Consider the following 66003-nt stretch of genomic DNA (forward strand, 5'->3'; position numbering starts at 1 on the left):
CCAGCCCCGTGCACCAATGCCAGCCCCATGCACCAATGCCAGCCCCATGCACCAACGCCAGCCCCATGCACTAACACCAGCCCCGTGCACCAACGCCAGCCCCATGCACCAATAACAGCCCCCTGCACCAATGCCAGCCCCTTGCACCAATGCCAGCCCCGTGCACCAATGCCAGACCCGTGCACCAATGCTAGCCCCTTGCACCAATGCCAGACCCAGGCACCAATGCCAGCCTCATGCACCAGTGCCAGCCCCAGTGCAGGTGGAGACTGGTCCAGAGGCTGCATATCCTCCAGTCCACAGAGGTCACGGGTGATGTCAGATGATGCTGTGCTGCATCAAGTGGAAATAACCAATTTGTTACAGCTCTCAACTCTTCTGTAGTGCCACGAAAATATTCCTAAGCGAGCGCGGGTAGGAAGAGTGTCTCCTTTCAGAACAGACTCCAGCCCTCAGGTAAATTATATGTTCACAGGTGAAATGATTAGAGGGAGTGGTGCTCCCAAATGCACGGAGCAGAGGGAATAATAGCCCAATGCGTGGTGGGCGAGAGCCGTGAGAGCGGCGGTGGGGACCTCCTGCTTGGCAGACATCGGGAAGAAAGGCACCCACACCTCTTCTGCTGCAGCCCCTGGACCGCAACGGGTAATCCTTCCTCCTTGGGTGCCTCTGCCTTTGCACAGGCTGCCAGCGAGGGGCCGTCCCTGGGGACAGCAGGAGTGAGCTGTAGGTAGTTGAAGAGCCCCGTGGATGGGACGGTGGGGCTTCCCCGGGAGTTCTGGGTCAGAAGGAAAGTCGTTTCTGCTCGCAGGAGGGGTGGGGGGAGCGCTCGGGGGTCAGGACTGTGCTGCTGGCAGAAGAGGTTTCACCCTGCGGCACCTCTCGGAGGTCACCGGGAGCTCTCAAGGTCTGCTGAGCTGAGGGACCCTTCACAAAAGGAGTATTTTTGCAGGTTGGCTGTTGGCAGGAAACGGCCATCCCGGGCAAGGCTCTTCCCTTGAATTTGCATGCTATTCTCGTGACGTTATGCCACAAAAATGCTTTCTGTCTCTCTTTGTTTTGCTGAAGGGCTCAGTCTTAAAAGTAACAAGACCAGAGTCATCTGGGGCCACGCAGCTGTGGAAGGGCTGTGTTGAGTGCATGTGGCTGCCAGCCTTGCTGTGCCTCCCACCTCTGCCCGTGTGTCCCAGAGCCCTGCGTGCTCCTCAGGAGCATCCCGGGAACTATCCCTCAACTGCCTTCCCCCAGGGAAGGAGAGCCCTGCTGCACAGCAGGGTGTCGGCAGCAACAGGCGACGCAATGAGAGGGTCCCGGCCCCAAATCACAGCCCGCAGGGTTCAGAGTGGAGGTGGGGAACCCTTCTTCCCCCAGAGTGGGGAGCAGCCATGGGAGGTGGGGTGTCACCATCCGGGGGGGAGTCAGAGCTCTGCTGGGCCAAGCCACAGCCTCATGCTGGCAATACCCCGCTGTGAGCAGGAGGGTGGACGAGGGGTGTCCCGAGGTCCCCTCCAGCAGAGAAGCGATGTCCGTGTGATCCTCCATGTATCTGCTCCAGGGATCAGCTGGCCTTCTCCCCAGCTGCAAAACCACCTCCTGCAGCGTGGGAAGCCAGTTCCTCCAGTAGAAGAGAGAGGGGATGATGAGGGTTAGCTGGGAAACGACAGAAACCTGCTTGCAGTTCTCCTTTCTTTCCCCAGGAAAATATTTTGCAGGGAAGTAATGAGGTGGATGCAAGATACCTGGCGCTGGCATCCGGCCGTGGTTGCTGCTTCCCGCACAGCCCAGCACAGGCACATGCATTCGGCGGGGATTTGGCAGGGCTCCTTGCTGTGGGCTCCATGCAATTTAACTATTGAAGCATGTCACACAAGAGCTGAGGCAGTATTTCTGTTGCAAATTTGTTGTCTCCAACAAATGAAATGATAGTAAGATGGTTTGTGGTAGGAACATGTCAAAACATACTTCGAAATCCTTCCCAGGAAGAACAGCGGGTCTCCTGGGACAGTATTTTACTCGGGTTTGCAAAAACAACTCAAGTGTGTCCCAGGGTCTCTTTCAGCCATAAGGAGAGCCCAACCAAATCACATTATTTGATTTTATATTAAGAACAAAACCTCCATGGTCCTGTAACTTAAATTGGGTGGTTTACTCCTGATTAGTCCGGTTATCTGTTCAACCAAATAATCTATTCTTCTGACCATCCGAGCCATCGTTTTAAATGAATAGTCTGTAACTGTGGTGGGTTGACCCTGGCTGGATGCCAGCTGCCCACCAAAGCCGCTCTATCACTCCCCTCCTCAACTGGACAGGGGAGAGAAAATATAACGAAAGGCTCGTGGGTCGAGATAAGGACATGGAGATCACTCAGCAATTACCGTCACGGGCAAAACAGACTCGACTCAGGGAAATTAGTTTAATTTATTACCAGTCAAATTAGAGCAGGATAATGAGAAATAAAACCAAATCTTAAAACACCTTCCCCCCACCCCTCCCTTCTTGCCAGGCTTAACTTTACTCCCGATTTTCTCTACCTCCTCCCCTCTGAGCGGTGCAGGGGGACGGGAATGGGGGTTGCGGTCAGTTCATCACACGTTGTCTCTGCCGCGCCTTCCTCCTCAGGGGGAGGACTCCTCACACTCTCCCCCTGCTCCAGCGTGGGGTCCCTCCCACGGGAGACAGTCCTTCACGAACTTCTCCAACGTGAGTCCTTCCCACGGGCTGCAGTTCTTCACGAACTGCTCCAGCATGGGTCCCTTCCACGGGGTGCAGTCCTTCAGGAACAGACTGCTCCAGCGTGGGTCCCCTGCGGGGTCACAAGCCCTGCCAGCAAACCTGCTCCAGCCTGGGCTCCTCTCTTGATGAGTCCGCAGGTCCTGCCAGGAGCCTGCTCCAGCGTGGGCTTCCCACGGGGTCACAGCCTCCTTCGGGCATCCCCCTGCTCTGGCGTGGGGTCCTCCACGGGCTGCAGGTGGATATCTGCTCCACCGTGGACCTCCATGGGCTGCAGGGGGACAGCCTGCCTCACCATGGTCTTCCCCACGGGCTGCAGGGGAATCTCTGCTCTGGCGCCTGGAGCACCTCCTCCCCTCCTTCTTCACTGACCTTGGTGCCTGCAGAGGTGTTCCTCTCACATCTTCTCACTCCTCCCTCCTGGCTGCAATTGCGCAGGTTGTTTTTTTCCCCCTTCTTAAATCTGTTATCCCAGAGGCGCTGCCACCGTCGCTGATGGGCTCGGCCTTGGCCAGCGGCGGGTCCGTCTTGGAGCCGGTTGGCATTGGCTCTGTCAGACATGGGGGAAGCTTCTGGCAGCTTCTCACAGAAGCCACCCCTGTAGCCCCCCCGCTACCAAAACCTTGCCACGCAAACCCAATACGATAATCATCCCCTCGAAGACCAGATTTGCCTGGGAGGGTATAGCTGTATACATACACGTGCATTTTTCTGAATACAAGGATCTAATGGAGAATGTGTGATTAAAATCTGACCAAGTTTGGACTCTGGCGTTGTTCAAGATAAGGAAAATGAGCAATTTCTAGAATCAATTAGAGGATTTGAAACTTGTAATTATTTCACCTGTCGAGTGGTCAGATCGATACACTAACAGAAGCGCAGTGCATGCCAAGTGAAGTGCGTGCAATCCCTGGCTTCTGTGTCAGTTCCATCAATGTCTCTCATGCTCATCACGTTGACAATGTTTTGCAGAGCACCATGATGTGGCTGTTCGTAACCACTGCTTATTTAATGTGCCTCAGTGAAAAGTCAGATGCGAGCCCCGAGGTGTCCATGGATGTTGTAAGTCCTGACTTCTCTCCTTTCTTTTCCTGCTTGGGCATGCAAGCTACCTATGCTGCCATAGTCTGGGCAGGACCCGTGGTGTCGTGTGTGTGTATCTTCACCAGGGTTTGGTACCAGGGTTTTATTAGAGCTTTTGTCTCCCTGTGCTTACGTACACAGAGATTTATGGCAGACATTTAAGGGGGAGTTCGGTCCACGTCAACAGGTTTGGTCAACGCAGGCGTGTCTCAGGCTTGGAGCTTCACCGTCATTGCTGCCCTGCTCTTCACAAACGTTGATTGCAACATGAAGAGCGACAATGGGTCTTTCGTTACCAGACCTGCTCAGGGAGTAAGGGAAACTCACACCTGCCAAAAATTTGAGCTGAAGTCATGACATCACCACAGCGTTGGTGGAAGGGACTTTGGGAGGTCCCTACTCCACCCTCCCGCTGACAGCCAGAGTCACCACCACCGGCTCAGGGCGGCCACTGTTAGCTTTGCCCAGCTGGTCTCCCTGACACGCTCCGGGATGGAGACCCCCACCTCCCTGGGGACCCATCCCACGCTGTCCTTCCCTTCCCACAGGGTGAAATTGTCCGCTACCATGGGTACCCCTACGAGGAGCATGAAGTGATGACAGACGACGGCTATCACCTCACCATGCAGAGGATTCCTCACGGCAGAGACAACCCAGGAAGCGTGAGCACCTCCCACAAAGCAGAGGCACAGGACTCCAGCATGTTCTGCCCCCGTAAGTGCCACAAGTAGGTCTGCCTGGTCCAGGGACCCTGAGAGCTTTGCTGGGCTGGGGTAGGCCATGGTCAGGGCTGCCTCGTCATGGGCTGGGTCCTCAAGGAGACAACTTTCCCTGTAGGATTAGCCTCGGGAGCAGAAGAAATGCAGGTGCCCTCCACGCCGACCTTCTTGGTCTGAGAGGTTCTGCTCCAAAGAGGAAGGAAAAGATAAGGAGAATGAACGGGACAGAGAAATCTTGCCCCAGGTTTTACCCCAGCTCAAAGCCAGCCAGTGGAGCAGCAAAAAGCCATTTGTCAGCAAAAAAACCCCCATGTGTCCAATCCAATGCCATCTCACCATTTCAGCTCCTTTCTGTTCTTCACTTGAACCGCTGTTTCAAAGCAGAGAGGGCGATGCCCCATTCTTGGCAAGGTGTCCCTCTCCTGAGAAGCAGGAGGACTGGCATATGAACCTGGCAAATAAGTGTAAAAAGCCAGATTTCCATTCAGGACACTTTGTCCTCAGCTGTGCAGGGTGGAAATGTGAGTCTTATATTGAGGGTCTAAAAACCAACAGAAAAAAGAGGAGACAAAGGGAAAAAAAAAAGAAAGTCACTTTTATTTCAACTTTTTCATGCTGCAACCTGTGGTCGCCCTACCGTGTGAATTCAGATATCCTTGCGGTGACCCTGTTGTGGCTGTGAAGTTGGACCTGCTTTGAGCAAGGGATTGGAGCAGAGACCTCCAGAGGTCCTTTCCCAACTAAAACTTCCCATAATCTCTCTTCCACTCTCTTCCTACAGCACTTCAGGCTTCCTGGTCCTTTGTAAGAAAGATCTTAATTTTGTTCTGGGGAGCTGAGACTTCCTTAAAGTGGCTTAAAGTGAACAGAAGTGGGTGGAGGAGATGCTCTTGACCCCTCCAGTACCCATGTCTCTTCCAATGGGGCAGCATGGTGTCACTGTGCCATGGGAGGTACTTAGACTCTGCTGGGTTTTCAATGTCTCCTGGTCAGACCCAGAGTACCTAAGCCAAACAAAAAGCACCGTGAGGAGGGTGGTCTCCATGCAAAGGGGACAGTCAGTGACCAGACAGACATGGGCCTTGGTTTCTTTCTTCCTGGGAGCATGATTTACCAAGCTCCATTCAGTGTGGAGTCCAACCCTATTTTTCGGCTTTGCTATATCGATTTTCTCTGCCCTCGGATGACCAAAGACCCTACTTCAAAAACACCTCTCCAAAGAGGCTGAGGACATAGGTGACCATCTCCCTGCAGTGGAGTCACTTCTCCAGGGGGTTGCTGCCAAAGCGATACCTGGATGTGAATGGTCAATTTTGCTAGTGGTTAGAGAAAATGATCCTCCTCTTCTTTCTTCAGCTCCAAAGCCCGTGGTCCTCCTGCAGCATGGCCTGGTGTTGGAGGGAAGCAACTGGGTTACCAACTTGCCCAACAGCAGCCTGGGCTTCATCCTCGCCGATGCTGGATACGACGTCTGGATCGGAAACAGCCGGGGGAACAGCTGGTCACGAAAGCACAAGAGTTTGAGTTTCACCATCAGGAATACTCAGCTTACAGGTATTTTCTGCAAAACTGAAGGGTGGGCAGGTGCCTGGTACCCTCAGCAGTGTCCGGAGGCTGGAGGAGCAGCGCTGCTGACAGTCGCACCATCAGCCAGTGGGCATAAACCGACACCACCAAGACGCCACAGGGGTGCCCATACCTGCCAGAGTCCTCGCCCGCTCCCCAAATAGTCATGGCAGAACTTGCTGTGTCCTGCCCGTCGCTCTCAAGCTCAGCGAAGGTAACTTTGTCATGTGCCTGTCTCTGTTGCAGCTTTCATGAGATGGCCATGTATGACCTTCCAGCAACCATCAACTATATTCTGCAGAAAACTGAACAGGAGCAGTTATACTACGTGGCTTACTCTCAAGGCACCACCACAGGTACTTAGGAGGAGATCAGACCACTGTCAGCGTTACATTAGCTGCACACCCCCAGTTTGGGAGTGTTCTGAGAGCCTGGATGGGGAGGGTAACCTCTGGGCACGTCCAAACGACAAAGGGAAAAGAGCAGGTAAAAATCTCCGTTTGCTTTAACAGAACGGTTTTGAGCAGTGACAGCCCAAAAACAGTTGCAGCAATGGCTTTTGATGCATTCCACTGCTGCCGGAGCCCCGAGAAGGCAGCTGGGCTGAGCAGTCAAGCTGGGAGCTGAAATGCATCAGCAGCAAAGGCTTCAGGTCAAGTCACCAACCTGCTAGAGCCACCTCCGAGGGTCCTTCCGATGGGCACACACTCCTGGGAATCAACAACTCCTTCAGAAATAACAGGGCAGGGTCTGCTTCCTTCTCCCTCCCGCAGGTTTCATTGCGTTTTCATCCATTCCTGAGCTGGATCGCAAAATCAAGATGTTTTTCGCCTTGGCTCCTATCACCACAAACTCAAATATGAAGTCACCCTTGGCAAGGTTGTTTGACCTTCCCGAGGGGCTGGTTAAGGTACATCCTCGCCACACGCTCGTCTGGTGTGAAGGGGAAGGAGGGAACGGGAAGGTCTCATCACCTGAGACATGCAGTGCTTGTACATCACTTCCATTTCCCTGCCCTCTGTGTGCCGTTTGCACTGAGCAGGTACGATTGTGCCTATGCTCTTGAGCCTGCGGGGCGTTAAACAGCGTAAAGCATCCTCCTGTCCAGCCCTAATCAGAGAAGAGCTACTTCTAGACATTGGTTTTGGGTCTATCCTCCTAGGAGAAACCTCTTCCAGGAAGATCAGGGCTCTTCCGGGGCCATGGCCTTTTCTGAAAAGCCAAAATTACAAAGCACAGCAAAGCTGTGGCAAGGAAGACAGCAACTTTCACGCGTGAGCAGAGAGGTGGGGAGTGTATGGAGGCAAAAGAGGAACGTGAACCGCACTGATGAACGCCTTTGACTTCCACAGCTCATTTTAGGATGCACAGTGGTCTTCGATAAGGGCGAGATCTTGCAGCAAGTGATTTCCAGTCTGTGCAGCTACCCCATCTTTAAAACCTTTTGCTCCTTGGTCCTTTACTTGCCTGGCGGGTTTACCAACAGCTTAAATGTGGTACGTACACTCCAGCTTACCTTTTAAGTGATCCAGTGTCTCATTGTTTGAGCCCAAGTTGTCAACTAGCTGCCTTCACCTGGCCTTTCGCATCTTCGATTCATCGAAAAATCTGGCCATTGCGTCGGCATTTTGCAATCTGGCCATTGCGTCGGCCATTGCAATGCTCTTGCATTGGCACCAGAGGGAAGCCCAGAGTGCACACAAGGTCACGCATCCACCGGGCACGTTGTCTCCCCAGTGGGGATGATGCCGAAGGGGAGCGTGCAGAAATTCATTCGGTGCTCCGGGGGCTCCCGGGGTTTCTCTTTCACTAAGTGATTTGTAATTTCACATGTGTTTTAATAACAAAATGGGCTCTTACGGAACAAACTCCCCTTCAATCCACTGCTAGGAGAGGTGGGCCCTCAGACTCTTCAGTCTACCATCCCTTAGAACATATTTATCCCCAAATCAGAGCCTTTCCCTGTGCTCCACTGCACTGAACGCAGTCATAGAAAAATTCAGGCTGGAGGCACCAGGGTGGGGGTCTCCGGCCCGAGCCCACTCCCACCAGGGCCAACACTACAGCTACCGTAGGTTGCTTGGGGACATGTCCAGGCGAGCTGGGTGGTCCCAGGGATGCCCCGCTCGCATGGGGAGGGGCCAGCCAAGATTTCAAGGTCCAGATCCTGCCACAAACCACTCATGTGAGTAAAATTGGAGACAGGTCCACGTGGAGTACCAAGCAATAATAGCTTGATCATGGATGGAGTCAGAGCTGGACCACTGTTTCTCAAGGAAAGTGTTGGTGTAATTTCTTACTATTCCAAGGAGGAAACGCATTAGAAACAACATGTAGAGCTACTGTGATGAGTTGCACATTTTCTTTGCAAAAGGATCCTGAGCACAAGATACAGAGTCTTTCTTCGGTTTGAAAACCACATAGACTCATAACATGACCCAGCATCCCATGGGAATTGCTCGGCTTACCAAAGGGAGCTCTACAGCACCCTTCATGCTGCTGTCTGCGGTGGGTGTTCGCACGGCACGTGGATGAGCTGTGCCTTCACAGAGTTAAGACGAAGCAGTTTGTACAAATGCAAGTTCCAGCTAGCCTGCGTGAGTGAAAGACTTGTGTGGCTACTGAACAGGATCAGTTTTATTTCTAATGGGATTTCCCTCCGTGCAGAGAATAAATGTCTCCAATGGTTTCTTGCAGAGCCGCATAGATGTCTACCTGTCCCGCTACCCTGATTCAACATCCCTAAAAACCATGTTACATTGGCGCCAGGTAATATTTCCTGCTGCAGAATAAGATCACATGCAACCAGAGCCCATGTTCTCTTCTCTCAGCTGCCAAGGACCTCTTCTCAATGCTTGGGTATAATCCTCCTTTGCCCTCCCTGCAGAGCTACATTAGAGAGAAAGGGGAAAATTGACATGAAACACTGGTGCAGGTGCAGTTCTTTTGGCCATGACTTTCAGCAAAAGATGACCAAGAGTTTTTGGAGCTGGTAGGAGATGGAGATGGAAGCAAAAACTGGTATTAAACCAGCACAGGAGATGCTAGAGTAAAGGCTAAGAGCTGAGGGTCGGTAGAGACAACTAATTATACAACAATTAATCTTTGAGAATACACACAGACTCATATCCTTCTGTTGTGTACATTGACCATGACAGACAAATGAAACTTGCCCAAAGGTCTGATTCGTGTCTTCTTTGAGGCTAGCTCTTGGTTGTACGCTAGGTACGCTGTGGGTTTCTGGGGCCTCAGCCTCCAGACATCTACGTTCTGCAGCTCGCCAGCCACCCGAGAGAAGAAGGATGAAAGATGTGAGCAATGCCAGGCGATCTTGCAGGCCGTGCTGAGATCTTCCTGGGGGTTGAGCTCGCCTCCCAAAAGATAATATCACATGTAACAAATAGCATCCTCGAGCCTTGGTGGCAGGAGGGAGCAGTGCGGTTCCCCGGTCACCTCTTCTATCTTTCTTATGGTCCCCTCTAATGCATGGATAATAAACACAGCTCTCCTGCTTTTCCAGCTCTATCAAACAGGGGAATTCAAATATTATGATTACGGCAGTGACAACATGCTTCATTACAACCAGGTAAGAGAAATCCATTCTCATTTGTCAGTTTTAAAAGAGAAAAAAAAAAGAGAAAAAAGAAAATGACAATGAAAATATTGCAGTGGCTGAAACTGAATTTTATGGGATTTATGGAATTTAGCTTATATGGTCAAACAGGTTTGTACCTTTCTTACAAAAAAGAGGTCTGCGATGTCAGTCAGTGATGACTTTTTGACTGTCTGGTGAAAAGCGCAGGAGCCCAAGGCATAGTCAGGATCTCTGGTGATAGTTTCTGTACTGTCTCTTGGGATAGGGGAAAAATTCCAAGCAGCAATCAGGAATACTTTGAATTTTTTACTTGCCCGTGACCTCTCAGGCACTTTCCTTCCTCAAGGCACACTTTTTTCTTCCAGACCACACCTCCCTTCTATGAGCTGGAAAATATGAAAGCCCCGCTTGCTGCATGGTATGGTGGCAGGGACTGGATTTCAGCCCCCGAAGACGTAAACATCACACTGGCTCGTATAACCAACGTGGCATACAAAAAGTACATTCCCCAATTTGTCCACTTTGATTTCCTTTGGGGTATGCAAGTGTACGAACAAGTGTACAAAGAAATTCTTGAACTGATGGAGAAGAGCGCCTAGAGTCGGAGCAGTGCAGTAATTGTTAGTTTCTCGTTTGATTTCTGGAGCTTCTTTCATTTGGGGGAAAAAAAAAAAAAAGTGAAGAAAAAAAGAGGGGGAAAAGGCTCATTAAACTTCTGCGCTTGGTTTGGATTGATATTACTCTGGCAAGTGAGAAAAACAAGCCAATCCAATGATCGGGAAAGCATGTAGGATTTAGGTTAAATAGGTTGAGGTCCCTGCAGAAGTTGGGCATGGCCCTTGGACCTTGAGTCTCCCAGGTGCCTCACTCACGTGGGTTTCCAGCAACAAGCAATTTCAGTGGAATTTGGCTCCTGGTCGCTGTTGCGGACTCTGACCTCCCTATGCTTGGGTTCCCAGCTGCAAACACCCGGACAGCAGCTCAGCTTCCTCCTGGATGCTGGTGTTTCATGAGAGTAGGTGTGCTCGGATGGGTCCGCGTGGTGGATCAAGTGATGAATCCTGCCAGTGTAGCTTTATCCACCTTCTGGTGACTCTTCCACGCCAAGAATCCCAACATCCTGACGTTCATTGCTTTGCTTTACAGTCAGAAGGACCGACTTTCTGCCTGGTGACAATGAAAAGAGCTTGTGGTTTTCTTCCATGAGAACTCTCCATTTTGCTAACGTAGGGAACATCTTTCTCAAATTCATGTTGATTTGGATAACACCAGCCTTGCTCGTACACAAAAGGGTTTTCAATAAGTTCTACCAGGAAACACCATTTTGCATCATTTTAAGCAATATTCCCAAGTCACAAACCCGGCTGGAAAGGTCACCTTTTGCTGACTCTCAGGAAATGCTTCTGTTTTCCTTATGTGGGAGAGAGAAGAAGAGTCTGGTGGAAGCCAGTTATGAGTCTAACTCTGTTTTCAGCTTCTGGATTACACTTCTTAATATATTGATTAGGGGAGGAATTGTGAATTTGCCTGTTTGTGTAGCTATATTCTTAAAATATGCCTAGGAGTAAGCAGGGCAAAGGATAAGGCGCTCTTTCCACAAAGATGTACAAATAATAATAATAGTAATAATAAAGTAAGATAGGGTCCACTGGGCTCTGTGTGGTTGTACTGCCTTCAACCTCCGGAGGAGTATGGGGGTTTTCAGCACAGACGTCTTGCCATGTGCAGGCGAGGGAGAGCTGCTTGTCCAACACTCCCCCTGCTCAGGGATAACTTTCAGTGGCTTGTAACGCTGGCAGATGCCCACCGCCCACGATGCCACTGGCATCCCCCACCCTATGCCCTGCGGGGAAGAGGTGGGCCGCAGCGGGCAGGTTGGAAGGTGAGGAGGGCTATCGAGCCCAGCACGGCTGCTCTCCAGAGCCAAACTGGAGTGTCTTAGCAGCACACTTTCATCCAAGTGCCCGGAGATGGAGGGACGGGGCTGTTGGTGCACGTCCTTGTAGGACAAGGCTCTGTTTGAGTTATCATCAAAGGGGACCGGCTGCAAAGGTGTTTCACTTTCCATCCTTACAGCTAGAATTGACCACAGAAGAAAACAGGACAGGGTGAGACAATGTCAGGGTGTAAGAATTAGGCTATAGGTTAGATAAGATCTATCTGGAGCAACAGTGATTAGCTACCTCACTTAGGATATTTGTAATGACATCTTCTTCTGTGTGATTAGTTATTTATTGCAGGGCTCTGCCCTGGAGGAGCGTTCTTACAGGACAGCACTGTGTTCATGCCATGGATATCAATGAAAATGCAAGAAGACTTTTCTGTCTTTGCAAATAAACACCCAAAGCTTGGCAAGACGTTTCCCCAACAGACTTCTGAAAAGCTTGCAAGAACTTATTTATGTTTAGTTAAAAAGTACCAACTTTTTACTTCTGAAAATTTAGAAGAATTGCAGGGTTTAGTCTCTTCTTTTTCTGTTCAGGTTACAATGTTTCTGCCACTTCTGTAATTATCTGAGGCAATGTTTGTATTGCATTATCTTAATTCATTGGCAGTCTCCCATGACGGAGTGTTTTGGTGAAGTTCTGTCTAAATCACGTTCTCGAAGCGCTCTGCTCCCTATGGCACTTGTACTCGCTTGCTGTCTCCTGTTAAAGGATCAAGAACTGCTGAAGCAGTACATTTTGGAAGCAAACAGAACAGTAAATAATCAAGGTGCTTGTAGCATAAATATTGCAATATTCTGTCATCTGGGATTGCCTTGATCAATAAATGGATTGAGTTACACGGCAAGCTGTGTTGATCTTGCCGGGACTGGAGTCCTTGCATGTCTCAAGTCTGTCAGGCAAGTAAAAAGTCATCAGGCCAGGTCCATGGTGATGGCGCAGGTCCATGGTGATGGCACAGGTCCAAGGTCAGGCTGGGACATCAGCCCACGATGTCGGGGTCCAGATCAGCTCAATCTCTCACCCTTAGACTTCACGACGCAGCACGAGGCCTTCACCACCCCGGTGCATGTATTCATGGCACAGCAGTGCTCCCTTTTTATTCCCCGTGCGTGAGCAAACCAACCTCAGTCATACACCTACATGTGTGGAGGACGTTGGTCATACAGCCGCTTACTTAATTTTCTTCCAGATGTGCTCATGCAAAGCCATTCTTGATCTGCTTGCGTACGGCACACGAGGCCAGAAGGGCTTAAAACCGTGTTCACATCCCATTCAAAATGCAGTAGTTGCACCATGTTTGCGGACCTATAATTTTCTATCGTCATCACGGTCAATGCAAAAAAAGGCAGCGCACGCGTGGACTGTGGAGCATACGATCAGCTCCATGAACTGTGGAGCACATGGTCAGCTCCAGGCTGTGTCCACACTGGAGAGGTGGTGAGCATGTCTACTACAGCGTCCTTCCCGCTTGAGGATTATGCACAGGCACATGCTTAAAGTGAAGTTGCACTTTTGTAAGTAACCCTAGGATTGCTTTGGTGTCTGCTTTAAGCAACGTACCGGCCTATGCTGTTATTTAGGAACTGATTTGTACCAGGGTTAATCTAGGATAAGGTTTCATCGAGTTATGTCAGACGGTGTGCTGCCTTTTCATGTTTTTTTTAATCCCTAACGGCAAGTCTGACAGCAGTTTCCAGCAGTCACCGGCATTGCTGAGTAGATTCAGAGTTTTATTCAGTTGAGGACATGTCGCTTTCTTATTTCAGGAACTATGAGCAATTTCTGTGTTATTTCCTATGTTATTTCTTTTGAGATTGCTAGATGAATGCTTGGAAGAGAGACCCAGTAACTGGTCTTTGAGACTTGTATTTTCGTATATTGGTACTTTAGGCAGATGGGAACGGTGTAAGTCCGTGGCAAGTTACGGTTAGCCAAAATCATGATCAGATACAACTACTTCCAGCACTCTTCACAAGCCTGTGTTGGTCTCCATTCCTGACCCTGGACTATGTCATGAGGGACATGTCACCGCTCCCTGAAGGTCTCTGATAGCCCTGACCAGGGCATTGGCGAAGCTGAGCCCAATCAGGTTTTCTCCAATACATTGGAAAAAAGCCCAAGAGCACTATGATGCCAAATTTGAAAAATGTTAGTATTTCTTTATTGAGAAAGTTTGCTGAAGTTGGCCCAGGTCTGTTCATGAACAAACCAAACTCTTCTAGCTTTAAAATACCCTTTAAAGCCAATTGTACAATGAAGAGAGATCAGAGAAGAAGTACAAGAAGTTCAGGGTTGTTATGGGGTCTTCTGAACAAAGAAACGTCGGAAGAGTTAGCCGAGGCAAACCACTGGTGACCACATCTCAGTTATTTCACAATCAACATTTAGGAACATTTATGCTTTTGTTAATCCAGTTTCACGACTGTGAATAAACCATTGCATGAACAATTCTAGCAAGGTGTTTGTGCTGGTTTTGGCTGGGATAGAGTTAATTGTCTTCATAGGAGCTGGTATGGGCTATGTTTTGGATTTGTGCCGAAAACAGGGTTGATAATACAGAGATGTTTTCGTCACTGCTGAGCAGTGCTTACACAGAGTCAAGGCCTTTTCTGCTTCTCACCCCACCCCACCAGTGAGGAGGCTGGAGGTGCACAAGAAGCTGGGAGGGGACACAGCCGGGACAGCTGACCCCAACTGACCAAAGGGTTATTCCGTACCATATGACATCATGCTCAGCGTATAAAGCTGAGGGAAGAAGAAGGAAGGGGGAACATTTTGAGTGATGGCGTTTGTCTTCCCAAGTAACGGTTAGGCGTGATGGAGCCCTGCTTTCCTGGAGATGGCTGAACGTCTGCCTGCCCATGGGAAGCGGTGAATGAATTCCTTGTTTTGCTTTGCTTGCACACGTGCGCGGCTTTTTCTTTACCTGTTAAACTGTCTTTATCTCAACCCACGAGTTTTCTCACTTTTACTCTTCTGATTCTCTCCCCCATCCCAGCGGGGGCAGTGAGCGAGCGGCTGCGTGGGGCTTAGTTGCCGGCTGGGGTTAAACCACGACAGTGTTGTGAAAAGAATTTGTTGTTTCATCAAGCTTCACTATGCAACTCTAGCATGAGTAAAACCCCTACTAAATGTGTAATCAGAGATGCTGGAGATATCCCAGCCTAGCTGAGGGACTTTAAACTAGGAGAGGTACAACCAGATAAGCACTGCTTTCCTTATCAAGTTCTTGAGCAAGGTTCTCCAAGGTTACTGCAAGGGAATCATGCTTATCTGGCAGGAATTACACAAGAGTTGACGTTCTTTTATTGGTGAGAATGATACTCTCTTTCCCAGTTCAGGATGTCAAGACCAGATGACAGCTAGTTAAGCATCTCCCTGCTTGTGACTGGCTTACCCTTGTGCTGGGAAAGGGGCAACAGATAGAAGGTAACAACCAGCACCCTGGGCGTACAGTCTGGCAGCTTCTACATACGTGAAAGCACGGGAGAAACACCAGAGCAGTAGTTAGAGGAATGATATGCATTGATAGCCAAGGACGTGATTAACACCAATCAAACTGGTAAGCGCTGAGGATGGCACATCACTTGCACCGTGATGTGCCACAGAGAAGGTGACTCACCAGCAGAAGACCTGCACCTGTTAACAGAAGGACGGCAGTGGGGATAAGCACATTTCATGGGCTGTTTCTCTTCCGGTTATCCCAACAGCAGGATGGGTTACAGTCCTATGATGCCTCAAACAAGAAAATGAAAGACACCCAGCAGCAATGTGGCCTAATATTTATGAAGCGTGAAGTTAACAAGATGCAGAAGCAAAACATCATGCCATAGTAACTTTTGACTCCTAAAGAACTGTAGAGGCCAAGAAAGAGTTGGCCGTTGGGCCTCAAGCAGAACCCAGAAGGTATGTGGAGGACTCAGTAGCTGGCAACCGTTGCCTTCCATGTCATACTCGGGTGACTTTGGCCAGACCGCTCGGATACACACATTTTGGCCCCTCTGAGAATGTGTGTATGAGAGCGCTGATTGGTACAGTCTACTTGGTTAGAAAGTTAAATAAAATACCTTTCTGTTTCTAAACAGTCTTGAGTTTTCTTACATTAGTTCCCACAATACTGCAAAAACATCCTGTGAGTGTGGTTATACAGCTTCATTTTAAGATGCCCATGATAGTCTATCTAATATTTGGTTGTGCACCCTACCGTGTATTGTCGGGTCCCAACACCATAGGTTAATACTAGTGACTATTTATAATTCTGTTAAGTGTACAATCATAGCAGTATCGTGATGGTATTGCTCTTTCCACCTAAACTTGCACCTATGTGTCAAAATGCCCAACTCTGGTCTCCTAACTTCAAATAACTCAAAGGTCTTCATTTCTTCCTTTGACTAAGCTACACAAGAGTTTCTCGGTAAAAAGCTAGCTGCTCTTTGTTGGCAACTTCTCTCCTTCCTACCACAGTTACGATAGGTACGGGTGCTAAATCACACACTAGCCTCAGCGCTGAGACACTGCTCCGATAGCCTCGTCCCACGGCCTGAGGATGCTGGAGAAGTCTCTGCTGCCTTTCCAACCTCTATTAGTTCCTAGTACTAGTACTTAGTACCTCCGCTGGATAACTAGTATTCAGTGGAGGGAGAAGGCAGCAGACTTGACAGTGGATGAAGTAGCCAACCATACAAGTAAAAGGTGAGGTCTGTCTTGATGCTGTTGAAGGAAACCTGATGGTAGAGTAAAAAAAACACAAGCTGGGTAGGGGTTTCTCCATCCATAGGGTGTTTTTTAACTCCTCTTTGGGACGAACACTGGAATTGCCCTCTACACAACCTGTAAAGTCCATCTTATGTAGTGGGATTTTTGCGCTCACGGGAGTGGGAAGACATTTTCGAAAGACCAGAGTAGACACAGGGATGGAAGTAAGGTAACGAAATGGTGAAGGCTCTGGCCACACCTGCTGTCAGGAAGATAGCGCCCACACGGACAGTCCCTTTGCGTCAGCGGTTGCGGTGCTGACAGAAAATTACGGTCTGGTGGATGGCGTAACACATGCGCGTTTTGGGCTGTGTTTCACAACTCACATGCCGTTCATAGACTATGTCTGGTATGAGCATTAGAAGTCAACCTAATCCATGACCAGGAAACGTATACTCAAGCGGAGCACCTGGTAGCCAACTGAAGGCTCGGCCTTTTAGGTGGCTACCAAGCAGCTACTGAAAGGCATAGGTTGCAAGGTCACAGGCTGGAGGTGGAGAACAAACACCTTTCCTCTGTTCAATACCTGTCACTTCAGCCAAACGGAGGCGTTGCACAAGCTCTCCTCCACTCTGCCGTCCATCGGCAAGACGTTAAGCTTGGTGTTTTTCAAGAAAATGTTGCAGAGATTTTGCAAATTGCCAGTTGCAAATACAATACCGCTTGGGCATAAGGGCTGGGCCACTGTCACTTTTGAAGAGTGGTGTAATCACCGAGTGTCGCCCACCCAGGCAGCCGGTGAAGCCTGACCTGTCCTTGGAGTGTCTATGGAGAGGCTCGCATGCTCCTGAGGCCTTGTGAAGCTGGTGGAGCCCAAGTCCTTTTGTTGCCCCTCTTCTAAGAGGCATTGCCAAGGGCCCCTGGGAGTTAGGAAATGACCCTTTGCAAAGAAAACCTTTTGACATTTTTTTACTGCGGCTATCATGAGCTTAAGGTGCAACTCCGTAGCCGAAATTCCTTGCTGCACCACTCCGGCTGCTTTTGGAAACGTAACCTTTTGCAAGCACGAAAGTCATGACCGCATGGCCAAGCAGAGGAAGTTATCAAAGATATGACCAGCGTGTGCACATTGCTTATTTGGAGGACACGTGACGTGGTCCAGCGTGGTGCCAACGTAGCAGGGCCCTGACACAACATGCTCTTTTTAGCACTGGTGATGACAGAGCCACCACCATTCACACCACCAGCCTGATCAGACACGACAGCGGGCTCTGCCTGGCAACGTATTTTCCTCTGCGTAATTCAGATTTGCGTTGGAGCTATCCTGAGGGTGAAGAAGCATTGCTTGCTTTTTTTCTTGGTAACTTGCCTCTTGGTAATACCATAGAGAGGGTTACTGGGAATATTTCAGAGGGCAGATATGTCTCACGGTGTGGGAGACCCATTGGAAGGAGGAAGAAGGGAGGTAGAGAGTAACCAGATGGCTGGTGAGAAGATTTGCAACTCGTGCTACTGGGCTGAAGTTACGTTCTAACTTTTAAGAGCCTGGCAAAGCATTAGAAATCATATATAATATTAACTGTGTATATTAAAAATAGATCTCTGCTTGGAACAGAAGTCTCAAAGGCGATGAAAAAGGTTTCTGTTTTTTTCAGGCTACACTTATTTAATAAATGGTCTTCCTATGAGGCTCTACCAGTTTCAGTTCATAGGATCTTTCTGGTAATAGTGGCTTCTGGGTGCAAAAGCTAAGCAACAGAGAAACAGCAAAAGTATAGACGTAGTCATAGCCCAACCAACCTAAATGTGTTCCTTCCATAGCATAAACTCTTACTTCAGATTAATTCCTTCTGTGTGACAACTGGCCCGATGGTATCTTCTACCGCTTTAGTTCTTGCATTATAAAGCTGTTTCTCTTCTTTTTATCATTAAAAATATAAAAATGGGTCTTGCCTAGTACCAGATCCAGTCTGTATGGAGGAGTATGAAGAACTTTGCGTGGACCATAATGGAACTTGGAATTGGGAATCCCCTCTGCTTCCCCAGCCCAGACCGTGATATAAGGTCTTCAGATATATAAGGAACTTAACCCGTCATAACCAAGTAGAAACAGACATTCATAACAATGAAGAATAATCATAATAATAATAATGATAATGATAATTTACACAGGCACAAGATGTGGCTGTTTATTGCAATCCTGTTTTTGATACAAGCACCCGTGAACTCAGAAGATGCCATCGAGCAGAAAAAGTCTACAAATCCCAAGATTTTCATGAATGTTGTAAATCAGGAGAACTTTGAATTTCCACTCTGAAAGTTTGCAGACATTTAGCTGGGGGAGAGAGGCATGGGGGGTAGGTATGTGGAGAGGGCTCGGGTCACTGCGTGTGCCGGTTTTGTTGGACGGTGCGATATGACGTTGCCTCCATACCATCATTAACAAGCCCTGCTTCCTGAAGGAGCCCTCTTCCTCCCAGCCGTATTAAGTGCAATTATCAGCAGGTCAATTAGAGAAGCGGATAATCCCAGGCTGGATTTGATCAGACATCTTCCTGGGGGGGTAGAAAGTTGCGCATGGCTCCTCTCCTTCAGCTGCAGCAAGTTGCTCAGGGCCGTGTCCAGGCGAGTCCTGAAAGTCTCTGAAGGTGGGTTTAGATGGACCCAAGATGTGGGCAATAAAATTGCTGAAATTAATCTCTTCCGCTCACCGCGTGACAAAGCGAGTATACAGCGATGTGCAGGCAGGATCACCGCTGGATTTCACCAGACCGAAACTTCCCAATCTGTGGAGTTTTCAGCATAAATAAAGCTCAGGCAGAGCCTCGGGAGCCCTGTGACAAATCCTACGGGGCTTGTCCTATTGCCCTTCCAGTCAGCCCAGCTCAGTAGGTTTGATATGCCCTGCCATCTTATCTGCCCCGTGCATCAGCTCAGAGTATGACACTGACATGTCCTGCCACTGGTGTCAGCTGTCAGTAAATCCTTTTGGTTTCAATCTTCGTTTTTCCGGAACATTTCGAACGCACGTGCTGCTGCACGCTGCAGGGAGCCCTGCTGCCGCCGGCCCCCCTCCTGCTCGCAGGCGCGAGCCCACAGCTGAGCGTCTCCTCTTCCCTTGGGCGTCTCGCTGGGGTGGGCGTGGGATTCGGACAGAGCATCCTCTCTCAAAAAAGTCCTCAGCTGATCCAGAGACACCCCGGGCAAAGCAATGTCCCAGCTGCCGCAGCGTTTCGGTTTTGCAAAGGCATCCCAGCGGATGAGGGATGTGCTCTTCGAGTCAAATGAGCACCTCGGCTACGGAAAGCTTTCCACCTGCGTTTTTCTTTCCCCAGAGCGAAATGATCTGCCACAGAGGGTACCCCAGTGAGGAGTATGAAGTCCTGACTCATGGCAGCTACTACATCAGCCTGACCAGAATTCCTCATGGGAGAGAAAATCTTAGGAACAGAGGTACGGCTCTATTTCACAAGGAAGCCAGGAAAAAAAAAAACCCTTAACATAACAAGCAGGTGAAGGGATGAACCTTACCAGGCCAGGGGAGTATTTATTGTTAAAGCAAAAATACCAAATCCACGATACTTCTCCAATTCACAGGCAAGGCTTTAGCAGCCAGCATACGAAAGCATGCGTGCAGCACGGCAACCGCCTTTCATATCAAGCAGAGACTTGGGTTTCAGCCTCAGAGGGTGCAGGCGTATCTTAAGAGAGCTCCTCATTTATTTTTTCCCCATAAATTTGTGACTTTGGGGTTTGAACGATCTCAGGGACGAGCCTGTACATCTGAGCTTTCACATGGTTGTTGTCAGTGGCCACGATACTGAACTTGTGGGGATGAGCACCTGGGGTCTGAAAGGCTTAGGAGGGATGTCCGCAGCTCTCCAGCCTGAGACAACGAGGGCAATCACCACGAGACAACTACGGCAAGGATTTCTTCACCAGGAGACGTCATTAAAATGCACATTTTATGTCCTCTGGCAGTGCAAGAAAGAGGCTTTATTGGCCTGAATTTGGGGTAAGTGGAGAAATTCTGATTCAGTGAGATGTGCTGTTTCTTTCACATCCAGGGGCCAAGCCGGTCGTGTTTCTCCAGCACAGGCTACTTGGAGAAGGCAGCCACTGGGTGGAAAATCTGGCTAACAACAGCCCTGGCTTCATACTAGCAGACTCTGGCTACGATGTCTGGCTGGGAAACAGCCAGGAGACAAGCTGGTCCTGGAGACATCAGCACCTTCAGTTGACCAGGATGAATTCTGGGATTTCAGGTGGGCTGGAGCGGATTACAAAAGCACGGCAAACTTCTCGGCCTGTCGCTACCCTCTAGGCAGAGGTGGGTGCCTCCAAGCAGGCAAGTCGGAGCACCTCATCCCCGAGTATGGCCTCCCCTAGTGATGTGTCCGGGAAGGATGGAGGTACCTGTGCAGACCAGCCTGCTGACATGGTGCCAACACCTCCCCGCAGCTGCCCGGCCCTGCCGAGAGCGCAGGGCACTGCTGGCTGCATGGGGACGCCCGTCCTGCGGAGACATCAGCCCTATCTTGGGGCCTCTGCAGGGACCCCCCCGGCCAAGCCCCCCCCCAGCAAGGTGTCCACAAGCGTCATCGACACCTCCCCTTCTCCCAGACGTTGTTCACAGAAACCTTGTCCCCAAGAACGGCTTTTTAAGCTGCTACTGCCTCTCCAGAGCTGATCTTCAGAGCAGTCCTGGATTTCCCAAGCTCACAAACATGCTTCCAGTGAGAAAACCCTAATAAAGCCGGTCTGTGTTTCACCATATCGCACTAAAAGGTACATGGGCAGGAACCGGTGCTCCATTCCCATCTGGGAAAGAGCATCTCTAGGAGCGGAGCTGGTGCTGTAATCCTGACGAGAGCCAGCTCTGGGGCTGCAGAGCTGCTGTGTCCTGCACCTGAAGGCACAGCTGGCCGGGCTCTGCACAGCTTCTTTACCGCTAACCATGGTTATGGGAGGACTTAAGCCCTGTCAGGGAAGGATGAGGCCATGGCAGGAGGGATGCCTTCAGACTCTGCGCAGTTTCGCCCAGCACAGGGCTCTCCTAACTCACAGGAATTTTCTCTTGGAAAATCAGCCACAGATGTTAAGCCCTTCAGCATACGGGCGATGCAAGGCAGCCAAAATTCACAGGTAAGTTTGCTCTCCTGGTGTTACCTTATAACCAACTGTCGTGGTTTAACCCCAGTCAGCAACTCAGCACCACGCAGCCGTTTCCCCCTCCCAGTGGGGTGAGGAGGAGGAAAGCAAAGGAAAAAAAAGTAAAACTCGTGGGTTGAGATAAGAACAGTTTAATAACTAAAGTAAAATATAATACTAACAATAGTAATAATGAAATATAATAATAATAGGAATGAAAAGGAATACAACAAAAAAAAAAAAAAAGGAAGGGGGGGAGGAAAAAAACCAGTGATGCACAATGCAATTGCTCACCACCCGCTGACCGATGCTCAGTTAGTTCCCGAACCGCGATCCGCGCCACCTGGCCAGCTCCCCCCAGTTTATATACTGGGCATGACGTTCCATGGTATGGAATATCCCTTTGGCTAGTTCAGGTCAGCTGCCCCGGCTCTGCTCCCTCCCAGCTTCTTGCACACCTGCTTGCTGGCAGAGCATGGGAAAGTGAAAACTCCTTGGCTTAAGATAAGCGCTCCTTAGCAACAACTAAAACATCGGAGTGTTATCAACATCATTCTCACACCAAATCCAAAACCCAGCACTGTACCAGCTACTAAAAAGAAAGTTAACTCTGTCCCAGCCGAAACCAGGACACCAACGCACTGCTCCGGTGTTGCAGCTTTCATGAAATGGCAATGCACGACCTCCCAGCCACGATCGACTTTGTTCTGCAGAAGACCGGGCAGAAGCAGATCTATTTCGTTGGCTACTCCCAGGGCTGCACGATCAGTGTGTTAGAAGAGGTTGCACATCACATTGCCTGGACCACCTTGAAAAAGCCAGGGGGATGTGGGGACCCTGCCGTGACCCCACGGTGGCTGCCCGGTGGGTCGGGGATTAGAGCACCCAACCCACGAGGAGAGGGGAGGGAGGTGGGCTTGTTGGGTCTGGCCGTGGGGTGGCGGGGTGGGGGGGTGTCTGAGAGCAGCCCCCAATTGCCACGCAGGCAGGGATGGAGGGGATGTATGAGGTCAAACCCTTCTCGGCAGCGACAGGCGATGCAACGAGGGGCCCCGGCCCCAGATCACAGCCCAGCAGGGTTCAGGTTGGACGTGGGGAACCCTTCTTCCCCCAGACGGGTCCCCAGGGAGGTGGAGGGTCTCTGTCTGGAGGGGTTCAGGGCTTAGCTGGGCCAAGCCGGCGCTTGCCTGCATCTATCGGTCGCAGGAGTGAGCGGCCAGAGGTCCCCAGGGACGGCTGCATGGCTCAGTGCCGACAGGCTGGGAATGCCTGTCCTCCATCCCTGGGAGCCGGTGGCCCCAAACGCCCCGTGGCCGGGTCGCAGGGCCACCGTCCCCCCCCATGAAGCTGCTGCCAGGCTGGTGTCCCGGGGCAGCGGGCAGCCCCCGCCGTGCAGTCCCACCCCGCTGCTTGCTGGAAAACCGGAGGCGAGGAAAATCCCTCCGAAATAAATGCTCAAAGGGGATTTCAGGAGCCCGCACCGCAGCTCTGACACCCCCGGCTCTTCCTTGTGTGGAAATATTTCCCGGGGGGCTGCCCGTACCCGGGGTCGGCGGGGATAAACCTGCGGTGGGGTGACCCCAGCCGCGGCTGGCAGGGCTTGCTGCTCGGTGGGGTGGCATGGCGGGTGCTGCTCGGGGGTCCCAGCTGGGAGCACCCCGGTACCTGCACCCCACCACCGCCGGGGCGGGCAGCAGGCAGGGCCCCCCTCCCCAGGCCGCACCGGGGCAGGAACGATCGCCGGCAAAGAACCACCGGGCCGCCTCGGGGAGAGCTTTATTCGTGCCCACAACGGCTGGGAAATCACCGGCGAAGCGGGAGCTTCCCGCCTACGGGACCGCTCTCCCCGGTGCCACCGGGATGCGTACGGCCCGGCCAGCTGGCTGACGGACCGAGCCTGGGCACCCAGCGGCTCCTCCATCTTACCGGGCTGGCCGGTCCACGGTCACCGGGCGGCTGCCGGTGCGGGACGGGGAAAGGAGGAGGGCGGTGAGGTGGGCCCCAGGGGGGTGTCCCCCATCCCAGGAAGGCTCCCCCCCACTTCCCAACCCAGCCTCCTCCCGCCCCTCCATCTGCAAAGCCAGCCGGTTTTTGGTCCCGGGAGAAAAGACATCCCCTCCCTCCCTGCTTCCCGAGGCACGGGGGGGCGGAGCCGGAGCGGAGGTGGGCGGGGCTTGCCCAGGGCGGGGCCTGGCGGGGCGCAGGGGTCGGTGCTCGTACCGGGCGAGGCCTGGCGGGCGCCATGGAGGAGGAGGAGGGCGGCGGCGGCGGCGGCAGCGGCCGGCGGGTGGTGGCGGTGGGCGCGGGGCTGGCTGGGGGCGGCGCAGCGGCTCCGCGGCCACGGCTCCTTCCGCTTGCTGGAGGCGACGGCCCGCGCCGGGGGTCGCGTCCGCACCCGCTCCTTCGGTACGGGGGAAGCCCGGGGGGGGGGGGGTGTGGGACGGCACCGGGGGACGGGTGGCTGTAGCGGGGCAGGACCAGGGATGGGGGGGCTGCACCTGAAGCCCACCCCCCCCCCACGCCCCCGTGGGGCCGGTGCTGAGTGGGCTGGACACGGGGCTGGGAGCGCCCGGTCCCATGGGACCAAACCGGAGTGGGGTGGCACGGAGGGGGGACTGGGGCAGGGGAGGGTCGGCTGGCTCCAGCCGTTTTTGGGGGGCACAGGGAGTTGGGGGTCCTGCTGCTCCCCCGGGGGGGGTCCTGCCACACGTATGCCTTGGGGTGACACCCCCCCCCCCCCCCCCCGCCTCCCTCCCCACAGCATCAGGGCTGGTGGAGATGGGGGCGCACTGGATCCACGGCCCCTCGCCGGGGAACCCCGTCTTCCGCCTGGCCACCCGCTACGGCCTGCTGGGCCCGGAAGCTGCCCAGGAGGAGAACCAGGAGGTGGATTTGGGGGGCCACCCCCCGCTGCCCTCCCTCACCTACGGCAGCTCGGGGAAGGCGCTGAGCCCCGAGGCGGTGAGCGAAGCCCACGACCTCTTCCACAGCCTCCTGGCCTCCGCCCGAGCTTTTCAAGGGGCCAAGGAGGTGCCGGTGCCCAGCGTGGGACAGTACCTGCGGGCGGAGATCGCCCGGAGGGTCCCCACTTTGGGGGGGGGCGAGGAGGACGCCCGGAAGCTCCGGCTGGCCATCCTCGCCACCTACCTCAAGCTGGAATGTTGCGTCAGCGGGACCCACAGCATGGACCTGGTGGCCCTGGAGCCCTTCGGGGAGTACGTCACCCTGCCCGGCTTGGACTGCACCTTCCCGGGGTAAGCAAAAGGGCTGTGGAAGGGGAGGCGGACAAAGCGTTTTCGGGGGGGGACGACAAGCACCCCGTCCCCAGCGGCGCCTCCGTCCCGCAGCGGCTACAGCAGCTTGCCCGATCGCATGCTCTCGGCTCTGCCGGAGGGCACCGTCCTCCTCAACAAGGCGGTGAGGACCATCCGGTGGCGAGGTTCCTTCCGCGAGGAAGGAGACGAGGTGAGGGATTTCCCCGTCCGGGTGGAGTGCGAGGACGGAGACGCCTTCCTCGCCGACCACGTCATCGTCACCGTCCCGCTGGGTGAGGACACCAACGCTTTTCCTTGCCTGTCCCCCTCCGACAAGTTGGCGTGGTTGGAGATGGGCGGACGGAGGGCAGGGACTTGCCCAAACCCCTGCCCAAACCCCTTCCCAGCCTCCCTCTCCCACCGGGGGAACCCCGGTGGGAGAGGGGAGGCTGGGAAGGGGTTTGGGCAGGGGTTTGGGAGGGGAAAAGTATCTCAGACCCCGTTCAGGAGCCCGGCGAACAGAGCTGCCCCCATCTTCTGCCTCCAGGTTTCCTCAAGGAACGCCACCAGGATTTCTTCCAGCCTCCCCTGCCCGAGCGGAAAGCGGAGGCCATTCGCCGCTTGGGTTTCGGCACCAACAACAAGATCTTCCTGGAGTTCGAACGGCCTTTCTGGGAACCCGAGCAGTGGCTCCTCCAAGCGGTGTGGGAGGACGAGTCGCCCCTCGAGGAGCCCAGCGCCGACCTGGAGGCCAACTGGTTCAAGAAGCTCATGGGATTCGTGGTCCTCCAACCGCCGGAGCAGTACGTGACGGGAGCGCCGGCAAAGGGGGCATCGTGGCTGGCGGGGGGTGGGTTTGGGCATCTTCCGGGTGACGTGAAGGAGCATCTTGGTCCTGTCCGGAGCTTCAAGACTTTCTCTGGGTCGCCGGTGGCCCCGTGATGCAGCGGCGCTCGCAGGGCAGGGAGGGCACGGTGCCCGGCGAGCAGCGGGAGGGCGGCAGCCAGCTCTCGGCCCCGTCTTTCCTCCCCAGGCATGGGCACGTCCTCTGCGGCTTCATCGCGGGGAAGGAGTCGGAGTACATGGAGACGCTGAGCGACGCGGAGGTTCTCGGCACCATGACGCGCGTCCTCCGCACGCTGACAGGTACCGCCGCCGCCTCCCTCCGCCCTCGTCACCCTCCGGGGAAACGCGCATCCGGGTTTCTGGATCCCACCCAAAATCCGTGCCCGCAGGGAACCCGCAGCTGCCCGCTCCCAGGAGCGTGCTCAGGTCCCGGTGGCACAGCGCTCCCTACACCCGGGGCTCCTACAGCTACGTGGCTGTCGGCAGCTCGGGGGACGACATCGACGTGCTGGCTCAGCCCTTGCCCGAGGACCCCGAGGACCCCAGGGTAATTGCTTTTGGCCCGGGGGATGCGGCGGCTGGGGGGGGAGCAGGACCCCCAGGGTGTGGGGACAGATGGACAAGGGTGGAAACAGGACGCCCCAGGCCTTGAGGAGCACAGGGAGGTGGCATTCCCCACTCCCGCTCCGTTCAGGGGTCACCGATGCTCGGGTCACCAACCAACCCCCCTTGGCTCTCCCCGCTGAGCTCCATGGGGGTGGGGGGAACCCCATTTCCGTAAAATTTGGGGACACGTAGCTTCTTCCAACCACTTTCCGGCATCCTCACGGCATGGGGTGGGTCTCTAAGGAAGGGAAGGTGCCCATTCCTTGGTCTCTATGTGGCTGCAGAGGGGGTCATGCATCCGCGGGGTGCCAAAGGGCGGGGAGAGGAGGCTGGTTTAGTACGACCCGGTGTCCCCGCTGGGCTGGGAATGCTGGCAAGCCCCCGGCGCTCACCTCCCGCCTCGCCGCAGCCTCTGCAGCTCCTCTTCGCCGGCGAGGCCACCCACCGCACCTTCTACTCCACCGCCCACGGGGCCCTGCTGTCGGGCTGGCGAGAGGCCGAGCGGCTCAACCAGCTCTTCGACGCACCCGGCCCCGCTCCTCGGCTCTGAGGCGGCGAAATAAAACCCGTGCCTTCGTGGGTCGCTGCAGACCAGCCTCCTTTATTGGGAAACCTCCCCGGCGGAGCGACGCGGAGGCTTCTCTCTCTCTGGCAGGGAAGGGGGGATGGATGCGGCTCTTCGGCTCGGGTCCGGCGGGGAAGAGGGCCTGGCGGCGTTAGTACCAGTTAGTGCTGGCGATCAGGAAGCGGGTGTCGTCCAGCGGGGCCTGCGTCGGACCTGGCTGCGAGGTGGGCTGAGGGGCTGGGGTGGCTGGGGGGCGGGTTGGGGACTAGGTCCCGCGGCACGGGGGGTGCCGGGCCCCGCGGGGGGCACTCCGTGCCCCCCGCGGGGCCCGGCACCCCCCGTGCCGCCAGGACCCCCCGTAGCCCCCACAGGCCCCGTAGGCCGCGGCTCCGCCATGGCGCTGAGGAGGAGACGGGAGCGACGGCCGCGGAGGGGAACGCCCCGCCCACGCGACGCGCTGCCGTCGCGCCGGATGTGACGCCGAGGCAGGGGCGCCGCCGCCATGAGAGGGTGGGGAGGAAGGTTACGGGCGGCGGCGGTGGCGGCGACCGGAGCCGGGCCGGTAGCTGGCGGGTTCCGGGAACGGTTCGATTTCGGTGGCCGCGATGTGGCGTCCTGGTTCCCGGGGCACATGGCGAAAGGTGAGGGGTGGGAGCGGGGAGGGCTGACCCCCCCAACCGCCCCCCCCCCCCACGTTGCCGCCGCTCACCCAGCGCTGTGTTGCAGGCCTGCGGCAGATGCGGGCCTCCCTGCGGCGCGCCGACTGCCTCATCGAGGTGCACGACGCTCGCATATCCTCCGGCACGGCTCTTCATTCCTTCCCCTCCCCGGGTGTGCCCTTTGGGGCAGCAGGAGCTGGCATCCCGGGACCCCGACCCCTGCACCGGTCCCTGCTCCAGTTGCTCTGTCTCCCTCCAGGCCGCCCCTTCTCCCACTCCCGTACCCCTCTCCAGCTCCGCACCAGCCCCATCAACTCCCCCCTCCCACCCCCCCCAACTGCTCCCCCCCAATCCCTGCTCCCCCCCCAATCCCTGCTCCCCCCCCAATCCCTGCTCCCCCCAATCCCTGCTCCCACACCAGCGCACAGTCACTCTCCTTAGCGGCGCTCACATCCCGCTGTCGGGCCGTAACCCCATGCTTCAGGAGGCACTGGGCATCCGCCCGCATGTCCTGGTGCTGAACAAGATGGACCTGGCTGATCCCCGCCGGCAGCCGGTGAGCACCGGGGCAGGGCTGGCTGGCTGAGGCCTCACGGGTCACCGCAGGCGGGTGACCAGCAATGCCTCTGCCTGTCCCCTTCAGAGAGTCTTGGAGCACCTGAAGCAGCAGGGATGCTCGCACGTTGTCTTCACTGACTGCCAGCGCGATGGCAACGTCAAGAAGGTAACGGGCCAGCAGCCCCGCGCCCAGCCCTGCTCCTTGCTGCCGGCAGCTGAGGGCCGTGCACCCGTGTCCCGGCCCTACGGAGCGGCCTCAGTGCCCCACTGTGAGGAGGTGACGCTGGCTGCTCCAGAGCGATCTTCATTTCCAGCTTACCCGAGGCGCCCCGTCCTCTGCTCGGCCCCCGTTTTGCTCATCCTCTTGGCACGGCGTCCTCCGAGCGAGTGGCCTGCCGCCAGCCCGGGCGCAGAGCCGCCGTTACAGCCCTTCTCCCTGTTTCTCTGCAGATTGTTCCGCTGGTTGCCAAGCTGGTGGGCGACAGCCCGCGCTACCACAGGGCCGAGGTGAGAGGCGGCCGCGCGATTGCCGGGGCGTGCGCAGGGAGTCAGGGTGGCCGGAGGGACGAGGCCGCTCGCACGCGTGCCAAAAACGCCGGCAAAGGCCGGGTTGTTTCGCTGTTGCGGCTGCCCGTCGCTCCGGGCGGGTGGGTGGCCGATAACCGGCCGCTCCCTCCCCGCTTCCTCCTCGCTTCCAGAGCACCGAGTACAGTATCCTGGTGATCGGCGTGCCCAACGTGGGCAAGTCCTCGCTCATCAACTCCCTGCGGAGGCTGCACCTCAAAAAGGGTATTTCTCCGCGGCGTCTGGGCTCGGGGAGGAAGCCGCTGGCGCAGCCGTGGAGCGGGCGGCGGGGCAGAGCGAAGCGTCGCTCGCTTCTCTGACTGTCTCTCTCCTTTCCCCGAAGGGAAAGCCACCGCGGTCGGTGGCGAACCGGGCATCACCAAGGCAGTGCTGACCAGAATCCAGGTACCGTCCCCGCGGCGCAGCCGGTTGGGTGGGTGCTGGCCCCTGCCTCCCTGCGCCCTGGAAAACCTCGAGGCAGGCGGAGCTGATCGCAAAGGGTTGCACGGGTCCCCTTTCCGGCGCGACCTTAACGAAAGAGCTCAACGCTTCGCTCCGTTAGCCGTGTCGGTAGTCCGCGGTGCTAATTACCAAGCTGCGCGTCCTCAGGGCCCTGCCTCCCCTCATCCCAGGTCTGCGAGAAGCCCCTGATGTACCTGGTGGACACGCCAGGCGTGCTGCCCCCGAAACTGGGGGACGTGGAGACCGGCATGAAGCTGGCGCTGTGCGGTGAGGTGGAGGCTGTGGCCGGGGCGGGGGGGACTCCCCAAACGTGGCTTCGAGCCCCGGCTGGGCCTGGTGCCCGAGGTTGGGGCAGCAGGCTGCTGCTCACGTGTCCCCCCCGCCACCCCCCAGGCCGGCGCGCGCGCTGCCTGGGTGGCCACGGGTGCCACGTGGCCGGCGGGGAGGGGTGACCGGCGCTTTGAGCAGGGCTGAGGGGAGCTGGGGCTTGATCCTTTTTTCCAGGAGCCATTCGTGACCACCTGGTAGGGGAGGACATCATGGCCGACTACCTCCTGTACACCCTGAACAAGCGGCAGCAGTTCGGGTGAGTCAGCGGGAGAACCGGAGCGGGCCCCGGGCTGCGTCCGCTGCCTGCGCTTCCGAGCGGGCGGTGGAGAAGCCCGTTCCCCGGGGAATTGGGTGGGGGAGAAGCGATGCCGGCGGGGTGTGAGGCCACCTCCTTCGGCAGGTACGTGCGGCGCTACGGGCTGGCCGAGGCCTGCGACGAGATCGAGCCCGTGCTGAGGCGCGTGGCCCTCGCCCAGGGCAGGACGCAGAAGGTGAAGGTGCTGACGGGCACGGGTGAGTGCTCGGGGGGGGGATCTCTGCCGCCTGCCTTTTGGGGATCCTGGCTTTTGGGGGTCCTGGGGCGGCTCCAGGCTCCGCTGACACCTCCATCCGCACCCGCCGTCCCTGTTTCCAGGGAACGTCAACGTGACGATGCTCAACTACCCGGCCGCTGCCTACGAGTTCCTGCGGGATTTCCGGGCGGGACGCCTGGGTAGGGTGACGCTGGACTGAGAGCTGTCCCACGGGGGAGAGGCACCGCAGGCTGGGGACGAAGGCCCGGCTGCTCCCCGGGGACACCCCGGCACCCCGCAGGGCTGGAGCCACCTCGGCACGGAGCTCTTGGCGTGCGATTAAAGCGGCTCTGCCGGGGCGGCCCCCCCGTTTCGGACCCCGGGCTGCTGCAAAGGGCCAGGGGGGGTACAGGATCCCCGCGGCGGGGGGGGACGAGGCTGCGCCGTGGGGGCTGCCCCGTGGTGTCACGGCTGCTGCCTCCCGCCGGGACAAAAACCCCTGGGGAGCCGTTTCCTCGCTGCGGTCTTTGCGCTTTCGGGGACCTCCATCCCGAAATAAAACCTCCGTGGGCAGGGGGCCGGGGCCGGTGGCCGTCCCGGGGTCCCGGTCCCGAGCCCCCGAGCCCCGCATCCAGCCACGCTTGCTTTCCGCCCAGCTTTATTGCCGCCTCCTCGCCCTCCAAACGCTGCGAGAGACCCACGTACAGAGGAACGGCGCGAACGGGGCGGGGGGGCCCGAGCCGGCGGGGTTTGGCACGGGGTGCACGGGAGGGGAAGGTGATGGAGGGGCTTCCCGCGGGGTCCTGCCCCGCTGGTGGCCGGTAACGGGGTGAGGCCGGGCGCCGGGTGGGCGCAGCCCTGGGAGCCGCTGCTAGCCCAGGGGTGGTGGGCTCAGCCCCCGGGGCGGGGGGGGGCGGCCGGTCCTCGCGGCATCGGTAGCTGCACCGGGCACGGTCGGGTTCCTCCGAAACCATCAGCGGTGGAGGACGGCGGCCAGCGGGCAGAGCCAAGACACGGCCCAGCCCGGCGGGTCCCGGCCCGGTGCGGTGGAGGTCCAGGCGCTGGCGGCGGCCGTCCGGTTGCCATCGTGGTACTCGACGCCGTCGTCCGCTTCCAGCTCGCCGGCCAGCCGGGCCCGGCGCAGGGCGGCTCCCGCCGCCACGCCGGCCGCCGCTCCCGCCGCCGCCGCCCCCGCCACCCGTAGGGCCGCCCCGGCCGAGCCGTAACGGGGCACCGATGCCTTCACCCGGCCTCGGGCGGCCCCCCGGGCCCCGCCACGGGCGGCCCCCCGGGCGCCACCGCGCCCGCCTTTGCCGGCCACCGTGTCGCAGAAAGCGGCGGCCAGCAGCATCAGCGCCCAGCACGCCGCCGCGCTCCGCCGCATCCCGCCGCACCTGGGCACAAGGAGAGCCCCCCGCGCTCAGCCACGGCCCGCCGGCGCGCACACGCGTGTGCGCGGTGCGGCCTCGCCCGCCCGCCTGTGTCCGTGGGCACGTGCAAGGAGGCGCAGGCGGGAGTCTGCCCGTGCACGCGCCCGCAGGCCGCACGCGGATGCGCCGGCTGCGTGCGTGTGCTTGGGTTGCGCACGCCTGTCTGTCACTCATGCGTGTGCTTGGGTTGTGCACACCTGTGTGTCACTCATGCGTGTGCTTGGGTTGCGCACGCCTGTCTGTCACTCGTGCGTGTGCTTGGGCTGCGTGCACCTCAGTGTCACACATGCAGCAGCCCATGGGTTGCATAAACACGCTCTCCCCCCTGTGTGGATGAGGCGTGCTCTTGCACATGCTTGCACGCGCAGCCATGCACACTCACACGCACCCGTGCGCACGGTGCTTGCACACGCATGCACAAGTTGCATGCACCATTCCCGCGGGCGCCCACACCCGGGTTGCAAGCGTGCGTTCCTAAGCGCACCTGTGCACCGCTTATACGCACGCGTGCACGCCCGTGCGTGGCTGCACGCGCAGCCCCGTGCAAGGCACACACACACGCTTGCACGGCCTGTGCACGCGCACACGCCGCTGCGCTGAACACAGCTGCCCGTGGGTGCGTGCACGCTTGCACGCCGCTCACGCGCACTCAAGCACGCCCCTCGGGCACGCTTGTGCACGCGCCGCACACGCGGCTTGCACGCCAGCCCCCCCTCCCCCATTCCCCCCCCCCCCCCCCGCAGCAGCGCGCGTGTACGCGCACGGCCGCGGGGCACATTCACACCCCCCCCCACGCACGCACACGCGCACCCCTCCCCCGGCACCGTGCAGGCCGCCCCCCCCCCGCCCTCGGGGCTCACCGGGCCCGGGGCTGCCGCTGGCTCCCTCCGCTCCGCTCCTCCACGGCCGCGCTCCCGCCGCCGCGCTCCCGCCGCCGTCCGTGTGTTCCCCCCCCCCCCCAAACTCCACGCGCGGGGGCGGGGGCGCGCGCTCGGGGCCGCGCGGCGGCAGGGGGCGCGCGCGGGGCCGCCCGTGGCGGTGCGTGCAACCGCGGGAGACGGCGGGGGAAGCAACCCCCCCCCCCCGTCGCCGCCGCGGTTCCGCCCCACGGCGCCTCGAAACCCCCCCCTAATCCCGTCCCCAGTAGGCCCCACTCGTGTCCCGCCGCGCGGGGCCGAGGGCAGGACGGCAGGCCCGCCACGGGCGGGCCCCGGGGGGGCGCAGGGCCCGCGGCCCCTTCCCCGCGGCCTCCGCCCACGGCACCGGGGGGTCCCCACGGCGGCGGCCCGGCCCCCCGCCCCGCCCGGCAGCGCGCCAGGGGCGGGGCGCGGCGGCACCGCTTCGGCCAATGGGGATGGCGCGCTGTGGGGCGGGGCCGCCTCGGCCAATGGGCGCCGGGGGGGGCGGGGCGTCCGCCGGGCGGTGGGGCGGAGCGGGGCCGTTCCGCCGCGTTCCGCCATGGCCGCCGCGCTGCGCGCGCTCCTCCGCCCCGCCGCCGCCGCCGCCGCCGCCGCCGCGCGCCGCCGCGCGCTCCTCCCGCCGCCGCCCCGCCCCCTCCTCGGGGCGCGGGCCTGCAGCGCCGGTGAGCGGGGCACCGGGGCGGGCACGGGGGGCGCCCGGCGACGGGGAGCGGGGCCCGCCTCCCGGCACCGGGGCCTGGCCCCGCGCACCGGGGCACCGACACCGGGCACCGGGTCCCTGCACCTTGCGCGGGGCCTGGCACCGGGCGCCCGGTCCCTGCACCATGTATGTATGGGCTGTGGCACTGCGTACCGGGGTCCCAGCGCCGTGCACACGCCCAGCGCCGTGCACACGCCCAGCGCCGTGCACCGGGGCTCAGCACCATGTACGGTCCCAGCACCGTGCACCGGGGCCCAGCACCCTGCACGTGCCCAGCACCTTACACAGGGTCCCTGGCCCGTGCATCAGGGCCCAGCACCGTGCACCGGGTGCCTGGACCATGCACCGGGTCCCAGCACCGCGCACCGGCCTCGGCACAGGGTGGTTCCTGGGGTGCGCCTGTCCGGGTCAGGATCGCACCGGGAACTCCCCGCCAGCCCCGGTCCCGAGCCCCCGGGGGGGTGACGTCCCGCTGAGCTGCCGGTGACCGCTGGCAAGCACCCGCCGCCCTGAAGGTCGCCTTAAAATAGCGCGGTGCCCCGGCAGCAGCCGGGCCTCACCGGAGGGCGGGTGGAGGGGGGGGGGGGTCTCGGCCGGTTGCAGGCAGCCGGTTGCCTAACGGGGCGGTGCCCGGGGGGGGGGGGGCGGCGGGCAGGGGCCCCGTTCCAGTACCTGGTGGTGCAGAAGACGGGGGAGCGGCAGAGCGTGGGCCTGATCCAGCTGAACCGGCCGCAGGCGCTCAACGCCCTCTGCGAGGGGCTGATGGAGGAGCTGCGGCGGGCGCTGGACGCCCTGGAAAGCGACCCGCAGGTGGGGGCCATCGTCATCACCGGCAGCCAAAAAGCTTTCGCAGGTAAGGCAGGGTGCCCTTCCGCACCCCAGATTTTTTTGGGGGGGGGGGGAGGGAGGAAGAGGAAGCTTCGGTGTCCCACCCCGTTTCCCTTTGCAGCTGGCGCCGACATCAAGGAGATGCAGAATAAAACCTTCCAGGAGTGCTACGGCGGCGGCTTCCTCGCCGGTTGGGACAAGGTCTCCACCGTCCGCAAACCTATCATCGCCGCCGTCAACGGCTACGCCGTGAGTTTCCCCCCCCCCCCCCCACCTCTCCCCGCGCCCCCCAGCTTCAGCCCCGGCACCCACTGACCTTCCTCTTCCTCCCCTGTCCCAGCTGGGCGGCGGGTGCGAGCTGGCCATGATGTGTGACATCATCTACGCCGGGGAGAAGGCGCAGTTCGGGCAACCCGAAATCCTGCTGGGGACCATCCCAGGTGAGCTGGGGGGGGGGGGGGCACCCACCAAGGTGGGGGTACATCCCTGCCGGAGCGGGGACAGTGGGGACACCCACGTGTCCCTCTCTGGACTTTTCCCTTCTCCAAACGGCTCCAGGCGCCGGAGGGACGCAGAGGTTGACCAGGGCGGTGGGGAAATCGCTGGCGATGGAGATGGTCCTCACTGGGGACCGGATTTCGGCGGCGGAGGCGAAGGAGGCAGGTAGGGGCGCGGGCCAGCCCCGGCACCACCGCAGGGATCCGGGCGGGGAGCCGTCCCCCCCCCCCCCACCCCACCACCTCCCACCGTCCATCCTAGGTCTGGTCAGCAAGGTTTTCCCCGTGGAGAAGCTGCTGGACGCGGCCATCGCCTGCGCTGAGAAGATCGCCAGCAACTCCAAGCTGGTGGCCGCCATGGCGAAGGAGTCGGTCAACGCCGGTAGGGGCTGGGGGGCCAACCGGGAAACCCCCCCCGGGGGGGCTGCGGGGCCAGGCATCGGGGTCCCCCCCAACTTCTCCCTTGCTCTCAGCCTTCGAGACGACGCTGGCGGAGGGAACCAGGACGGAGAAGCGGCTTTTTTACGCCACCTTTGCCACCGTGAGTAGGGGGGGGTCGGCCCCACTGTTTGGGGGGGGGAGTGGGATGGGAGCCCCCCCCCAGCCTCACCTCTCCGTTCCTCACAGGGCGACCGCAAGGAGGGGATGACGGCATTCGTGGAGAAGCGCAAGGCGAACTTCACCGACAGCTGAGCCCGGCGGGGGCGCAAGTCCCCGCAGCCGCCCTGCTGCCCGTCAGCCCCCTGCGTCACCCCGCGGAGGGGTCTGGGACCCGGCGGCGAGCCGATACTCGCCTGGGGCGAGACAACCGGCAGCGGGGACCACCTTTGCCATCGCTATTAAAAGGTTTTCCTGGCGCTGCCGGGAGATGGGGCCTCCTTGCTCTGGGGTCCCCCCTGAGCTGGGAAACGTTGGGGTTCACTGAGGACCCCCCCCACGCTCCATCACGCCGCTCTCCGACGCTGAGCTGGGCGAGAGCAGCTTTGTGGAGCAATAGGTCCGCGTGTCCCCTGGGGAGGGGACAGCCCGCAGCCCTTTCTTGGGCGCAACACCGATGCGCTGAGTTTGCCCGGCCTCAGCCCCACCTGGGCTGAAGTGAGGCCGGGGTGATGGGTCGAGTCCCTCACCCCGAGGCATCATCCTCACCCTGCTCGGGGTCTCGGGGCGAGCCCGAGGAGGATCCCCCAGATTTGGGGGCCTTGCACTTAGCGATAGGTTTCTGGCAGCGATGAGGAGCCCACCAGGACGTGGAAGGGGGAGTGGGTTTATTGGGGGGGGGTTCAAGGGTGGGTAGGGAGGGACGAATCCCCTCGGGAAGCCCCAGGAGCGGCTCCCGCCCCTCATTTCACAGCCCGGGCACATCTCTACTCAGCTGTGGTGGAGATGGTCGCGGTCCTCCTCGGGGCCGCTCTGCACCTCCAGGGACATCAGCCAGGGTGACCCGCGGGCATCGACCTCGCTGGCATCGACCTCGCTGGCATCGTCCTGGGAGTGGTGGAGGTGGTCGCGGTCCTCCTCCGGTCCCTCCTGGGCTTGGCGGGGGTCCCATCGAGCCCAGGCGCTGCCGGAGAAGACCTTTATACCTGGTTCCACCTCTTTGGAGATCTCACTCTCTTCCGGTGGCTCCACGGCTCGTATGCCCAGGATGCTGGAAAAGGGGAGCAAAATGGGCGAGGAAAGGTCGCGGTGCGTCAGGGTTACTAAATATCCCCCTGCCCCAGGGGAATCCCACCCCGTCAGGGTGCAGGGACCCTGGCGAGAGACCCCCCCCACGGCCCCAGGAAGGGTGCAGTTAGGATCTCGGGGAGCAAACGGGCTCATTGAGCCGCTTATCCCGCCAACGGGCTGGATGGATCCAGGACATCGGCGCCGCAGCACCCGCACCTCCCCACCGCCGCCGGCAAAGGGAAACCAGCTGGGGCTCGATGCTCAGAGAGTTTGGGTGATTTGGGGGGAAGATGGAGCCGGGAGCCCCTTAATTTTGGGGGGGCGCAAAGCAACGAGGGAAATTTATTTCCCCCCCCCCCCGAAATGCTTTACGTTTTGGGGTGTTGCTTTGCTGGTTTTTACAAGCCAGATGCGGGCGCCTCTTACATTTCCTTGACCAAATCCTGCTCCGCGGCCAGGTCCTTCTGCCCGGTGTCGCTCGGAGCCTGTGGGGAGAGAGGGGGCACCGGCGGGGTGGCACGGATCACACGTGGGTCTCCCCGTGCCCGGTCCTCACACGGGGCAGCGGGAGGGTGAGGTGGAGGGTGGGGGCTCACCTGGGTGCCCCCGGGTGCAGGCAGGAGGAGGGCAGCGCCCAGCAGGACGGTGATGCTGCAGAGGCGCACGGCCGTCGGGCTGGCAGAGAGATGGCAGAGGAGCCACGTTGGCGGTAGCTGTGTTGGCTGGTGCCTGCCTGCACCCAGAGCTCCTGCCTGCCTCTGCCTGTGCCCGCAGTGCCTGCCTGCACCCACCGTGCCTGCCTGTATCCTGCACTGAGTGGCTGCCTGCATCTGCCTGCGCTCATAGTGCCCACCTGCCCACGGTGCCCGCCCGCACCCAGCACCCACAACTCCTACCTGTGCCTGCCTGCACCCACAGTTCCTGCCTCCACCCTGTGCCTGCACCCACAGCTCCGGCCTGCACCCACAGCTCTTTCCCGAACCCCAGCGCATGCTGCCTGCCCCTCGTGCCCTCCGGTGCTGCCCGCTGGGGCCGGGCATGGACGTACCGCTCCATGGCTGCGTTCCGCTGGCTGCCTGGCCCTTGCCCCGCACTTTGCCCGCTGGCGGGTGCGGCCGCTCCCGGGGCCACCCGTCCCAGGCGCTGGGTGGTGCCGGGTCGTGCTGCCGGTGCTGCTCGGGGGAAGCCGGCATGGGATTATCATCCCCTCCATGCACCCAGGGACGTGCATCCCCCACGCACCGGGGCGCACGCAATCCCCACGCACTGGGGCGCGGGCATCTCCCCATGCGCCGTGGCTCATGCATCCCTGTATTGGGTTTGCGTGGCAAGGTTTTGGTAGCGGGGGGGCTACAGGGGTGGCTTCTGTGAGAAGCTGCTAGAAGCTTCCCCTATGTCCGATAAAGTTAATGCCAGCGGGTTCCAAGTTGGACCCGCCGCTGGCCAAGGCCGAGCCCATCAGTAACAGTGGTAGCGCCTCTGGGATAACAGATTTAAGAAAGGAAAAAAAGTTACAGGGGAGTTGCAGTTGCAGCCAGGGAGAGGAGTGAGAAGATGTGAGAGAAACAACTCCGCAGACACCAAGGTCAGTGAAGAAGGAGAGGAAGGAGGTGCTCCAGGCGCCGGAGCAGAGATTCCCCTGCAGCCCGTGGGGAAGACCATGGTGAGGCAGGCTGTCCCCCTGCAGCCCATGGAGGTCCACGGTGGAGCAGATATCCACCTGCAGCCCGTGGAGGACCCCACGCCGGAGCAGGGGGATGCCCGAAGGAGGCTGTGACCCCATGGGAAGCCCACGCTGGAGCAGGCTCCTGGCAGGACCTGTGGACTCATCGAGAGAGGAGCCCAGGCTGGAGCAGGTTTGCTGGCAGGGCTTGTGACCCCGCGGGGGACCCACGCTGGAGCAGTCTGTTCCTGAAGGACTGCACCCCGTGGATGGGACCCACGCTGGAGCAGTTCGTGAAGAACTGCAGCCCGTGGGAAGGACTCACGTTGGAGAAGTTCGTGGAGGACTGTCTCCCGTGGGAGGGACCCCACGCTGGAGCAGGGGAAGAGAGTGAGGAGTCCTCCCCCTGAGGAGGAAGGAGCGGCAGAAACAACGTGTGATGAACTGACCCAAACCCCCATTCCCCGTCCCCCTGCGCCGCTCGGGGGGGAGGAGGTAGCAAAAATAAGGAGTAAAGTTAAGCCTGGCAAGAAGGGAGGGGTGGGGGGAAGGTGTTTTAAGATTTGGTTTTATTTCTCATTATCCTGCTCTAATTTGACTAGCAATAAATTAAACTAATTTTTTCCCCAAGTCGAGTCTGTTTTGCCCATGACGGTAATTGCTGAGTGATCTCCCTGTCCTTATCTCGACCCACGAGCCTTTCGTTTTATTTTCTCCCCTGTCCAGCTGAGGAGGGGGAGGGATAGAGCGGCTTTGGTGGGCATCCAGCCAGGGTCAACCCACTACAATCCCCGTATTTGACAACAAAGCAAAACCGGCCACGTTTCTGATCGCTGAATCGATGCGCTGGGACTGACGGCGCTCTGCAAGCAGCGAGCAGAAGCAGGGACCGGGTAAAAGCCTCCTCAGAGCCGACGTTCGCAAGAGTCCTGCCGCGTTACATAAATAAGGCTTGTTGGAGCGCAACCGGGCCCTTGCAAGCGGTGGATGTCAGAAGGGAGGAAGACGAGGCAGCTTTAGTTCATAGGGTGGTTTGGGTTGGAATGGACCTTCCGAAATCATCCAGTCCAACCCTCCTGCCACGAGCAGGGACATCCTCCACTAGATCGGGTAGCTCAAAGCCCCGTCCAACCTGACCTTCACCCGTAGATAAGCACAAGCTTTTCTAACTCGTCGGAAGCTGCGGAGCCGAATTTGACCTCTGAAATCAAACCGCGACGGGGCGGCGGCCGCAGCAAACACGCCTGGGCTGAAGCCCTCTCCAAGGAGATGCGATTGCCCCAAAGGCCCCAGGGAGGGATGGAGGAGGTGGTCCAGGCAAGGCAGGGGGTTGAAGAGGCAAGCGATGCCTGCTACCTGCCGCTACGGGCAGACGTCTCCCACGAGGCTGCCAGGGCGCAGGCATCTGCTCAGCAGTGACGCAGCCAAACGAGGTCAGCTTCGATAAACCCAGCAAAAGGAGAGGAGGCTTTACGGCTTCCCGGCAGCTCGGTGATGTTAGACTACGCTCCTGTATCCGGAAGTTCTCCTGGTTGCGTCGCAAAGCTTGGAAAACCTTTGTGACCCCGATAACGGGCGCTGCAGGGCGGGCAGGTCTGCGTCCTCCTGCCGGCAGACGATCTCTGCGGGCGGGGGATGCGTTCCTGAGCCCGCACCCCAAAAGCCCTGGCGGCTTCCGTGAGGACGGGGAGTCCCGGGAGATGTCCCAGCAGGGTGGTGGCCTCTGGCATGGAGCTGCTCCCTCTCAGAGGTGCTGCAGCGGGGGGGGACACACACACCTCTGGTGCAGGTGCCAATGTCTTGCTCCCGCCGTGGTGTTGAGGGCTCCCCCAGCTCAGCTGCAACCCTTCCCCTTGCTTCTCCCCCGCGTCCAGCACGATGGGATCCATCTCCATCACGTGGGCGCCTTCATCTCTCCTACGGTAGGAGGTAGGTTTCACCTAGGGCACCCTGTTTTCACGCGGGGCGGGGTGAAGGCAAGCTCCCGGCAGCGGCTCTGCCATCCGGATGCTGGAAGACGCGAGCGGTGCTTTGCTTACGGATGTGCACGAGGGAGAAGCCGGGGACACGCTCAGGGACACGCCGCGTGCGTTATAAAAATTCCCTTTCCTAGCTGTATCGATTTTATACTATGAAAGTGTATTAATTTTGTTAATACATATATTAATTCACATTATACACTGTAATGTGATGAGGGAGCGGCGTTTTACTGGAGACTTTTTGGTATTGTTGCTCACGCTTAAGTAAAATAAACCGAAGGCCAGGCCGCCTTGCACGCTTCGTCCCCGTTAGCTGTGCTTGGCCGCAGGGCGCTGGGGTGCTCTGCGCTCCAAGAGGGGCGAGCTCTGATCGCCTGGGGAAGGGGCGCAGGGGTTGCGCACGCTCGCACGCTCTGTGCGTGCAGCTGAGCTCCGCGTCTGTGCACGCGATCGATCTGCCCGCTCGCCCGTGCCTGCAAGCGCGCGCTCCGTCGCACGCATCCGCATGGCCCGTGCGCGCCGTACGCGGGCACGCTGTACCCGTGCCCGACGTGGGTGCACGCGTGGGCACGTCTACGTCTGCACGCACACGCCGTGCGCATTTGCCGTACGTACGCGTGCCTGTGGGCCGTGTGCTCGCACACACACACGTGTGCAGGCGCGCACTCCGCTTTCCCAGGCGTTTGCTGTGCCTGCGTCGCGTGCCCCGTGTTTGCAGACGTCCGCGTGTGTGCACGCGCGGCGCGCGCAGGTATATGCCGTACACACGTATCGCGCTCGCGTGCATCTTGGGCCACGTATGTGCTTGCCTGCAAACGCGTGCGCGTGGCGTGTGCGCGCGCACCTGCCGTGCACGCTTGTACGCGTGCGCGGATCACGCCGGTGCGCGTGCATGTGTGTTACCCGAGTCCCGCTCTGCGCTTGCTTGCACGCGGTTCGTTGCCGGTGTGCGCGTACGTGTCGGTCCGAGCAGTGCGTGTTCTTCCGATGGCCGCTGCTGGGTAACTCCGCCTGCTCCTGCCTGCACAAAGAAGCAAGGATTTGCTTACGATAAATCCCACGGGGGTGGGGGAAAGGGAAAATTCAAGTTTTGGCTTGAAATAAGGATTTTTGAAAGCCACTGGCCAGCTGGGAAAGACTTGCCCATGGACTCTGGAAGAAGCTGGTAACCCAGAAGAGAGCTAGTCATGAGCCCGGAGGCTGTAATTGCAATTTTTATTTATTTTTTTAATAGTGAGGGCAGACACTCAGAGACCTGGAGTCTGGGAAAAAAGGAAGGAAGGAATTTCCAGGTGGAAACTTATGACCTAAACACGTAAAGGAGAGCAGATCGGGCTGCTTCTGCGTGATCGTTGTACCACCACGTGCCAAAGCCTGCAGGCGTCGTGGTGCCTGCCTCAAATTTCCAGTAATTCCAGTGGTGGGGAAAAAAAAAAGCCTCATTAGGGGCTTCCAGCGTTGGAAAGTGATTTTTGATCCTTGCTGGTCCCTGCTGAGAGACGTCCCTGGGCAGGAGCACCAGGGTGGTGGCCACAAAGGTAGTCACAGGTCTTCCCTGGTCTATATCGCGGCGTGTCCGCACGGGGCAGCTCCGTGGGTGGCTCCGTGCCCTGGCCCGCTGCTCCCCTCTCCCCACCCAGACCTCCCTCCGTCCTCCCTCATCCCTCTTTCCCTTCCTCCTCCTGCTCCTCTGGCCCGGCAGCAGGCAATCCCCGGTGCCCGCTGTGGCCAGCGCTGCCAGCGGCAGCGATCCCGGCCGGAGGGTTTGCCTGCCGGTGACAGCCCTCTCCGGGAGGCCGAGGAGCAAGGATTAAGGCCGGACAAGCCGGCTGAGTTTTAAAGAGAGCGAAGCATTTTAAAGAGAGCGAAGCATTTTAAAAGTCACGGGGAAATCTCCTACGTCTCTTTAAGCATCATTCCCTGCTCCTATTTGCAAGGATTTTTCAAAGCCCTTTTTATCCTTCGTTCCTCCGGGAGAGGGGGGAGGGAAAAAAAGCAATCATAGATCCTAAGCTTCTTGGATAAACGCCGTTCCAGCAACCTTTTTTTTTTCTCCTTTATGGACAATTTTCTAAGTGTCACTGTTCAACAGGACCCCGAGACCCGGTGGCAGCGCACTGAGCCTGGCTCTGCGTTTCCAATCAATCTTTTCTCCTGGCAGGATGAGATTAAAAAGGAAGGGAAAGACGAGAGGAAAAATAACCCCCATCTCAACCTGGTTTTGGGGGTATTTGGAGGAAAGGGAGGTTCATTCTTCACATCTGACTCTGCCTGGGCTTCAAAACAGCATTTAAATTATCTACGAAGCAATCTTGTAAAAATTCCTTTTATTTATTCACCTAGTTGGAAGTCACTTTATTTTAACTCCCTGTGGAAATGAGCTGCAAGGCACCAGAATGCTTTCCCTGGCCCGGGCAAACCTCTCACGTGGGTTTCAGAGCAAGCGCCGGGGAGCGGAGCAGACTTCAGGGAGATGGAGAAGGTCAGAATTAGGGACCAACGCTTTTTTTCCCTGTTTTCTTTTTTTTTGTCAGTGGTTCCAGCTTCCGTACGGTCAGCAGATTTTGTCTTGGAACTTCCTGAATGTATTTTTTTCCCCAAAAGGCAAAAAAATAAAAAAAATAATCCCGCGTAGTCTCAGCTCCAGCAGCTGATTTCCTCTCACCTCCACGTCGCAGCGCTCCGCCGCAGTCCGAGACCCTTTCTGCGAGCAACCGATGCGAGTTCAACCCGCCCCGCGTCTGCGTGCTGTCCCAGGGGCTGTCCTCGCTGGGAGCTTTTAAAAACGCTGCGAGAAAATGAAAGGATGAAATGAAAAGAATTAAATTAATTGTTGTAATCTACACCGCTCTTGCTCGGGATTTTATTTCGATTCTCCCCTGGGCAAGCAGGGCTGGCAGGGAAGCGTGACACCCTGCCCGCAGGCCAGCTGAGGAGGCTGGGGGGATGCAGGAAGAGGGAACACGGCGTATTTTGCTCGGTGTTATCCCGGCTGCGTTTTCGGCAGCGACTCCTCGCAAGTTTTTCACAAAACCTGTGCGATCCCCGCAGCTGCCCGGAGTTTCAGAACAGCATTTGCCATTTGCAAGCTCAGGCAAGACGCGACCGTCTCCATCTATCTAGAAAACCACCGCTGCCCAGGGCGGCCCTGGCACTGACGAGACACAAAAGCTCACGGCACAGAGGCAGACGAATTGATGTATAGTTTGATTTCAGAGGGGATCAGAAAAGAGAGTGTTGCGTCTCAGGAAGGATAAACGTAAGCACGGGGCGGCTCTGAAACGCTGCCAAAATGAGGTGGTACAGAGAAACGAAGGGACTGCAGCAAAGCACCTCCCAAGGTCCCGATGTATCCCAAACTGCTGCCGCACGATCCCCGTTTTCACCCTTCTGCCTTCCCCGTACGGAGCGGGACCCTCGCACGCAACTGCAAATATCCCTGCTCGGCCACGGTGCCACCGCCAACGTTCGCGGGCGGCAGCGGCCGGCGCCTTCTCATCTCGCGCGAGTCTGGTGCACCGACCTTCAGACTTTCTTCCTTGGTCCTTTAAATCCTCGGGTGGCACCTTGTCCAAAGCAAATCGTGGATGGGATCCTGGAAAGGGAGACACGCTTTAATACACATTAACAGCCCGCCTCTCGCAGGGTCACCGGCATGCTTTATGCCTTGTGCGGCATTTCAAGCTCCCGGGGTGGGAAGAGCAAGGTATCGGAGGAGCAGGACATCTAAATCACCAAAGTATATTTCAAAAAGCAGCTGAAATACCAGTCTGCTTTCCCGTTTATTCTGCACGTTTCATTTACGTTCTGGAGGCCTCTCCTCTCTTTACAACCGGGTGGAAGGTGTTACAACATGTAGCATGCCATTGGGCAGCTGCAGTGGTTTTTTGTGGAAGCCCATGATTGCGAAGAGCAGGAGAGCAGAAGCAGCAGCAAAAATGTGACCTTTCAGCAGCAAATTCTCTTTTCGACCTGCAGTATCACATCGAATTCAAGGGACGGTTTCTTTCGGGTTTATAAGCCGTTACACTGGACAAAGCAGTGAAGTTTAAAACGTCCCCGTGGCAGCCGCTTAGGGACAGGATTTTGTCAGGCAAACCACGACACGCAAAAGCAGACCCCACCGGCTGTAGCGCGTCGCGAGCGCTTTCAGACTCCACAGCTCGTTAGAAAGCCCTGAATCGGGGACGCTCACCTCGTTTTACAGAGGCAGAGCTGACGCCAGCGAAAGCGAGAGGGAGCTGAGGACAGAAGCGGGTTTCCCCACGCCGGTCGTGGGCTCATCGTGCTGCTTCCAGACTGCCGGCGTGTCACAGACGCGGCAAACTCAAAACAGAAGAATCCCTTTGCTAACTGGAATAGTTCAGGCAAAACTATATTAACCTTTACGCTGAGAGAAGATTAAAATGATGAATAAAATGACACGGTGCTGGGAAGAGGGTGGTGACCTTTTGACGGCTACCTTGTATCTCGTACAGGTTTTACAGCACACGATGAGGGGGATTTCCGAAGTCAAGCCAGCATTAGGCAATTCAGTTTCAACATTTTGTAAAGATTTTAATTAAAAAAAACAAACAGAAAAACCAGCAATGCTGCTCTGGCCTTGCAAAACCTAAGATTCAGAGCAGGATGTTCACCTGCTTTATTTGTGCCTTGTCCTGCGACTGCACGGGAGCGCAGACAGCTACAGTGAGACGCCCCAGCTCAGCCCCGAGTCAGCTAGGACGGGAAAATGTTACAAAGCAGGAAAGAAACTTGAGTATTTTAGGACACAGTTCTTATCTTCAGACCCACGCCATTCTGCAATACCCTGGGACGAGATCACGGGTGGGCAGACTTACAGAAACTTATTGACACGGCTTGCACGGCGTAGGCACGCTCTGTCCTTCCTTACGCTTTCCTCTTTTAAAACATAGCTGGAAACCCTACCTCTTTTATCTTCAACACAGCAACACCCTGAGCTGTGCTGCACGAGGCACTGCAAAATGCAATTAAGATGATACGGGCCCAGCCCCAGAAATTTTTGCCCGTGGAGGCCAACAGTACAGACCTGGATTTATAGAGTCGTTTCTCTGGCACCGAGGGGCCGGGGCTGGCTGCAGGCTGAGGGATCTCCATGTTCTCGCCGGGCCCTGTCTCCATGGGGTCCGCTTGGAATTGCTCCGACATCTCCACGCTCACGTCCATCGGCACGCCGGCACCCTGCTTCGTGGGACAGCTCGCGTGCTTGGGGCCACTGCGGAGACAACGTTTTACATCCTTTCTCAGGAGCTGCCACGTAAGCCCAGAGCAAAGGAAATGAAAGGTATTTCGTGATGAAACAGGTCAAGTCCAACTTGGGTGAGTTACTGCGTGGAGGCGCAGAGACTTGGCTGCGCAAAACCACCGGGAGCAGCCAAAAGGCTGCTGGAGAGCTGCGTGATAGGCTTGGGTGAGTTTCGACTTAAGTATTCAGGGTTGCTGCACACAGCTTCGTGCCCAGGTTCTTTTCTTCAGCCCATATAGCGTAACTCATCCAACGGGCTCAGAGGGTTGGACTAGAGGGTTCACACCAGGCTACCCAAGCAAGCTCCGAAAGACTCCACAGACGCAGTCCCCTGTCCCTTTGGGCACCCATCCCAGGGCCACATCACCCTGCCAGGCAAGAAATTTTCTCTCCATCCCATCACCCAGGTCTCTGATGAAGGTGTTAAACAACATCAGGCCTTCTGTTAATCCCTGCGGCGAAAGCAGTGCTTGAAACGAGCAGCCAGCTGAGAAAGCCATTCACCAAACTTAAAAAGCCTCCCTCTGCTCTACTCGTGCTTTTGGGGAACAGTGTCCTGGTTTCGGCTAGGACAGAGTTAATTTTCTTCCTAGTAGCTGGTATAGTGCTGTGTTTTGGATTTAGTAGGAAAATTCTGTTGATAACACACTGATGTTTTTAGTTGTTGCTAAGTAGTGTTTATACTAAGTCAAGGATTTTTCAGCTTCTCGTGCCCAGCCAGCAAGAAGGCTGGAGGGGCACAAGAAGCTGGGAGGGGACACTGCCAGGACAGCTGACCCAAACTGGCCAAAGAGCTATTCCATACCATATGACATCACGCCCAGTATATAAACTGGGGGAGCTGGCTGGGAGGGGCGGATCGCGGCTCGGGAACTAACTGGGCATCGGTCAACAAGTGGTGAGCAACTGCATTGTGCACCACTTGCTTTGTATAGTTTAATTCTTTTAGTATTACTATTGTCATATTATTATTATCATTATAATTGTTTTTCATTCCTTTCTGTCCTATTAAACTGTCTTTATCTCAACTCACGAGGTTTTTTTTCCTGATTCTCTCCCCCATCCCAGGGGTGGGGGGGCAGCGAGCGAGCGGCTGCGTGGTGCTTAGCTGCCGGCTGGGGTTAAACCACGACAAACAGGAATCTTGCAAAGGGTTGGAGAGCAAAGCAGGAAACGCGCACAAAGCGACACAGAGAGATGCTGGGCTTTGCGTTTACGCTTGAGATGGCACCAAGGGAGCAGAGCCTGGAGCCACACGGGGGGAGAAATAAGACGCGCTTCAACTTTAAGATAAAGTAACACATTGCCACAGAAAGACTTGCAAGTTTACCTGTTCTTACAAGCAGCAGAAAATGTCATTTCTGAGCCTCTTAGGATATAAACTTGCTTACTCTGGAAAGGGAGTGCGACAGCAGAGAAGCACGACATCACCTCTACAGGGGACAACCAGTTGTGCTATTGCAGTTCTCCAGTTACCTTTTCACTTTCTTCGGTCTGTCAAACCGAAAGTCAGCAGGATAAAGGTGAACGGTGACCAAGTGATCCTTTCTGTCCTTGCTGCTCTTGAACTTCTCCGCGCAGCCTTCTACCAAACACTTGTACTGAAAGGCAGGGGTGGGGCGAAAAAAAAAGACGTCATTGGAAAAGGCAAGCGGTGTCAGCTGGGGACACGGGTGCCCTCCCCGAACGGTCGGTCTCTAAGGGTGCCAGCCCACACCGTGCACACCAACCCCAAGCTAAGGGCTGGGCACGGCGACTCACCATGTTTTGCTTCTCGGCCATTATCTGGAAGAGCGAGTCGTGCCACTCCAAGATGTGAATATCCAAGAGATGCCCCGACGGAAAGGAGCGCTTGCAGAACGAGCAGACGTTCCTGTGCAGCGCGTTGTAGTGGTGCTCGTAGCCCTCCAGCGTATCAAAGACCTGGCAGCACCCAGAGATGTGGCAACTGAATTCCGACACCCTGCGGGGAAATGAGGACATTCACGCCTTAAATTGAATTAGAGCCTTAATTTAAGCTGCGTATATCCCTCTACACGACTGACTTGACTTGTGGCGTTTTTTGTGAATAATACTTAAATTAAATGCAAGGCGCAACGGAGCGAAGATTACGATGGTGCAGGCAGTTGGAAACTTATTTGCCGTTATGGCTTGAGCATCGTATATGTTCTTGTCCTGTGAAGTGGTGCTTTGATTAAGAATAAATAACAAGCGGCAACGTGAGAAATAAACTGTTTGACCTTAAAGTGGCAGCTGTGGATTAAAACTTTGTGCCAACGCTGTTTAACAGGCATCTGTAGGATAACCTCACACAACCCTCACAGTACTTCCTCATTTTTATATACAAGAGCAGGTTTTTAAGCTAGATGAAGATTCTCCCCCAGGCTTAGCCTTCCTAATTGGGGCTGTCTGTACCACACAGCTCTCCCACTGTTTTGACTGGGTAAATAAAAACCTGCCACTTAAATCCTCTTGTTTAGCTACAATCCCAATTTTCAGACATATTATAGATGCCTTGTCTGCTCATGGGGAGCCCTCAGTGAAACGATGTCGCACCCAGCACGCACAAGAAGGCAGCATTTAGACAGCTGACTGCAGCACAAAATACTGATTTTTGACCTCTTCAGCAGGACATGGAGGTTTGCGAACTGTATCGCCTCATTCTCCTTTTCAAACTGCTCTGCGACGCGTCCGTGCCTTCTCCCTTTTAACTTACGTCTCCTCCTCGGCCTCTAAAGCCCCACGGACGAGAGGAACGGCGCCCGCCCCAGCCTCGCGCCCGTCCAACGCGAGCGGGCAGGGGTCACGCCAACGGTGCCGCAGGCTGACGCGACGCCGGAGCGGGACGTACGACCTAGGAGGCACACCCGTGACGCCGGGGCGGTGTGCGGGCCCTGCCTCACTTACTTGGGTCTCTCTGCCACCTCCGTGAGGCTGGTGAGGACACCCTGGAGGTAGAGGTGCCTGTGAACGTCCCCGTCCTAGGAGAGGAGGAGAGAGAGGCCGTGGGCAGGCAGGCCTGCCTCCACCGAGCAAACCCTTCTTCTCCATCCCGCGGCGGGGCCCGCGCTGGGAGAGGCCCGGGAAGGGGCGGGCGGCTCTGAGGGAACACGGCCGTTGCTTTCCACACAGACCGGGCCCGGAGGCCCAGACCCGGGGATACCGCAGGCCGGCCGCCGGCGGGAGGACAGCCCCTCACCTCGAGGAGCGGGTGGTGGGGGCCGAAGCGGAGGCGGCGGGGGGCGAAGGCGAAGGGCGGGGGCGGCGGGGGCGGCGGGGCGCGAGGCGGGGGCGGCGCGGGGGGCGGGGGCGGCCCCTCCCGCAGGCGGCGGCGCAGACCGGGCGGCAGCGGCAGCATCGCGCGGGAAACCGGGGAACGGGGGAACCGCGGGGGGCGAGTGCGCATGCGCGGGGCGCGCTTCCGGGCGCCTGCCTGAGGGAGCGCGCACGCGCGGCCGGCGCTTCCGGTCACCGGCGGCGGGCACTTCCGGGCGGGCAGGTAGGGACGGGGCGGGATGGGAGCGGGCTGAGGCGATGCCCGGAGCTGCCGCGGGGGCCGGGGAAGGCGCGGGTCCCCCCCCGGGCGAGCCGGGGTAGGAAGCGGCCGGGAAGTAGAGGGACCCGCCGCGGCAGCCGGGCGGGGATCCCCGGCCCGATCGCGCTCCCAGCAGGGCCAACGCCACAGCTGCAGCAGGTCACTGGGGGCCGTGTCCGGGCGAGTCGGGGCATCCCCGGGGATGGGCATCCCCCAGCGCTCGGGGCCCCGTCCCAGGGACGCACCGCTCGCACGGGGACGGGCTGTTTCCTTGGGGCCGGCCGGGGTTTCCCGTGCTGCGGCTGTGCCGGTGCCTCTGGGGCTCTCGCTGTGCCCCTCCGAGCAGAGCCAGTCCCGGAGTCTCCGGGACCCCTTTGGGCAGGGGCAGATGCCGTTGGGTCTGGCTGAGCAAGCCCAGCTCCCCCAGCCCTCTCCTCATTCCTTACACTCTTGATCCCCGATCGCTTCAGCAGCCTGACGGGGAACTGGAGGTTGTTACTGGTGCCGATCCTCGCTGCTGGGGCTGGTGACATTTGATGTGTCCTTTGGCAGCCGGGGTGACAGGAGGGATGGCTTTTGGCAGGTTCACACATCCCACAATAGGGCTGAGGGGTTCGTGGGCTGGGGGTTATGGTGATCACTCATAGGGACCTTGACAGGCTGGAGAAAGGGGCTGCCAGAAACCTTAAGGAATCGGAAAAAATGTAAATGCTGAGTCCTTGGGGACACAAATAACCCAGACGACAGCAGAGGCTGGGTGACGGCTGGCTGGAGCACCCCTGTGTAGAAAGGCACCTCGAGGTGCAGGGCAGCAGGGTGGATATGACCAGCGCTGTGCCCTTGTGCCAGCAAAGGCCGGTTCTCACCTGCGTTAGCAAGGACGGAGCCAGCAGGTAAAGGAAAGGGAACACCTCGTTCGTGACACCGCATCCAAAACACTCTGGCCGGTCTGGGGGCTCCCTTATGAAAGAATTATGAACAAACTGGAGCGAGCCCGGGGAGGCCCTGGCCATGGTGGGTGGAGGCCAGGGCGTGCGAGGAGAGGATGCGGGCGCTGGGCTTGCTCAGATGAGGAGGCGAAGGGGGATCCAACAGCATCTCCCCCTGCCCAAAGGGGTCCCGGAGGTGCCGGGGCCAGACTCTGCTCAAAGAGGCACAGCGAGAGCCCCAGAGGCACCGGCACAAGCTGCAGCACGGGAAATCCCAGTTGGATATTAGGAAAAGGTGTTTCCGCCTGAGGATCAAGGCCCCAAGTGGTGGGGGAATCTGGATCTTAAGAGATATTTAAGCTTGGACTGGACAAGGCCCTGCACAGCCTGCTCTAATTTGACTCAGTTTTGAGTGGAGAGTTGGACCGAGGCTTGCAGAGATCCGTTCCAGCCTAAATGATTCGATGATTTTGGCAACCCAAAAGTGCGTCCATATGCTTGATATTCTGCATCTGTACAGGGTGTCCCATTAAACTCCGGACTTGCATGATGCCTCGATCAAACTCTTAATTCTGCAGCCATAATTTAAGTCACTTTGCAGAATTTGGTGCTTATCTGTTAATAAAATGGACAGTAGAATATAAAGACCCCTAAACTTGGAAAAACTGATTCTGAATAACTTCAGAAGCGGCAGCATGGGTGCTATAAACGCATGGGTGGGCTGTTGAAGCCAGCAATTTCAGCTGTGTCTGCAGCCTGTCAGTACGTGAACCAGCGCTTCTTACGACGACTCAGTAACTTTTACCACTGCCAGTGTGATTTTGAGATTGAAAAATCCTCTGCTGGCTCACCTATATTTAAGGTGGGGTTTGTACCGGTATAGTTAAATCGGGCACGATAATGAGTAACCCTGTTTTGCTTGGTTCCTCCCCTTACGTATATTTCTTTGTTCCAGTCAAATATTTTAGCATACCCTGCAGGCTCATAACGTAGCCAGGAAATGTTGTTTGTGCGGGTATATTTTGTTTTGCAACAGTAAAATAATAACTTACTGCCTTTGTTTCTGCGTCCCGCGGAGCTTGTAGCCTCAGGTGGGAGTATGAGCGAGTTCCGCATTCACCACGATGTCAATGAGTTGCTCAGCCTGCTGCGCGTTCACGGCGGGGAAGGAGCCGAAGTCTACATCGATCTTCTGCAGAAGAATCGAACGCCTTACGTTACCACGACTGTCTCTGCGCACAGCGCGAAGGTAAGCGTCGACGTACTGTAATCGCAGCTGAGATGCCTTTCGGACCTTGCCGGGGGGGCCGGCAGGACTCCTGAGGCGATGTGCTTCCTTTGCAGTCGTTGATAGAGGTTCCATCGGCTCTGAGAGCACAGTCCTCCCTAAGGAGAATTCAAGATAAACATTCCTCAGCGTGATTTCTCTTGACCAGTGATGTGAACTACTTTTTCCTTACTCTACTTTTCTGTGAGATAACTTGACTTCCGTGGGTGCGGAGCTGGACACGTGTTGGGACGGGTAATGGCTGTCCCAAGTTTTTCTGAGAATAACGGTGAAATCATGTTGGCTTTGGTAAAAAAATGGGGCAATCTGATCTGGAATCTCAATTTTGGGTATGAAGTAGAAAGATTATATCAGGAAAAAGGTAAAATCCTTGCATCTTGGAGAGATTGGTGAAAGAACATGAGAAGGATGGTTAGAACTGGGCGGGGGGAAGTTAAACGAGGAGTTTATTTTGTGCCTGTGATGGTTGTTTCAGATTTTAATTAAAGGGGTTGTCCTCTGGGAGGAATAAAACAGATGAAAAATAGTAACTGTATAAAATGCGATTATATGAATGATACCTGACTTTTTTTCTGAATATCACCCAAGTATTAGGGATTAAAGCCTGACCAGGCATAATTCTGTGGCTATAATGCTGCTTTTCATTGTTTTCAAACGCAATACGTCAGTCGAGCTGTAAGTGCTAGAATATTGCTAACTCTGTCTGAAAGTTCAGATCTTTGTAGCCTGAACGGCATGTTTTCTCTAATTCCGGTCTTATGCATCATTTACACTTACAGCTACAGTTCGTAGCCTTGTAGAAAGATTTAAGTAGGAGGCACAGCTGGAGACCTGCAGTCCAACCCCTTGCTCGCAGCAGGGCCAGCATCACAGCTTACAGCAGACTGCTTAGCTGCGTTTTGAAGATCTCCAGGAGATTCCTCCATCTCTCTGGCCATGTCCCAGGGTCACCGCTCTCTCCAGAAAGGACTGTTTCCCTAGGGCCAGCTGGGATTTTCCGTGTTGCACTTTGTGGCAGTGCCCGTGGTGCTTTTGCTGTGCCCCTCGGAGCAGGGTCTATAACCCCTTTGGGCAATGGGCAGTATGCCCCACCGTCTCCATGGCTCTGCACTGGGCTCAGTCCAGTTTGTTGATGTCTCTCTTGCTGGTGGGGCCCCCAAAGTGGACCCAGTATCCGGACGCGGCTTCATCAATGCCAAATCCCTTAATAAACCTGCTGATAGAAAATTATATTCCTTCAGACTGATTATGTGCAAAGCGAGCCTTGCTACAGATCTTGTGCTTACCTTCATCTTTTTTCTCCTGAAGTCCCTTCTCCATCACGTGAAGTGCCAGGACCTCCGCTCTCCTCCAGCGTAATTATTAGTAGGAGACGAGTGCTGCAGCATTCAGTCCAAAACCCATTCCCTGAAGTACTTCGGCGGCAGGAGCAGCCTGCACCTCGTCTCCATCCTTGCACAATGCTCCTCTTTTGAATGCTGTGATAGTAATATACATTAAACATTTAATATTAATGTGGTGTTTTACAGGTAAAGATAGCAGAGTTTTCTCGAACTCCTGAAGATTTTTTAAAGAAGTATGATGAGCTGAAGTCTAAAAATACAAGACATCTAGATTCTTTAGTTTATCTACTGTCAAAACTCACAGAAGACAAAGAGGTTTGTTTCTCCTTTAGAACTGGATGTGTTATAAGTATTCAGCAGTAGCAACGATGCAATGATTTTAAGTACGGCACGCTTTCTGATGATAATGTTCAGCGAAATGCGTTGAAATCAACAGATAACCAGTTCTAGCATTTACTTAATTATTAAAGCACTACTGAGAATTACATTCCTCTTGATATAAACCACTAAGACACGGGAAACTGGGACGGGAAGACCTGTGGTCCGATTCAGCACAACCATCTTATGGTCATATGTTTTTTGCTTGAGTGTGCGCTGACCAGCATTCACAAAATCTTTTCTTTTTTGTGTATGTACAGACACTCCAGTATTTGCAACAAAATGCTAAAGAAAGGGCAGAACTTGCAGCAAATGCAGCCACCAGTGGCAGCACAAATTTTTCCATTCCCTCGTCTACTTCCAAGATATCTCTACAGGAGCTCGAGGAGCTACGCAAGCAGCTGGGCAGCGTCACAGCCAACTCCAGTGTACAGCAGGTACTGTCTCTTCCTAAGCTTTGGGCACAAAATCTTTCCCTTCTGCTCATGTGTATAGCTGTGCTCTTAACTTTTATCGTCTAGTGGAATTATAAATGTTCCTATCCGTGCAGAGAATCTAAATTATCTCTCAAAATTTATTAGTCAGATTATATTAAATCTTTGTGCCGTTCTTAATAAAAGTGGCCTTTTTCTATTTAAGTCAGTTAAGGTAAGTCAAGTTTAGGCCACGACAGTTCTAACTGGCGGGGGTTAATGTAATTTCATTTTCCCATGTCAAACGACCGCTTTAAGCTGTGCTGTGCCTTTTCTGCCTGTGGCAGTGCTTGCTCAGGAGCTCAGTGGCCGTTGTGGCGTGTCCCCATCCTTGCGAGGAGTTCGCTCTCTCAGATAATGTGGGTACAACGCCTCACATAATCCTTTCCCGAGTGGACACAGCCATTCTGTCTACTTAGCTATTTGGGGTCCTGAAATAAATGCTGCAGAGTGATCCCAAAGACAAAAAGGAAGAAAAAAACCTGCTGTAGAAGTAAACTGTATCATTGCAAGACACAGGCTTAGAAGTCAAGCAAGCGTTTTGTTATCAGTAGGCCGTGAGGTAGGAAGTGCAAAAGGGCGATTATTACTTAAATCCCAACTTCTGTTTCCTATAATCATTTGTATAAATAACTATACTGTGGTGGGTTGACCTTGGCTAGCCACTCTATCACTCGCCCTGCTCAACAGGACAAGGGGGAGAAAAATACGATGAAAAGCTTGTGGGTCAAGATAAGGGCATTTTGGCTGTGGAAGGTACAGGAGCAACTGTGTATGGACAGTTATTTGGACAGAGGTGAAAGAGTGGGGAGAAGGGGAAGAAGAAAAGATGCTCAGAGGTCCGTAGTGAGTGAGGAACTGGGCAATATGTGCAAATGCTTCCCTTTAAAATTTTGCAGCTTACCTTTGTCCCAGAGGTTTGTTTCTCTTCTGCCTTCTGATGACTGGTCAGTAAAATCTAACAGGGGACGAGCCTCCAGGCTCTGCATGTGACTGTTTCTGAGGATGCCAGCCTGCTTGTGGATGCTCAGAAATCACACGCTGGCGTCTTCTCCGTCTGCAGTCTCTGTTGTGGCAGTCCCGCGCCCTCGCTCAGTGGAGGGATGTCTACGTCTTGTTAGCGCACGGGGTCTGCCCGCATCGCTGAGGTCTGCGCTTCGCTCAGCTGCTCCCTCTGCGGCACTGCTGGCCTTGTCTTGGCCACGTGGCAGCATTCGCGTTCGTGATGTGTCCTACCAACCTTTGCTGTTGAGCTCTCTAGCTGTGGCTGTATATGGTTTATTGCCTGTGCTGGCTCCTCAGCAGATGTGTGGTTACTCTTCAGTTCTGTGAAGGTCTTTCTGTGGCGGTGGCTGAACAGAGCTAACACCTTCCAGGGAACACCCTCCTGTCCCTGGTGAAGGTGATGACAGTACATGCCACCACTTGATGACACTGCATCTGCCACCAAGCGGGGAGTTTGCTGTGGTGGTCAGATCACTTCAGGCCATCGATGGTGTCGTGGTTTAACCCCAGTCAGCAACTCAGCACCACGCAGCCACTTCCCCCTTCCTCCTCCCAGTGGGGTGAGGAGGAGGAAAGCAAAGGAAAAAAAAGTAAAACTCGTGGGTTGAGATAAGAACAGTTTAATAACTACAGCAAAATATAATACTAACAATAGTAATAATGAAATATAATAATAATAATAGTAATGAAAAAGAATATAACAAAAAAGGAGGGGGGGGAAGGGAAAAAAACCCAGTGATGCACAATGCAATTGCTCACCACCTGCTGACTGATGCCCAGTTAGTTCCTGAGCCGCGATCCGTGCCGCCCGGCCAACTCCCCCCCGTTTATATACTGGGCATGACGTTCCATGGTATGGAATACCCCTTTGGCTAGTTCGGGTCAGCTGCCCCGGCTCTGCTCCCTCCCAGCTTCTTGCGCACCTGCTTGCTGGCAGAGCATGGGAAACTGAAAAATCCTTGGCTTAAGATAAGTGCTACTGAGCAACAACTAAAACATCGGAGTGTTACCAACATCATTCTCACACTAAATCCAAAACCCAGCACTGTACCAGCTACTAAAAAGAAAGTTAACTCTGTCCCAGCTGAAACCAGGACAGATGGCTAGAGGAATGGACCCTCCATGTTCAGTATTTTGGGACACCCGACGGGTCTCTCAGCTTGAAGGGCTGTGCATGCATGTGATGATGGAGAACTCAAATCCTAAACGGAGAGAGTCCAAGCCCCTCACCCTGTCAGGCAGTGATGAAACCAGCCTTGTTCCACATACACTGCGAAATACGTGTCTGCACAGACTGTTCGCCTGGCTCATCCAAATCCTTCACAGATGGTCTGAGTCAAGTGGTTGATTTAGATCATGAAGGGAAGATGAATTTCCAGTAAGAAAACTCATCTTTTTAATAGGTTTTATGTGCAGACTTGCTAAAAGACGAAAGAAGAGTAAGTGGTGTTCTCTGGGATGTGCAGTTCACAACCAAAGGAATTGAAATGGCAATGCAAGCCAATTAAAAAGATTTGTGCCTCCCTGCTGCTCCATTTATACTTCCTTCAGACTTAAAGAGCTGAAACTCTGATAAAAAGCCCTAATGGGCAGGTGCTCGGGGCCATTGAGTCGATAGGGCTGTATCAGCTCACACAGCTGGAATCTCTTGACCCAGAGTTTCTGCTAGAGCCACTTCCCAAGAGGACTGTCAAGTAATCGTAATAATTGCAATTGATTTATTTCTCCGTTTCTCTTCTAGAAGCCAGGTTGTGCACTGGCACAAGCCCTGGCGTGCTCCTTCACACCGTATTAATGGATGTGAGGGCCTCACTTGGGCTCCTCCTTGGTTGTGTGCTCTAGGTCCATTGTATGCCCACCGCTGCCAAGCTTCCCTGGCACCAGGGCTGTAGCGCAGGGAGCCCTTTGGCGCAGTTGGCATTCATTGAGCACGAACACGAGCTCTTTCTCTTCCTCAATGGATTTGGGCACTGTCATTGCTTAAGATACCAGATGCAGGTTCATCAGCATGACGGTGGCAAACTGCCACCCTATCCTGTGGGCTTTTAAGTGCCAGGCTGACACCTGAGGGCCACGTTTTCAGTCCTGGGAGTTTTACCCAGGCTGTCATTGAAGCCTGTAATGACAATGACCTAAATTTTAAGTTGCAGAGAGAAGGTGATTCATGCCCCTGAGACACGTGCTTTGTCACCGGTGCCACAAGTGCTGTGCCATCCGCCCTGTGATTACTTGGCACTGTCAGAGAGATCATCCAGTGATCTTTCAGTGATTGGAGTTGCTGCTTGGACCAGTTTTGGCCCAAGAATCATCGAGGTGGTAAAAGTTACGTGTTCCCTTTCAGGTAGCTGTGTCCTTTATAGCCAAAACTGCGTCAACTTTTTTGAACTCTGCCAGTTAACGTATTCACACTAGAGCTGGTTGAACTCCAGCAGAAGCTCCCTGCTTCTTGTCGTCTCAGAGAATCGCTAGTGAAGAAGAACCAGTCCCTCGATGAAGAAAGTTCTGCATTTGTTTCAGGGGTTCTGGCTGCTCCTTTTCACGATCCCTATAAGGAATAGACCTCCGTCCCTGCCTTTTTAGTAGGGACAGACGCCCAGCCCACACCCATACTCCAGGCATGCCCCAGCCCACAGGCTGTGGGCTCACAGGGACAGAGGTTCCAGCATGCTCCCTCACAGTGCCAGGAGCTCATCTCATTTCAGGGACTTCGAGCTATTGGGCTTATTCTTGTATAGTATGGAAGTAGGGAATTTTACAATAGGTATTTTCCAGGGCCAAGTGGGAAAGGAGACTCCTAGATGGATAAGGAATTGGCTGGATGGCTGCATCCAAAGAGTTACAGTCAATGGCTCAATGTTCAAACAGAAACCAGTAACAAGTGGTGTCCCTCAAGGGTCTGTATTGGGACCAGTACTATTTAGTATCTTCGTCAATGACATACCTAGTGGGATTGAGTGCACCCTCAGCAAGTTTGCGGATGACACCAACCTGAGTGGTGCAGTGGTTACACTGGAGGGAAGGGATGTCGTCCAGAGGGACCTCGACAGGCTGGAGGAGTGGGCCTCATGAAGTTCAGTAAGGCCAAGTGCAAGATCCTGCACCTGGGTCGGGGCAATCCCCTCTATCAGTACAGACTGGGGGATGAAGGGATGGAGAACAGCCCTGTGGAGAAGGACTTGGGGATACTGGTGAAAAAAAAAAATGGGACAGGAGCTGGCAATGTGCACTTGCAGACCAGAAAGCCAACCGTATCCTGGGCTGCATCACAAGAAGCGTGACCAGCAGGTCGAGGGAGGGGATTCTCCCCCTCTACTCCGCTCTTGTGAGACCCCACCTGGAGTCCTGTGTCCAGCTCTGGGGGTCCCAGTGCAAGAAAGACATGGACCTGTTAGAGTGGGTCCAGAGGAGGCCACGAAGATGATCCAAGGGCTGGAACACCTCTTCTATGGAGAGAGGCTGAGAGAGTTGGGGTTGTTCAGCCTGGAGAAGAGATGGCTCCAGGGAGACCCTACTGCGGCCTTTCGATATATAAAGGGGGCTTATAAGAAAGATGGAGTAAGACTTTTTACCAGGGCCTGTAGTGACAGGACAAGGGACAATGGTTTGAAACAGAAAGAGGGTAGGTTTAGATGGGATGCTCCATCCCTGGCAGTGTTCAAGGTCAGGTTGGACAGGGCTTTGAGCAACCTGATCTAGTAAAAGATGTCCCTGCCCACGGCAGGGGAGTTGGACTGGATGATCTTTAAAGGTCCCTTCCAACCCAAACCGTTCTATGAGTTCTATGATCTGATTTCATTTTGGCAGTTGAAGACAGGAATTATTTCATGTCTCTGAATTTCCAAGGTGTAACTTTCACATAGTCCATCTCACTGAACTAGCTTTATTTTACAGTACTGTCTTCCATCCACATGTGGTGTTGAGATCTTACCTGGCTCTGTTAGGTTGTATGGTCTCCCACACTTAGCAATGCCTCAGAAGCTTTTGGACTTACTTTCTTAGTCTGCTCTCTCCTAAGTATGCACGGTTCATGGAGATGATGGTTGCGATGGTGAGGTTCATGGTTTGTAAACTACTATACACTACTTCGATAGAGGAGTATTTTTCTCACTGTATGGGTTTAAGATTTATGAAGGAGTTCAAGTTGCTTGCCCATGTGAAGGACTCAGTCCTACACTGAGATCTGCAATTTTATGTGAAGTTTAGTCAACCTTTGAATTGCTGGCAGCTTACTTGACGCTTCATCCTTCTCCATACCCTCCTATGAGAGTCCTGTTTCTGTTAGGGGAGCCGAGGAAATTGAGGTCCTTCTAGCAGATCACACATATACGGTATAAGTAGGAATGTAGTGTCGCCTTGGGGTGCCTCTCTGACCTGAGGACATTGTACCGTCGTTAAGCCAGCAGCAAGGCTGCAGCAAACACGCCCGGAACCGGTGCTGCTTGGAGGAGTGGTCCTGCAGCTGATGTTTGTTTGAAGGATTTCAAGACCCAGCACTGGGCAGCTCTGAGAATATGAAAAATGGCCAGGGCCAGCCACAGTGTGCATCAACTACCTCTCACATGTAAGAGCGCCATTCTTTAAGATGCAAAGCTCACACGTACGTTTGCTTCCTTCCCAAGTTTCTCTCTCCTCTGAGACCTCCTATGAGAGGAAAGTGAAATGACCCTGTGCATATCCCATTTCACATACACATCTGTGGAGCTTAAGAAATGGCATTCATAAGCATGTGCCCCGTGTTTGTGCGCGCTTGGGGCTCTAAATGTTCATGTAGGTCGTACATCTCACAAGCGTCTCCAGCTGATAATTAATCTTGCACTCCATTTATTTTAGTGTCAGAGACCCGGAGCCAGGGGTGGAAAGTCTTTCGGTCTTTAAGAGCTCACTTCCTTCTCTGACTCCTTTTCAGAGTAGAAAACTCCGTCGTTTTCCAGCTACCTGTGGTTGGATTATCTGGATTGCATTTGGCACGCAGCTGCTCAGTGGGCACTGTGCAGAAACCGAGTTCAGAGGTGTTCGTTAGCCTATCTGCAAGTGCCCCTCGAATAAGATGTTACTGCTTCTGGAAGGAGTTTGCTGCCTTTCATGTGGTGCGCTTTGCAAACTAGTAAGCTGCCTGGTGGTTGTGCATGCTGCTCCCCTATGTGTGCCCTAGCACCCAGACTGGTGGGGAGGGGTGCAGAAAGGTATCATTTGATGTACTCTTCAATAAAAAGAAGGCCAACTGTATAAAAAAATCACCTCTGCAGCACTGAGACCAATAGACTAGATGGTATTGGGAGACCAAATCCTACACCGTGCTACTGAAACATCAGCTATTCTACTTTCTGTTCTCAACTTATCAGTTTACAGTCAATTTCTGCTTAAAATTCAAAATTTCTTGGACTTCTGAAGATCTCTTTTTCTCCTTTCTCTCTTTGTCTTTTTCCAACAGCCTCTTGAGCTTACACGAAAAATCCTCCGAGATAAGCAGAACAAGAAGAATTCGGGTCAGCCCATTCCAGTATTTCCATCCTGGGTGTATGAGCGACCTGCACTTATTGGCGATTTCTTAATTGGCACCAGTTTAAGCACTGACACCACGGTACCTATAGGTATGTGATACGCAGGGAAAATTGCACTAACTTTTTATGTTTTGTACTTGTTCAGAAGTGCCGTTCAGATTTCATGACACTCAGGATGAAAGCAAAACTTGGCTCCTTGCACTCTGCAGATGAAGAGCAGGGTTCAAAAAAAAACCCAACCCCAAACTTATATTGTTCACGGTGTTTCTCCTGAGCTGAATTCCAGCCCCACTGTTGATCCGTGGGATCTAATCTAGTCTGAGTTTCCCAGTCCTTTTTCTCTCTTGAGTCACAGCCTGCATAAAATCCTACTGTAGAAGTATCACATCTGTATTCTCAGCTGAAAAATCAGTAGTCGTACCTGACAAGGGAGTATTCATCAACCCACCCAGCTCAATATCCTCTCCAGTAAGGCTACAACAACCTCGGCGATTTGCTGTCTCTCTAATCGCCAGAGTAGCAGGGGACTAATCTCTCCCCGTTGTATTCTAGCTTTAGGCTGAGCTGTGTATAGTTTCTTATTCATAAATTAGATTTAAGTACTTTTTTTGGAAGAGAACAGCTGAGTTAGAGACTCATGTTTCCATTCCCGAGAACTGTGGAGGCTCCTACAAGAAACCTGTAGCTTCTTCCTGATGTGGATTTGGGGTACGTTTAAGGGGGACATGAAAACAGTAGGGTCATTCTTGGAGGTGCCCTTAAATAGCTTGTCCACCAGTGCATTTCTGCGGGGGCCTTTTGGGATGTGCTGCGAGGGTATCTTCCCGGCAAGCTCAGAACCATTTGTTCTCTCACGTACAATCCTGCAAATGGAGAGGGATTGTTGCCTCGTTTCATGAGATAAGCTTTGCTGTAGTTAGTGTAGCCACTGTGTTCCCTGATCTTCTGATGCGCTTGATTATATTTTGGGTTGAGTCCTTTATGCTTCTTTGCAGCTGGTTTGTAGTTGACCGCACCGTTCCGAGACCCTACAGTTTGCAGTTCACCTGCAGCTTTTGCTGGGCTAGCATTTCTTTGTGTCTGTATTTGAACTGTTTTCTTGATATTTGAATATTTCAGTAGAGGGGAAGTAGGGCGAGTTGTTGACAAGATTGAAGCTCCTTGGGTCCAGTATAACCGAGCCCTTTTGGGTGGAAGGATCAGCAGCACAAGCTGTGGGTGATGTTCTCTCAAGCCACAGATGTCGGATGTATAGCCCTGCCTACTTGGTTTGCTTTGGGTATAAATAAGCAAAGGATTCTGTTTTCCTGGAAAGCAAGGTAGATGATTTTGGAGTTGACCCCAACTCAGTTTTATTTCTCTATATCTTGATTCAGCTTTCTGTGATCTTCCTTTGTTCTCTTTGAATGGTAGTATGTCTTCCTTTCAAGCTTCAGGTACTGGATTGAAACGCTATGAACGGACAATCAGGTAGTAGTGCGGCATGTTCTGACTGTGTTCTTTTTTTCTCTTCTCTTTGAAAACAGGTACTTTGCCGTTAGCCTCTCAAGAATCCATGATTGTGGAGGACTTGCTGTACGTTCTGATTGGCGTGGATGGAAGATACATCACAGCCCAGCCTCTCGTAGGCAGGCAGAACCGAGCGTTTTCAGTCGATCTGAACCTGGACTTATCCATCAAAGAGCTGGTGACCAGGATTCTTCCTGTAGCAGCAAGTTACTCTGCTGTCACCAGGTACCAAGCTGACTTTTGTCAGAGGAAGATGTTCTCCTTTGAGCATCAGGTTGTAGAATAGAGAATCTGTCATTGTGCAGATGTTAACTTTCAAGTTTAATTTAAACCTGTGGGGATATAAAAAAAGAATGACAATTTCTTTGAATTGGTTTTAGCTACATTTCTTTTTGCTGGGTTTCTCCTCTGTGCTGCCAGTTCACTTCTTCATTCATCTCACCTTCACTTTGTCCAAACTTGGTCTTGGTACATTCAGGCGAAGTGCAAATAGGATATGTCTGCTTATTCTGGCTTGTCTCTTCCCACTCCGCTATGAATTTCTCCATGTTTCCTGCTTTTTGCTCTCCTCTGGGCATCCAGGACTGAGACAACCTTTGTGTGCTTCTGAGCAGGAGAACCTACTGCTGCCTAGTTTCTGGTAGCTACCTTACGTAATTGTTAAAAGGTCTTAGTGTAAGGTACACCTCACTAACAGCAGATGTTTGTTACGTAGATGTCTGCATTCGATTCCAAGTCCCTAAAAGATCAGCAAAGAGAAAGAAGCATTTTTAGGATGTGATTCATCCAATCTCTTTTACACATCTCCTTCCAGATGATATGACTTGTGTTCAGAAGCGTCTGTCTCTCTCCACTAACATGTATGGAGCCATCTAAATCTGGTCGGATGACTCCCTGCTGTGGCATGTGGTGTCAGAAGCTCGCAACAGTGCTTTCCCCACACGTCTGGCTGCACATTGCTTCCTTCTGAGATCTTTTCCTGTCCTCTAATCTGTTGCTTATGCAAAGAAAATCGCCTTGAAAATCCTGGCTCTCACTTTTTACATAGCGGTTTTGCAAATAATTCTAGTTCCCCTGCAATTTGAGAGGAAACGTCTTCCCACAGCTTTCCGTAGCAGGAAATGTGGTGATGGGAAATAGGCAGGGGGACACAGAGCAAATGTGGAACCTGAAACTCCGGCTGAAGACTGGTGCGCTTTCCAACACACGATCTACTTGTGTGCTCGTACAGTGTCTTGAAGATAAAATTCCAGAAAGTGATAGAAGGTGCTTTGCCTGAAAGAGTTTCCATTTTGCTTTTTACAGGTTTATAGAGGAGAAGTCTTCCTTCGAGTATGGACAAGTAAATCATGCTCTGGCTGCTGCTATGCGGACTCTAATCAAGGAATACATGATACTAATTACCCAGCTGGAACATCTTCAGAGACAGGGACTTCTGTCACTGCAGAAACTCTGGTTTTACATCCAGCCCACAATGAGGACCCTGGAGATTCTTGCTTCACTTGGTAAGTTTCAAAAATACAGTCATTACATTTTGACAGGTTCGTGACAGTGGCTTCTGAAAACCGTACAGAGCAGCAATACAGGCAGGGCCTGTGTCATTTTAATGTTATGTTATATTAAAGAAGAAAGCCAAGGGGAATTGTACTCGTCAGAGCACTGTTCTTTTTTGAGAGCAGTGGGCTCTAGGGCTGAATCTGCCCTTCAGAGCTGTCATGAGGCAAGTCCGTGCCTTTTACCTTCACAGTCCATGCCCGTCGGATCAGTTGTTTCCACCACTGCTGTCTCTACTCAGCTTCTTTCCAAATGCCTCTCCAGCTATGTGTGGATGTATAACCACAAACCGATTCAACCAGAAGGAACCCTTGGAAGTTTCTCGTCCAGCTCCTTGCTCACAGCTACAGCAGGTTGCTCAGGGCCACATCCAGGCGGGTCTGGACAATCCTCGGCGATGGAGATCCCCCACCATTCTGGGCCCTTTCCCATGACTTCACCGCCCTTTTCGTGAACATTTCTTTCTGTATTTCCGACTGGAATTGCCCTTCTTGTAACTTTTGCCCTTTTGGTATTGTCACTGTGCTCCTCCAAGAGGAGTCTCATACTATCTCCTCTAGAACCTGTTGGATAGTGAAGGAATGATGTTTGACAACCCCCAGCTTCATCTTCTCTTCTCTCGGCTAACAAGCCCAGCTCCCTGAGGCTCTCCTTGTACGCCCTGGGCACCAGCCCCCCACCATCTTATTAACCTCTGCTGGACTCTTCATTTTATCCTTCATACTGGGGACCCCAAACTGAACGCAGTGTTCCAGACGTGGCCTCACCAGTGCTGGGCAGAGGGGAAAGATCGCTGGCGGTGCAGCCCCGGGTGCAGCTGGCGTCCATCGCTGCAAGGACACGCTGCCGACCCACGATCGGCTGGTTGTCCACCAGGACCCCCTGGTTGTTCTCTGCAGTGCTGCTCCTCAGCCAGCTGGTCCCAGCCTGTGCCGTTGCAGGAGGTTGTTGGTCACAACAGTTCACATCACAACAAGATGCAGTTACCTCAATAATTTTGGTTATACTCTTTGGCGTGAGAATACTCGTACTTCTACAATACTTGTACGTTTCTCTCTACTCAGCCCAGAGAATTTATCTGGACGTAAATATCTGTTCTATTTACAATCTGGAATTGGATGATCCCTCTTGGTATTCACTTTTCCTGAAATTTTCAGTTTTTTGGAACACAGCAGTTAGCCAACTACATTAAGGTTTGCTTCGATCTGAAACTCACGGGAGTACTGTATCCCTCTGTCCCTACGTCGCTTTTGTGATGGCAAAGTACAAATTTCACTATCAACCTAACTAAATCCTGGTGTTCGAGCTATATGCATGGCTACCTCGGTGTTACAGTTGAGAACAGAAGTGCTTTTGAGATCAGAGGTTTCTCAAGCAAGTCACTGCAGTGTGTGTTTCTTCCAGTACCACCTGGAAAGTGGATCTCTATACATGGTCCCCTCGGTGTAGGAGGCTTTTGGACTCTAAGCCACCGTGTACCTTGAGTCTACCTGAGTTCAGTTCTCCTTCCTTGGAGGGTTGGGTTTGGTTCTTGCTTTATTAGATTGTGGATCATTTGGGTTTTCGTTTCAGGACGTTTCAGGATGTAAGCTTTTGGTTGTGTGGTGGAATGGCCTTGCATCTTCACAGCAGGGGTCTACAGCTGACACGGAGATCTGTGACTTAGGGTGGTCAGCTAATCAACTGCTAACTTTGTTGCATTTAACAGCGTAGCTTGTGCAATTAATCTGTGTCAGCTTTGTGTCTTATATCTATATTTTTAAATTTTAGCTACTTCTGTGGATAAAGGTGAGTGTATGGGAGGATCAACCCTGAGCTTACTCCATGACAAGACTTTCAATTACACGGGGGACAGCCAGGCCCAGGAGCTGTGCCTGTATTTAACCAAGGCAGCCAGCGTGCCTTATTTTGAAATTCTGGAAAAGTGGATATATCGAGGCATCATTAATGATCCATACAGGTAAAGATGGAGATAAGGACTGAAAATGAAATGCAAAAGTTAAGAAATACTGTTCGGGTCTTCGGCTTCTACTTTTTTAGTGCACCCGTCCCTCTGCTCTGTAGAGTCTGCATGGCCTAGGGGCCTGGACCTGGCAGCAGTAGGTAGACAAGGCAGCATTGCAAGGAAGGGGAGCTGCTGGAACGTGTTTAACTACATTTCTTACTTGATTCAGTGGTTATACAGTCAGAGACACTCTCACTTGCTTTATTTTTCCAAATTCAAGGAAATTATCTGCAAAAGTCAATAGCACAACAGTTCAAATATGCAGTCCACTCAAATTCCACCTTACCATGCCTGTCCCCCTTTAAGTATTCTCCTCTCACATCCTCATCCTCGTCACGACAGGGGTGAGCCCTCTTCTCATGGGGCACGAGTGTGATAACTCAGTGAATCTATGTTAAATGTAGTCCACTAATATGCTAATCTGATATGAGCTAACAACACTTTTTGAAGTTTCTTGGCTTTTGTAGAATCATTTGAAGCATTTCGCTGTGTTTAATAGTTTATGCAGCATTTCTGTTTCCCACATTTTCAGAATCTGAAGAGGGGCAAAACTCACGTTAAAATAGCTAAAATTAATGCCTTCCTGATAGTGAGAAGGCAGAGAAAGGCCAGCTTCCTCACCTCTACACTGACAACCAAATAATGTTTAGACTTGGTTTGTGAACCCTATAAAATTCTGTTTCTGTCATAATTGATTGCAGATTAGCAGAAACACTCTGCATAATGCTTCTCCTCTTACTACAAATAGAGACTAATTTCAGTTCTTGATTGGAATGCGTTTTCATGAGACCTTCTTTCTGATAGATCATATTACCAGTTTACAGGTCAAAAAAAGTAATCCTCATTGTGCCACTGCCTGCTTCTAAACATCTGCTTTAACTGTTCAGTGAGTTCATGGTGGAGGAACATGAGCTGCAGAAGGAGAAGATTCAGGAGGACTATAATGACAAGTATTGGGATCAAAGATATACTGTTGTTCAGCAGCAGATTCCCTCATTCTTGCAGAAAATGGCTGACAAAATACTAAGCACAGGTAGGTAAAGATATGCTTCTGATGTAAGAGGAATTTTGAGACAAGCATTACCATTCTTTGTGTAAAGATAAAGTAAATGTCATCGTGCTTTGCCGGTTTATGGAGTTGTCCAGCTGAACTTCGCAGAGGAATAATCAGATTTAAAAATAACCCCAAATCCTATGAATAAAACAACACGTGGGAAGGAATCCAGCAGCAAGGGGAGCTGTCTGTCTTACCGCTCTGTTTCACGGGTACGGTTTTCTAGCAGCTAGCTAGATGGAGCTAGACAACTGAGGTCTGAACATGCTGAGTTTTAATTTGGGTGTTTAAATGAAGCGTGCAACCTGATGGCTACCATTGTTCTCTTCCATAAGTACAAACCCCTCCAAAAGCTACTTCTGAAGTGCAGCACCAGATCTTCAAAGTTTCTGGCTATCTGCAGAGATGTTTTGCCACCACTGGGAAACAAAACCATTTCTAAATCTCTCCTTAAATGTGATACTAGGTGCCTAATTTAAAATTCTGTATCATCTTTTGAAAGGTGTCTAAATCCTTTCCAGCTTTCAGTAGAACTTAGTGTAAACATTTCACAGCATATCTTCTGCTTGAAGGTAGTGGTCTGAAAGTTTCCCTGTTGGATGTACGGTAGGTATGAATATGGGTCATTCTTTCT

The 66003-nt window shown here is 54.8% G+C and overlaps 9 protein-coding genes across 9 annotated transcripts in view; 6 read left to right on the top strand and 3 right to left on the bottom strand.

Annotated features, from left to right (window-relative positions):
* Nucleotides 1–315: 315 nt before the first annotated feature.
* On the top strand, nucleotides 316–10292 carry LOC127017493 (lysosomal acid lipase/cholesteryl ester hydrolase-like). Its single transcript, XM_050898571.1, is given in 11 exon segments — nucleotides 316–414; nucleotides 3703–3792; nucleotides 4362–4527; nucleotides 5889–6044; nucleotides 6047–6086; nucleotides 6345–6454; nucleotides 6872–7008; nucleotides 7451–7594; nucleotides 8796–8867; nucleotides 9619–9684; nucleotides 10059–10292. Coding segments are annotated over 11 exon segments (1314 nt in total).
* An 8224-nt stretch (nucleotides 10293–18516) lies between these two features.
* On the top strand, nucleotides 18517–22700 carry LOC127017866 (lipase member M-like). The gene is given in 6 exon segments (XM_050899164.1): nucleotides 18517–18621; nucleotides 19673–19790; nucleotides 20405–20572; nucleotides 20575–20602; nucleotides 22147–22270; nucleotides 22695–22700. Coding segments are annotated over 6 exon segments (549 nt in total).
* A 1134-nt stretch (nucleotides 22701–23834) lies between these two features.
* PAOX (polyamine oxidase) lies at nucleotides 23835–26787 on the top strand. Its single transcript, XM_050899330.1, has 7 exons — nucleotides 23835–23894; nucleotides 24250–24742; nucleotides 24836–25035; nucleotides 25290–25545; nucleotides 25776–25888; nucleotides 25978–26135; nucleotides 26604–26787. Exons 2-7 carry the CDS (start codon nucleotides 24267–24269, stop codon nucleotides 26742–26744), a joined length of 1344 nt encoding a protein of 447 aa, XP_050755287.1. The 5' UTR covers nucleotides 23835–23894; nucleotides 24250–24266; the 3' UTR covers nucleotides 26745–26787.
* Nucleotides 26788–27261: 474 nt separating this feature from the next.
* MTG1 (mitochondrial ribosome associated GTPase 1) lies at nucleotides 27262–30432 on the top strand. The gene is made up of 11 exons (XM_050898875.1): nucleotides 27262–27400; nucleotides 27486–27550; nucleotides 27870–27974; nucleotides 28062–28142; nucleotides 28427–28483; nucleotides 28675–28765; nucleotides 28884–28945; nucleotides 29173–29269; nucleotides 29507–29588; nucleotides 29733–29845; nucleotides 29967–30432. The coding sequence occupies exons 1-11, from the start codon at nucleotides 27262–27264 to the stop codon at nucleotides 30062–30064; spliced, it is 990 nt and encodes a 329-aa protein (XP_050754832.1). The 3' UTR covers nucleotides 30065–30432.
* Nucleotides 30433–30491: 59 nt separating this feature from the next.
* Nucleotides 30492–32202, bottom strand: SPRN (shadow of prion protein). The gene is made up of 2 exons (XM_050898876.1): nucleotides 32135–32202; nucleotides 30492–31238 (listed from the first exon to the last, which is right to left on the bottom strand). Exon 2 carries the CDS (start codon nucleotides 31226–31228, stop codon nucleotides 30818–30820), a length of 411 nt encoding a protein of 136 aa, XP_050754833.1. The 5' UTR covers nucleotides 31229–31238; nucleotides 32135–32202; the 3' UTR covers nucleotides 30492–30817.
* Nucleotides 32203–32732: 530 nt separating this feature from the next.
* ECHS1 (enoyl-CoA hydratase, short chain 1) lies at nucleotides 32733–35076 on the top strand. Its single transcript, XM_050899111.1, has 8 exons — nucleotides 32733–32856; nucleotides 33550–33747; nucleotides 33844–33971; nucleotides 34063–34162; nucleotides 34281–34385; nucleotides 34482–34601; nucleotides 34693–34760; nucleotides 34847–35076. Exons 1-8 carry the CDS (start codon nucleotides 32733–32735, stop codon nucleotides 34910–34912), a joined length of 909 nt encoding a protein of 302 aa, XP_050755068.1. The 3' UTR covers nucleotides 34913–35076.
* A 511-nt stretch (nucleotides 35077–35587) lies between these two features.
* On the bottom strand, nucleotides 35588–36943 carry PRAP1 (proline rich acidic protein 1). The gene is made up of 4 exons (XM_050899165.1): nucleotides 36936–36943; nucleotides 36484–36562; nucleotides 36314–36372; nucleotides 35588–35867 (listed from the first exon to the last, which is right to left on the bottom strand). The coding sequence occupies exons 1-4, from the start codon at nucleotides 36941–36943 to the stop codon at nucleotides 35588–35590; spliced, it is 426 nt and encodes a 141-aa protein (XP_050755122.1).
* Nucleotides 36944–41859: 4916 nt separating this feature from the next.
* Nucleotides 41860–48153, bottom strand: ZNF511 (zinc finger protein 511). The gene is made up of 7 exons (XM_050899271.1): nucleotides 47995–48153; nucleotides 47703–47776; nucleotides 46557–46758; nucleotides 46272–46396; nucleotides 44580–44765; nucleotides 43053–43124; nucleotides 41860–42317 (listed from the first exon to the last, which is right to left on the bottom strand). Exons 1-6 carry the CDS (start codon nucleotides 48151–48153, stop codon nucleotides 43055–43057), a joined length of 816 nt encoding a protein of 271 aa, XP_050755228.1. The 3' UTR covers nucleotides 41860–42317; nucleotides 43053–43054.
* Nucleotides 48154–50156: 2003 nt separating this feature from the next.
* TUBGCP2 (tubulin gamma complex associated protein 2) overlaps nucleotides 50157–66003 on the top strand; it is a 37285-nt gene continuing 21438 nt past the window's right edge. The window contains exons 1-8 of the mRNA XM_050899306.1: nucleotides 50157–50508; nucleotides 52077–52205; nucleotides 52529–52705; nucleotides 59178–59337; nucleotides 60774–60981; nucleotides 62062–62261; nucleotides 64081–64270; nucleotides 65203–65348. Coding sequence (XP_050755263.1) covers nucleotides 50359–50508; nucleotides 52077–52205; nucleotides 52529–52705; nucleotides 59178–59337; nucleotides 60774–60981; nucleotides 62062–62261; nucleotides 64081–64270; nucleotides 65203–65348 — 1360 coding nt within the window. The 5' untranslated portion in view covers nucleotides 50157–50358. The remainder of the gene's footprint in view (nucleotides 50509–52076; nucleotides 52206–52528; nucleotides 52706–59177; nucleotides 59338–60773; nucleotides 60982–62061; nucleotides 62262–64080; nucleotides 64271–65202; nucleotides 65349–66003) is intronic.

This window comes from Gymnogyps californianus, chromosome 6, assembly GCF_018139145.2.
Source record: "Gymnogyps californianus isolate 813 chromosome 6, ASM1813914v2, whole genome shotgun sequence".
In the NCBI taxonomy this organism is placed as follows: domain Eukaryota; kingdom Metazoa; phylum Chordata; class Aves; order Accipitriformes; family Cathartidae; genus Gymnogyps; species Gymnogyps californianus.

Excerpts from the sequence above, each read along its gene's own strand:
- PAOX (XM_050899330.1), top strand. The coding sequence starts at position 24,267 with ATGGGGGCGCACTGGATCCACGGCCCCTCGCCGGGGAACCCCGTCTTC. Across the intron at positions 25,546-25,775 it reads GTCCTCCAACCGCCGGAGCA|GCATGGGCACGTCCTCTGCG; the intron begins GTACGTGACGGG and ends TTTCCTCCCCAG. Across the intron at positions 25,889-25,977 it reads CGTCCTCCGCACGCTGACAG|GGAACCCGCAGCTGCCCGCT; the intron begins GTACCGCCGCCG and ends CCGTGCCCGCAG.
- MTG1 (XM_050898875.1), top strand. The coding sequence starts at position 27,262 with ATGAGAGGGTGGGGAGGAAGGTTACGGGCGGCGGCGGTGGCGGCGACC. Across the intron at positions 27,975-28,061 it reads CTGATCCCCGCCGGCAGCCG|AGAGTCTTGGAGCACCTGAA; the intron begins GTGAGCACCGGG and ends TGTCCCCTTCAG. Across the intron at positions 28,766-28,883 it reads GAGGCTGCACCTCAAAAAGG|GGAAAGCCACCGCGGTCGGT; the intron begins GTATTTCTCCGC and ends CTTTCCCCGAAG.
- SPRN (XM_050898876.1), bottom strand. The coding sequence starts at position 31,228 with ATGCGGCGGAGCGCGGCGGCGTGCTGGGCGCTGATGCTGCTGGCCGCC.
- ECHS1 (XM_050899111.1), top strand. The coding sequence starts at position 32,733 with ATGGCCGCCGCGCTGCGCGCGCTCCTCCGCCCCGCCGCCGCCGCCGCC. Across the intron at positions 33,972-34,062 it reads CCGCCGTCAACGGCTACGCC|CTGGGCGGCGGGTGCGAGCT; the intron begins GTGAGTTTCCCC and ends CCCCTGTCCCAG. Across the intron at positions 34,386-34,481 it reads GGCGGAGGCGAAGGAGGCAG|GTCTGGTCAGCAAGGTTTTC; the intron begins GTAGGGGCGCGG and ends CGTCCATCCTAG.
- PRAP1 (XM_050899165.1), bottom strand. Across the intron at positions 36,373-36,483 it reads CTGCACCCGGGGGCACCCAG|GCTCCGAGCGACACCGGGCA; the intron begins GTGAGCCCCCAC and ends CTCTCCCCACAG. Across the intron at positions 35,868-36,313 it reads CAGGATTTGGTCAAGGAAAT|CATCCTGGGCATACGAGCCG; the intron begins GTAAGAGGCGCC and ends CCCCTTTTCCAG.
- ZNF511 (XM_050899271.1), bottom strand. The coding sequence starts at position 48,153 with ATGCTGCCGCTGCCGCCCGGTCTGCGCCGCCGCCTGCGGGAGGGGCCG. Across the intron at positions 44,766-46,271 it reads AGACCGAAGAAAGTGAAAAG|TGGCCCCAAGCACGCGAGCT; the intron begins GTAACTGGAGAA and ends TTGTCTCCGCAG. Across the intron at positions 43,125-44,579 it reads AAACGACTCTATAAATCCAG|GATCCCATCCACGATTTGCT; the intron begins GTCTGTACTGTT and ends CTCCCTTTCCAG.